We start from the raw sequence: 72,089 nt of genomic DNA, 5'->3' as shown, positions 1-72,089 counted from the left end.
TGATTTGATCTGTTTAATTAGTCGGTCGTCATAAATCGGAAATCGGGAAACAACACATGAACAGAGAGAATGATTATAATCCATGTCTCAGTTCATACGATATCTAGAATGGAGGAATATATGATCCCTTATCTAATGGACCTGTCATTGACTAGGTCAGAGTTCGACAACGACTTTTAAGAGCTACGATTGCTAGTCGGGTTTTGAAGTCGTACCTGCAATTATAGTTATTAGACTTATCCAAGTGGGAGACTGTTGGATTAGGTGTCTAAGCCCATAACTATAATTGGTATGTACTTGACCCGAGAGTAGCATGGTCCATTTGGGTTGCCTTTACCAGAACAATCTGATAGGATGGATATTTGAGAAAGAGGCTATTTATGATTTACTAATATATTATAAGTATAATATATTAATTGAGAAATCATAATATTTAATTAGTATTGATCAAGAATTAATTTGGAATTAATTTAGAGATCAAAAGAGACTAATTAAATTAACGGGGACTGATTATGTAAATCGGTGACATATATATTGTTTGGGCTATTGATCCATGTTGGGCTAAGTTTATGTAAGTATCCATGAAGAGTTAGCCCACATGAGATATGGATCATAACCTAAGTGTGTGGATTAGGGTTTACCCATGACTCTTGGAATCCTACACTATATAAATGTTACCCCTTAGCCAAAATCGGGGACCCTAAGTATTCTAAGAGAATCATAATCGATTTTAGAGTGTCTAGCCTCTCTCGCAAAGTCCTCATTTGTTCATGGTGTTTGTGAACCATTTGAGGCATCATACTTGAGGTGCTAAGCTCTTGAAAGGCCAAAACTACAAGCTACAATAAAGAGATATTCTTCTAACCTGATTTTATGATTTATATGTCAAAATTGTATGCTAGTTGTAGGCTTCATGCTTTGGAAATTTTATTGCATGTATAACTAGAGAAAACTTAGATCCAAAGCTACTAGGGTTGTATGTGCACCATAGGAGTGTTATAGTACACAAAATCCAATAGTTAGGTAGGGGTTTTGGGGGCCCAATTTGGAAAATTGGGCCATAATTGGGCCTTGGGTGTTTATATGGAAGTTGGGCCTTTTGGATTATTGGTTTGGGATTGGGTCTTGGGCAAAGCATGGGGAAGGGTAAAAAGGTCTTTTACCCTAGTTTGGAATGTTAGGGTGAGTCATGACCCAATTATTAACTTCAAAGAGCACACAAAGCTCTCTAAAAGCTCTAGAACTCACGAATGGTGGCTAGGGTTTCAAAGGAACGATATGAGGTGATGGAGGTTGGTCATGGGAATGATCCCAAGAAGTTAGAGCCCTTAAATTTGGCTAAAAACCTTAGGGTTAAGGTTTTGGTCTGCAACGGCTACGCCTAACGCAGCATAACCTACGCCCAACGTAGGTCATTAACCTCGCGTCAAGAATTCAACACATACACCCAACGTAGGGGCTTTCCTGTGCTTAGCGCAGGGAAAAATTCCCAATTTCCAATTCAACTTTAAACAACCATAATTTTTTTTCGTTTCAACTTCGTTTTCGGTATTCTTTATATGTACGAAATGGTATTGATGAGCCGCACAATTCTATTTAGTTACTTTTGACTAAAAGCATATCGAACTAAAATCCTTAATTTATGTAAGAAGCCCGAGATATCACCTTTCCAATTTTACCCTTTTGCTTCAAGGCACAAATTGAGGGCTTTAATCACTTAATACAACATTATCAACACCCGAAAGGGTTTAAACTCTATTCCTTTGAATCTCAGGATCTTCACCTGATCAAATTCAGACCCGATGTCCCGAAATTAGAACATTACTCAAATTAGGTTGCATTTTTTGGATCTTCCTTGATCCATGCCTGACCCGACTTTTACGATGGTCTTTAAAGTTCATGAGACATTGACCACATGTGATTTGACCTAGTCCATTCCTTTCGATTCAAGTCTTAATTCCTGTACAATATAATACAAAAGACACGATGATAGTACAAGATATTGACTAAATCCAACATTTTGCGCTTGCCCGAGATGTTAGTACATATTCAAGATAAAATTAACAAGTTAAAAATTCTACCCTTAACAATTGCCCTAGAAATCTTCAATCCAAGATCCTAGGTATTTTGGTCGAAAATTAACAAACTAATTTCGTAACCAAATTAGAAAGTGTGGTGTGGTTTTTAAAATAAGGTAAGTGAAAACAAAGTGCTTAAGATCTTGAAACGTGTCGAAGATCTTGGTTGTGCCCAAGATCCCGGGTAGGAAATTATTAAGTTCAGAGAACTGTTTAATAAAAGTTTGTTACTTCGTAATGAAATTAAGTGTATTTAGGACAAAAATAGTGTTAAAGTGATTCAACAAGTGAATTTGTGTAATAAAACTTAAGACATTAAAAAAAAATACCAAGATACCACAAAGTACCTTGATAATTTTGATAATCAAAAGAAATTAACAATCAAATAGATAGTGAAATAATTTGATAAGTAAATCAAAGTAAATGCAATAACACAACGAATTACGAGAAAAACCCTTAATCATTTTGGATCTTCGACATAAAACCTCAGGAAGTGATGAAATCACCTGCTTTAGAACTTATATTAAATCGAAATAAAATTACAAGTGCCGATTGATCTTAGAAATGATGTAAATGTGCTCAAGTGTCGAGAGAATTAGAGAAAATGTGGCAATCAGAGTGTATGTGTGAACAATGATGAGTTAGACTTTATATACATAATAATAATAACTAAAATTCCGATATTTTTGTGTTTTTCCTTGATCTATGCTTGACCCAATTTTTATGATGGTTTTGTTGTGCCCAACCTTCAAATATAACCTTCTATTGCAATCGAAAATAAACAAACGACAAATGCAATATTTTTTTTGTCTTAGAATGTCATTTTTTCATTTCATTATAAAGTAACTTTTGTTTTTATTTCATTATAAAGTAACTTTTGGGCATATATTCTCAATAAAAGAACCTATTTCATGATCTTCATCATAATATTAATATATAACGTTTGAAATTTTTTACAATTGGTTACATCACACAAAATATCATATCTTTAAAAATTAATTAAACTATTGTTTAGTTCGTTGACAAATATATGTTTATAAGAGTTAGTGATAATGATATGAAAAATGACATAAAAACGTAGGCAAATCGCAAATCATTCGCAACGCGCAGGGATTTGCTTAGGCTGGTGGGAGTGGTGACACACTTGTCACAGTCCACGTAGACGCCATGTTAGATTTGCCACACTCCTTCAAAATTTTACCATTTACATGAAATGGGTTGCCACACTTGTCATTGTATTTTTTTAAAATTAATTAATTTAAAAAATAAACATTTCAAACATACAATATTTTTAGAACTAAAATTTCATTAACTTCAAAAAAAAGCACACACTTTAAACTTAAAAAACAAAACACATTTGAAATTAAAATAATACACACTTAAACTTTAAAAACCTAACACACTTTAAATTAAACTAATACACACTTAAACTTAAAAAACATAACACACTAGAATTGAAAACTTAAATTAAAAGACAATGTGTTTAAATTTGAGCAAATTTTGGGGACTGTCTCACAATTTGCCAAAACTCAACAAGCCGAAAATCTTTGTTAGTTTCAACACGGTAAGCCTCAAGAGCATTTTCTAGCAAAGTATTTTCATTTTCACCATTTCCAGCTTCATGCATCGTCCTATGAAACACACTGTTAAACTGAGTTGTAAGTGCGTTTGCGTGCCTCCGTTTGGAGTAGATTTCTTCTTTACCTTGAGGGATCGGGACTTAGCGGTTGTATTTTTTGGTGATTCTCCTTCAAAAGGTTGTCGTAGGGAGGTTAATGTGGATTGAGTATTTTGTAACATCAACCCATATACGAGCCAACAATATTTCTTCTTCAAACGACCAAACACGAACCACACAAACCATTAGCGATGATGTTTTGAAGAAGATGAAAAATAAGAAAGTTAGGAGAATTGAATTAAGAAAATTTGAATGAGGTGGAGAAGAATAAGGATGATGATATTTATAGTTGAAGATTGAGGGTTTAAAATTTGAAATTAAAAAAAAAACAGTTATATTTTTGAAATGAAATTGGATGATTTTTTGAAAAGAATGTATTTTTTTGAAAAAAAAAAGAAAAAAAAATTGCAAAAATGGTCCCTGTGGTATGCATTTTTTTGGGATTTTAGTCCAAACTACGACCTTTTTGGATTAGTGGTCATTTTGAGCTAGTTTCCTTGCACTTTTGGTCCCCCATAAAACTGAAAAGACTAAAATGCCCCTTTTGATACATTTTTTTTTATGGTTTTTGCTGTTTAATTTAAAGTTTTATTAATAAAAATTATGGGGCCCACCTCTGTGTGTGTGTGTGTGTGTGTGTGGAGGGGGAAAGCTATACAAGTCAAAAATCTGGGGGGTTTCTTTTAATTAAAACGTAACAGAGTTTGAATAGTGATCGTCTTTTACGTTGCAGGTCGAATGAAGGGGAAAACGATCGCAATCGATTTCGGTTGTGTTCAATCGAAGCCATAGGACGTTCATCACAACTTGCGATGGTGGAGAGGGCAACTTACAGTGGGGTTAGGTGGTAACGAGCGCAGAAATCGATGGCGACACGATGGAGGCGAGATGGTGGTTGTGGCGGCAGGAGGCTGGAGGAAGTAGGAGTTGGTGGTGATCGGAAAACAGTCGATTTCGTGAATGAAAAGCAGCGTGGGCAATGGCTCCGGTGGTGGCGGTGGTAGTCGAAACTCTACAACAATGGTAGCGGTAGATGGTCGTGGGTGGCAGCCCCTTGGCTGTCTTGCTATCTTCTTCGTTTTCCGAGCAGCAGGTTGTCGAGAGGAAGATAGTAGGAGGTGGGATGAGGTTTGGTAGGGGTTCACGGTGATCAACGCCACCGGTCGTGGTTCTTGATGGTTACAACAGCAACAACACCACCCTTGGTGGTGGTGGTGTTTCTCGGCAGCGAAGGAAATAGAGAAGGGAAGGGCAATCAACAAAATGTAAAGGGAAGGCAGTGGGAGGGTGGTGATGTTTGATTGGTGGATGGGTTCAAAAGGAAGAAAACGATCAAAATTTTCACCTTTTGGTGTATAACACCACTGATCAGAAAGGAAAAAGGAACTCAGCAGGATTCTTGATATACCCGGTTGAGAGAGAGAGAGAGAGAGATATGTGGGCCCAACTTTATATTTAATAATAATAATAATTTTAAAAAGTGAAAGAAAAATTAAAATTAAATTCATTAAGGGTATAATAGTCTTTTTAGTTTGGACAGGGACCAAAAGTGCAAGGAAACTAGTTCAAAAGGACCACCAATCCAAAAAAGTCGTGGTTTTGACTAAAACCCCAAAAAAATGCATAACACAGGGACCATTTTTGCAATTTTGTAAAAAAGAATTTGAATTAATGAGTAAAAGAAAAACAACTTTGTCTCTCATCCGTAAAACATCACTGAGTTGAGGCCTCGTCCGGCAAAGTTGCCGAATACGATGCCGAATCCACCCTGACGAGCCTTAGTTAAAATTAAACTCACAAACAACAAAAAATAGTCTATGATAAAAAAAAATTTGTTATAATTAAAAATAAAACGGAAAAACCCTTCAAAAAGTTAAAATGACCGGTTAATAGTATATAATTAATGCGTAAGATTCTAATTAAAATCATGATCTTCAAGCAGTTGCAGTCGGAACCCGACGAGGTAGGTTAATCAGGGAAACCAAAGTGGGCATGCTAGGGGTTTAGCTTATGTGATTGGTGTAGAAGAAGCTCGTCAAAACCATGAAGTGATAACATGTACGTTCCTCCTAAACAATAACTATGCGTCAATATTATTCGATGCGGGAGCAAATAGAAGTTTTGCTTCCTTAGAATTTAGACCACTAATGATTTGAAATCAAGAAAAATGAGGAATGCTTATACTATTGAACTTGTTGATGGTTATGAAATCAGGGCTAAGGATATAATTTGGGGTTGTAACTTGAACTTAGTTAATAAATTATTTAGCATTGCCCTTATTCCAATAGAGTTGGGTAGCTTTGACGTGATAGTAGGCATGGATGTGTTGTTATGAGAAAATCATTAGAATACCTCTCCCGAATGGTGAAAATCTTATCGTACATGCATGAAGATTAGTAAGTATGTGAAGAAGAATTGTGTTGTGTTCATGACTCATGTGGTAGAAAGGAAATTCGAAGAAAAACAGATCAAAGATATCTCGGTGGTGCAAAATTATCCTTAAAGTATTCTCAGAGGATTTTCCTGGTCTTCACTTGTGCAGACAAGTCGAATTCTAGATCGACCTAATTCTTGGAGCAACACATGTAGAAAAAACACCATATCGCTTAGCACCATCCGAGATGCAAGAAACCATCCGAGATGCAAGAACTGAGGCAACTTCCAGAACTTCTAGACAAGGGGTTCATACAACCAAGTTCTTCACCTTGGGGAGCTCCCAATGTTGTTCGTTAAAAAGAAAGACATATCATTTAGAATGTGTATCGATTACAGAGAATTGAACAAGTTGATGATCAAGAATTGCTATCCCCTTCCTCGAATTGATGACTTATTCGATCAGTTACATGGTGCTTCATATTTTTTAAATCGGTCTTCGGTCTGGGTATCATCAACTAAGGGTTCATGAAAGGGACGTCCCTAAGACAACATTTAGGACCCGTTACGGACACTATGAGTTCTTAGTCATGCCTTTTGGACTAACGAACGCGCAACTATCTTTAAGGATTTGATGAATAGGGTTTGCAGACCCTACCTAAACAAATTCCTATTTATAGATGACATTAATCTATTCGCGAACCAAATTGTATTAGAACTACTTAAGGAGCATAAATTGTATGGTAAGTTCACTAAATGTGAATTTTGGATTCGAGAAGTATATTTTCTTGGTCACGTGGTTGGTGAAAAAGGAATTCATGTAGAGCCACCTTAGATTTAGGCAATCAAGAAGTGGGAAGCCCTAAAGACCCCAACATAAATACAACAATTTCTTGGATTAGTTGGGTACTACAGACGCTTTATTGAGAATTTTTCAAAGATTGCTCAACCATTAATATCTTTGACCCAAAAGGACAAAAAGTTTATTTGGGAAGAACGACATGAGAGAGCCTTCCAAATTCTGAAGAACAAGCTGTGCAATGCACCAATTCTGGCATTACCAGAAGAATAAGAGAACTTCGTGGTGTATTGTGATGCATCTCACCAGGGCTTGGGCTGCGTATTGATACGGAAGGACAAGGTCTTCTAGACAACTCAAACCACATGAGAATAATTATACAACCCATGATCTAGAGCTAAGAGCAATAGTTTTTGCTCTTAAGATTTGGAGACACTATTTGTACGGTACTAAGTGCATTTATACTAATCACAAAAGTCTTCAACATATTCTAGATCAGATAATGTTAAATATGCGACAAAGAAGATGGGTATAGTTGTTTAGCGATTACGACTGTGAAATACAAAATCACCCGGACAAAGCTAACATGGTAGGCGATGTACTTAGCATAAAGGAAAGTGTGAAACATTCCTAAGTGCGAGCCCCTTTTTATTGTTTTCATGATTTTGGGTGAAAAAAGCATGTTATTATTCTTTAAAGTATGTTGTACTTAGTTTTAAAACGTACCAAACTTGATTGTTATATACTTTAAATATGTGTATGATAATGTTGATACACATACTTTAAATATGAAAACTTTTTATTGTTTTCATGATTTTGGGTGAAAAAGCATGTTATTATTCTTTAAAGTATGTTGCACTTAGTTTTAAAACGTACCAAACTTGATTGTTATATACTTTAAATATGTGTATGTTAATGTTGATACATGAGGCATTATCGTGATTAAGTCCCTGGAACATTTCACAGCTTATTAACTTTTTGAGTCGATGGTCATTATGGATAGCATTATTAGGATTTGACAACTCCTCACTCACCCCGAACGTGGCGTGCATATTGCCTTGTATTATTATGTTAGCGATAAACATAGATCTTGATAGGGCGTATTACAATCGTAGAGGGCGCTAGGTCAGAAAAGCGAGAACTCTAAATTCTAGCACACAAACCTTATTACTATTTTAGCAATGAACTTTCAATTATCATATTTACTTCCAAAAATTTGATTTTTGGCATATTAATTTTGAAAACATGTGAACTCACCAACTATTTATGTAGTTGACCTCTCATTTTACATTTTTTTTTCAGGGAATAAGTAGTAAGTGGCCTATAAAGACTCATCATCATAGAGCATGCTGCATCGTGTGGATTTGATAAATTTGGAAACTTGTCTTTTGAAACAATTTTATTTGAGGAATTTGTCTTTTGAATTACGTTTGAATGTGGATTGTAAACTTTAAATACTTAGTGCTATGGTGATGTTGTCTTTAACTTTTGCTATGAGACCCTTTTATACTGTCGTATCTCGTGTTTCCGCTTTAGCGAGGTGTGACAAAGAGGAAATTGTTTGTGCATGTGATTAGCACTTAGACATGACACAAATCTACTTTGATTTGATAATTACAAACACAAACCCTTATCTTGCTGTTTAATTTACTAACCTTTCACTTAGTGTAAAGTCTTGAGAAAACATTTTATGATGATGATGATGGATCAATACCTCGTTTTTGCATCGGTGTTCTTGAAGTTGCATTCCAAGTGACTAAGTGACTGGAATTTTAATACGATGTGAGGTACGATCAAGTAGTTGTTCGTGTGACTCAAATGGAAGCGTGCCATAAAGAGTTAGATAAAAGACTAAAAAGGAGTTGTTTTTAATATGAAAATGAAGAAACTTCTATAAAAGACTAAAATGTTTTTTTTTTTTGGTTACATGTAAGTTTTATAAAAATGATGAAACTTGTACAAAACTTAGAGTTTTTCAATATTCAAAAACACTTTTATTTTTTAGTTTGAAAAGTCCACATTAATGTTTTAGAGCTTGCGTGAGGAGATACATCATACATATTTCTCGATTAAAGTGGGAATAAGCATACTTGCCCATTTTGACCCTCAAAAGGCATTAAAAAGTTAATCAATTCATCTACTATAATGCTTAACAAAGATACTTTATTTACAAATATTAGAAGGGTTATCTTTCGATTAGAGGATGCCAACTAAGAAGAATTGACAAAATACATGGTCTTTCGAGTTGTCCTAAAACTAGTTTACATCAATTCTCTTTGATTAAGAAAAACTGAAATATCTATATGCCTAAAAATCATCTTAAAATGATATTATTAATAATATATGATCATATAAGGTCATATCAATTACAAGTAGACATAAATAGATTATTTGTAAGAATTTGATTATCCATGAATATATTTATAATGTTGTAATTAATTGGAAGTTTTTTATTTTATGAAAATATTAATTTTCAATATTAAGTATCAAAATATATCATAAGGTATGATATATTAATTCATGTATATTTTTTTGGACTAAAAGGGTTTTGTCTTTTATATAAATGTACATGAGGTTTATAACTTATAAAGCTTTTTTTTTCATAAAAACTTGTTTTTTTTTCTTCCTCTTGGCCGAAAGTAGGAGAGGGAAGACAAGAGTTGTCTCCTTTGGTTATTTTAACAGGAAAGATACGCTTATAAAGCATGTCTTGACATAATTATTAACCATAGGTTGCTAGAGGTATGGAAAGGTTTTAAAATGTTACGACCTACTGTGTAAAGATACAAGATTGAAGACTTTCATCTTGGTCTTCTTTACTTACTTGAAAACCATCAAACTCTTGCATAGTGGCGGAACTACTGTGTAAAGATACAAGATTGAAGACTTTCATCTTGGTCTTCTTTACTTACTTGAAAACCATCAAACTCTTGCACAGTGGCGGAACTAGAAAAAAATATTAGGGGTAGCACAAATTTTTTTCCACGGAAGATCTTAAGATGACCTCTTACACTCAACTATAATAAACATGGTTTTGGAAAAATGAATAATTTGATTCGCTATTGGTTATACAAGCAATGTAGCTTCATGGTTAATAATGTCAATACCAGAATTTCATGCTCCTGGCAATGTAGTTTTATGGTTAATAATGTCAATACCAGAAGTTCTTGGCTTGGTAACATGAAGGGTAAAATGGTCTTTACAGCATATGGTTCACAAGACAAGGCTTATTTGGAGCTTTGATGCAAAAAGGTTATCATAAGACCTTGGGAGACAATAAAACTCATATAGAAAGCATCTAAGTTTTATGATTAAACATTATGTGTAGAATGAAATAGGTGCAATGTTTACCTGTATGTATCTACCTGTAGGATGTTTCCATTATTGCAGTTAAGATCCCTATGAATATGATCCATGGCTCATGAATCATGATTGTGTACTCCAATCCCTTCATCTTCTCACAAGAATTTCATCAAACAGTTGGTGGGCCACTGAGAATTTGTTGGTTGGTTTAGGTGAGATTAGTTGTGTAACATCCAAATGACCAGAGCTTAAACTCTAAGGTGTACTGTGTGCAATTCAAGAAACGTAGTTGAAACACCAGCTTATCATTCAAGTAATTAGAATTAGAATTCAAGTTACGATGATTCCAAAAGAGGAAATTGAGCCTCGATCTTAGAAAAGACAATCAAATTGGAATTATGATATTAATTCTCAAGCAAAGCATACCTGTTATGAATATTTTTTGTCTGATTCTTCATCTTCTTGCAACAAGGAGTATCACCTTGAATCATCTACCAGTAGCCTCGATGCAACACAAAAAAAAAATTACATTTCTCGGATGAGTTTAAGGGGTAGCACAGGCTACCCCTGGCTCTTAACTGGTTCCGCCCCTGCTCTTGCATCTATCTTTTATTTTTTTCTCTTAATTCTTAAGACAAAGATAGAAGAAATGTGATACTTCATTCTCTCCTTTAAGGCAAAAATTGTATTTTGTCTTGAAGGCTTAAGAGTCTTTTGTTACAAGAAGAACTATCAATCAAGTCTCTTGGTAATTATTGGTGTACATATCTAGATGAATTATAATTTGGGTTCTTGTCATACTTCATCAATTTCCAACCTCCCAAGAGGATTCAAAATCTTCAAATGTTGTTACTTCTTAATCCCTCTGTGGTTGTGTTTTCTTAATCCATCTATGGTTGTGTTTTAATCATTCTGTTGACTGTTCATACAAAATAATCTTTGATGAGAATACAATTGTTTTATGTTATTCAAACTTTATAACGTTTCCGTTGTAAAATTTATCGTTTTAAAAACTGGTTTTCTGAATAAAATCCAACACAATTTAATTATCATCAGAAGATGCTAATAGTATTAGCCAGTTATGATTATGTTAAGCTATTTAACTAAATTCAATAATAATAATAATATAAATGGTGAATATAGATATCATACGGATAAATAAAAAGTCAAATCATAATTTGTTTTTTTGATTTTTTTTCAATAAAGTTATATTGGACTAAAAGGTTGTTCACACTACAAGAATAATGACCTTTAGTTGGTGACGGACGTCGTCGCCGCTAAATGGTCGTCGTTGTTGGCTCGTCGTTAATTCTCCAATTGTCGCCACTAATGTTTTGCGTCGCCGCTAATACCCCGTCACCACTAGTGTCCGTCGCCACTAATTATAGTTTTCTCTTTTTTTAGTTTTTATGAAACCGTTCATTTCTAATACAAAACAAATGTTATAAAAATATAAAAAACTGCTAATAAATATTAATTGTTCGAAAAGTAGATCGAAACATTAAAATTTTTTATTATTATTTATAAAAACATTCTAAAATAATATATGGTTTACGTGGAAGGAGATAAATGTCATTGATGAGCTAAATCGTCGCTTGGGCTGGACTTCCGGCAGCATGGAAGGAGAAGAACACCGTTTGTCTGTGAAATTGCAATGATCTCGACCGTGGTGATCATAGAGAACGAGGGAAACATAGATCAACCGGTAAAGAAACTGAAGACGAAGAGGGGTTTATTGTTGACGACTTTTAGTGGCGACGCCCTTTAGCGGCAACGTCTGCTCATTTGCGGCGACATACCGGAGGAAAACAACACGGAGTTTCCTACTTTTGTAAGCTTATTACACCTTTGAAACTTGATCCCAAACACCCCTATATTTGCTATAGTTAAAACCTTAATCAGTTTCCGATTAGGGCTTTGAGGTTTAGGCGCTTCCAGTTTCACTTCTGCATAAACCAGGCTAATGTACAATTCGTCTTTATCTTGAAGTTTATTATTTCAAATGCAATACCTGCTTGTATCTTGCTTTTCTTGTTCATCAGTGCATGTAAAATGTTTTCGACTGGAGTCCGATTATGTATGACGATTTACTTCCAAACGCTCTGCGTTATAACACTTTTCTTCTTGAAATTGATTTGCATGTCTGCATAATTATAAGTGAAAAAGATCTGAGTTCCAAGAACTTTATAACAAATATGCAGATCGTTTGATTTAAAGTAAACAATTACAATTCCTTGTTAATTTTAGTAAATGTGTTTTCAAATCCAAGTATCCATAATTCTTTCTTGGATTGTCTACATTTAATTCAATCTTACTCTTCATCTTTGCAGGTGAGAGTTGAACCCTAATTGAAGAAAAAAAATGAGTTCCAGAAGTAAGAATGAAGATAGGCTTAGCTCTTTGCCTGAAGAGATTCTTTCACATATACTCTCTTTAATGCCTACAAGTTTTGCTGTGCGAACTAGCATTTTATCCAAAAGATGGAAATACAGTTGGACATTGGTCACAAACCTTGACTTGAACGATTATTACCTTGGGTTTGATTTCAAATGCTTCTCAGAATTTGTGGATCGGGTATTGGAGCATTGCAAAACATCACAACTTCAATCATTCCGGTTAGGTCTTTTTCGTACTTCAGTGCAAAAGTCAGATGTTGCAAAGTGGATTAATGAGGCAATTAGGTTAAATGTTAGTGAGGTTGACATACAAGTTAGGAAAATTGGTTTGCCTCTCAGCCTGTTTACTTGCAAGACGCTTACAAAATTAAGATTAGCTGGGAGTACTTTTGATGATTCAGATGTTTTTAATGGTCAGTCTCCAGTCGTGATGCTTCCTGGTTTGGAAACTCTTGATCTCAATGTTTCTAGGATATCTTGTGTCAACTTATTCAGATTCATCCATGGCTGCCCAGTACTTGAAAGTTTATCTCTGGAGATATTATGGCCTGATGATGAAGTAGACTACAATTTCAACATTCCTACTTTGAAGCGATTGGAATTAAGAATGAGTAGTTTATATACAAGCAAAGTTGTTTTAAATGTCCCTAATCTTGAATACCTTTGTGTTGGTGAGGATTTGTGCCCACACTTCGTGATGAAAGATTTGTCGTCTTTGGTTGAGGCAGCTGTTTTTTTTAATGGTGGTTTAATAGATTATCGTCAGAAGGTTGAGCTTCTAAAAGGATTAAGTGGAGTTAAATCACTTTCTTTGTTCACTTCGACTTTTAATGTAAGATTCCCTAAAAAAACTTCAGTGTATATTACTTTCTCCATTACTAAGCGGCTTTTTAATTAAGAGCATGCAATGTTTGACTTTTAATTTGCTGTTTTTGTTGAAGGAATTTGTACATTCACATTTGCCCAAGTTTCTCAATTTGAAGCATTTGGAATTGAAGGATTCTTTCAAATCTCCATGGATCTTAGTTAGTCAAATTCTTGAAAGCTCTCCTGAGTTGGAGCATTTATGTTTTGAAGAGGTAATTGGACTGTTTCTAAGCTTTGGCATGTCTTATTATTCTATGTTTCCTAAGTTATTATTCCACACATAACATAACATTTGGTTGTGTATCTGGTTTTGTGATAAAATTAAAGCCGGAAGATAGTAGCTGGATTGAGCCGCAGTCAGTTCCCACTTGTTTGGTTTCGAACCTTAAAACAATGAAAATTACAAAGTGCAAGGGGCGGAGTTGTGATATACAATTCCTAAAATACATATTGGGGAATGCAGAGGTTTTGAAGACAATAACAATCATACGTGGAAGTTTACGCATGAAGGATGAAATGGAAATGTGTGCACGCTTGTTGAAGTTTCCAAGAGCTTCAAGGTTTTGTGAGATTCATTTTGTTGGGAAATGGCTTTATTCTTCTACAGGTAACTAGAAGAAGAATTTTTAGTTAATTTTTTGCATGTGGTTTGCGTTATCTTAACCTTTCTATCTTTCAGCAATAATCATATCAACTATTTTCCGACATCAACTTTTACCATGTTTTCTTGTAAATTTAGTTACTTGTATATGCTTTCCCCTCTCTAGCTCTCCTCTATGAACTATGGTTGGCTCTCGTTTGATATCTGTGGAAGCAATCTCTCTACCTTTTGGTAGTGATACTGATACGATTGCCTAACTATTTATATTTTTCTTTTGAGGAAAGGGCTACATGCAATGTTTGGCAATTTACTTTGATTTGTGTATTTATCAATATCAATATCACTTTCTTTTTTCTTTCTTATAAAACATTGTGATTTTTTTCTTATTAAAAGACTTACAGTGAAAATCTACTAAATTACTGTCTATATTTCTTATAGTATTGTAAACTAAATTGTATTTGGATGAAATTGTTATAATTTGGTTGATTTTTCAGAGTGTACTACTGAAATATGACTAAATAAAGGTAGAATGTTGTAAGGAACATTTATAAGAAAACACTCATTTATAGCATTGTATTTTAATTTTTTTTCTTTAAGCAAGGAAAATAATTTTTTATCTGGATGACATTGCTATTATTTTTTAGGGATAATGTCATAAAAAGCCTTAAGTTTGGCAGAAAATGTCGGTTTTACCCTTCGGTAGATTTTTTGTTCGTTTATACCGCAAACTTGTCATTTTTTTGCCGGTTTTGCCCTTTTTACCTGCAATAGCAGGTTTCCAGGTTACCATGAATTATTTTTTGCGAAAAAACCCTTAAGTTTACAAATATTTTGCAAAAAAACCCTTAAGATTATAAACATATAAAATATAAATATATATTCAAATTTTGATAAAACTAAATAATTTTTTTTAAAAATTAAATGTCAAAAGTTTATATCAAAACTAATATAAGTTTTATTGAACTTATATTATGAAACTAAAATTGAAACATATTTTTAGCTTTACATACGGTAAATTTTATATTGGTTTGATATAAACCTTTTATATTTAAATTTTAAAAAAGTTACATAGTTTTATTAAAATTTGAATATATTTCTTAATTAATACTTCAACTTTTCAAAGCAAAATTAAAAAACGTCTGATAGTTAATAATTAAGTATGCTAAAATAGTTAAACATATGAATAATATGACATCAATTACATTCAATTAATTTTTTTAAAAGGAAAAAAAATATTTTATATGTTTAAAAGGTTTGTATTTCAGAAATAATAATGTATCATATTTTTTATATGTTAAAATACATAATAATATTATCATATATTTTTTATAAAAATATTATAAACATTTTAAACATAAAAAATAAACATAATCATTTTAAACATATAAAATATAAATATATTTGTCTAATTTATTATATAAATATATTTACTTTTATAAAAAAATATGATAGTTTATTATTTCTAAAATACAAACATTTTAAACATATAAAATATTTTTATTTTCCTTTTTAAAAAATTAATTGAATGTAACTAATGTCATATTATTCATATGTTTAACTGTTTTAACATAGTTAATTATTAGCTAACAAACGTTTTTTTAATGTTTCTTTGAAAATTTTAAGTATTAATTAATAAATGTATTCAAATTTTGATAAAACTAGGTAACTTTTTTAAAATTTAAATATAAAAACTTTATATCGAACCAATATAAAATTTACCGTACGTAAAGCTAAAAATATGTTTCAGTAGAAAACTATTTAGTTTTTTATCAAATTTTGAATATATATTTATAATTTATATGTTTATAATCTTACGGGGTTTTTTTGCAAAATATTTGTAAACTTAAGGGTTTTTTCGCAAAAAAATAATTCATGGTAACCTGGAAACCTGCTATTGCAGGTAAAAAGGGCAAAACCGACAAAAAAATGACAAGTTTGCGGTATAAACGAACAAAAAATCTGCCGAAGGGTAAAACCGACATTTTCTGCCAAACTTAAGGCTTTTTATGACATTATCCCTATTTTTTATACGAAATCACTCAATTAGATTGCACTTGGTGCAATCTAATTTTATAAGGAGGAGAATTATTTGGACCAGCCGGCTATAGGTGAAATAAGAAGTATTATGGGCAAGAAGTTGCATTAAATGGTAAAAATGTTTACAAATTGCTTTAAATGGTAAAAAATGTAAGTTGATTGTTATTATCGGTTAAATATAAGTTATTTTGCCTTTAATGGTAGGAAACAAGCAAGGATGTTGCTTTTTGGTGCTGAAATTCTTGAACAAAGAACTCAAAATTTCTGTTCTACCAGGAAGAATCGAGGGCCGATGTAGCTGAAAGCTTGCAACTAGGGTTTATGATGATGAAAAAGAGTGGTTTATTGCATGACCTCCTTGTAGGTAGAACTTCCTTTTTGTTCCCAAAATTCATATATAGTTTTTTATGGTTTTGTGACCATACTGTATATTTTTGGTGGTTGGAATTGATTTGATAAAAATTGTTTAAGTTATTACAATACGTTTTTAGATAAGAGTATATGATTTATTATTTTTATTTTTATTTTTATAACTATGTTGAAATAATTTTTTCGTAATTTATGTATGTAAAATAAAGACCAGATTAGTTAATTTTTTTTTAAATCTATTGGCAGTTAACCATTAGATAGGTTAAAGTTAGTAAATGATGAGTTGACAATTATTTTAATTCATAACAAGTTATGGGTAATACCCTAAAAATTGATACAAAATACATTTAAAACTTTTCATTTTCAATTTACAAAACAGTTTGATGTACATTTATACTGACTTGTAGTATACAAATAGTTATCAAATTGATCATATACTACAAAACTATATGAAGATTCGATGGACCCGAAACCCAATATGCCCAGCGTACCCCTAGCGTAAATGCAATCAATATTCTAACAGATTTGTTTTCTTCTTAAGCTGGTTTAGAAAAATAGAGAGTAAATGGGAAGAAAAAGAAGACCAATATTGTCGTTTTTTTATTTTGTAAGGGGATCACTAGATATATGTTATTTTCTTTGTTTCTCTCTAGAAAATGACAAAAGTTGATCACAATTTTTCTGCTTTTTGTTGGCTCTTAGAAGAGACCCATATAGTTCCCTCGATAGCCATTCCAATCCTTTGCAAAACAACAGTTTTGTTATGAATGCTGATGCCCAAATTGCGCTCTATTATCATTATCGTTAATAAGAACATAAGAAACAAAGCAATGTCAAATATAACCAAAAATGTTGGGTTTCAAGTTTCAACCAACAATGATAACGTATCTTCTCTCTAACCCTAACAATCGTCGTCCACACCGCACCCATAATAATGCATGTTCTTCTTTTTCATCGCTTTCATCAACTTCAAAGATTTTGTTTGTTTCGCTGGTTTCTAATTTCTCATCTCAAAATTCTATGTTGGATGTATGTTTTAGGGTCTTATTTGGCGTGTTATTTGGCCCACTCTTGCTCTTAATCGATTCAGGTAACAACTACAGTTTTATAATATCCATGGAACAGATAAGTTATGTTTGTTGGCAGGAAGCTTAGTGAGTTCCCCAAAATATTGCATACCATACATATCTGTCAACTCAAGGCTGTGTCGTGTCTATTTCACCCCCAAGTCTATTTCAACTCATGCATCGGCCCAAAGCCGTACTGGGTCTATTTCACCCCCGGATCTATGTCACACCCGAGTCTATTTCAACTCATATGTTAGCACTAGGCTATACCGGGTCTATTTCACCCTCGGGTCTATTTCACCACACATACATATAACAAACAGGCACACGGGCATATAACACCTACAACAGGAGTCACAAAGACTACATGCACATAACATATCCTAGTGTCCTACAGTATAGTGAGCAAACTCACCTCAGTCTGCTGTCAGTCTAACCATTGATCGGCTGCTGAATCGGAAAATCCCCACGCTAATCAATTAGACAAAACCCCAATTAATAATTAGGTCATCACCATAAGTGGGAATCTACTTCATTTTTTCAACACCCAAGGCAAAAGACAATTTTACCCTTTCCTCACTTGGCTCAATAACTGTAACACCCGGAATCCAGAAGACTAATTAAGGAAAGAAAACTTCAATTAAGAAGCCAACTTGTCGAGTTCATGGATGAAAACTCAACGTGTTGGAATGCTGGACCATGCATTTTGGAATACCAACTCAACGAGTTGGGGAGGACCAACTCGACGAGTTGGACTGGGTTTGGGAAACCCTAAAATTAGGACTTTACACCCTATTTAAACACCTTAACCCCCATAAGCTGGCCTCATTTCCAGCCTCCAAGTCCCAAACCCTAGATCTTGAAACCCTAATGCATTGTGTGAGCTTGTGAGCCATTTTTAAGAGAAATATTATGTATGTGAAGCTTGAGGAAGAAGGAGAACTTTGAGGACTCAAGAAGGAGATTATAGATCCAGAAACTCCACTCCATTTGCAGCATTTTCTGGTAAGCAAGTCTTAAACTTGCTTAATGATTACTTAGATCTATTCACTTTCGCTTTTATGGGGGAAGTAGCATGGTCATTGGGAAATGGACGTCCCAAGTGAGTATACTTCTAGATCCACGACCTTAAAGGGCTTTCATGGCATAAAGATGCAAACTTTATGGCCATTGAAGCCCCATGCAAGCTTTAGGATGCCATTTTGGCCTTTTAAGCTCCAAAAGGCCATGCATGGAGAGAAAGTCAGAGACTTTATGTGTTCATGTAGTGTCTAGGGTCTAGATCTCAGTTTGTATGCCTTAGCTTGGAGTATTAATGGCTTTTGGATAAAGATCTAGGTCTTAAAGAGTTAGGGTTTGAGCTAAATCCATTAAGGAAGGGTATTAACGGGTAAAGTTGGAAACTTTACCCTTAAAAATACATTTTCAGTATAAATATGAAGTATGGAGCTTAGATCTGAAGGATAGGAGCTTAATCCATTAAGAAGGGCTTAGCAGACAGAAGAACTCGGCGAGTTCATGAGAGAACTCGACGAGTTCATGAGAGAACTCGACGAGCTGTTCTTGAGATGTCCCGATTTTGAAAATGAAAAAATCGACGAGTTGTGGAAGGACTCGACGAGTTGATGAGAAAAGTCACGATTTTGAGATTCATGAGAACTCGTCGAGTTGAAGAGCAAACTCGACGAGTTGATTCAACTCGGAGCGTTGATTTCGACTTTGACTTGGACCATTGGGGCTAGAGAAGCATTATTGGGCCCTAGGTTGAGGCCCATGCGAAGGGATGGGGCCCAATTGGAATTTGGGCCATAGATTGGGCTTTTATGGATATTATGGTTTTGGAACTTATTGGTTTTGGGCTTGGGCCTTATTTATGGGTCTTGTTGGGTCAGGGGTAAAATGGTCATTTTACCCCAAGATTTGATTATGGTTCATGGATTAGAACTTAGTTTCTAGTTGGATATTGTGTTGGAAATTGTTAGTTTGGAAAGCCGTCAGGGAAGCAGCTAGGGAGTTCGGGCAACGAGCTTCAACATTCGAGGTGAGTTACCTTCCTATAGGAGTGGGTCTAAGGCACCAATGTCGACCCACTCGTAAGAGTATAGAGTATAGATGATTGTCTTTGTGATAATTGTCTGGTTTTCCGCTATCTGATGTGAATTATACGTTATATGCTATGATATATGTGATAATGGTAGGAGGGGTGGTTAGACCCCGTAACCGGTTTTGATAAACCGGAGGGTAGGTCGGGCACCCAGATATGCCCGGCAGTATGTTTATGATATATTATTATGTGGTAGTGGTAGGTGTAACGCCCGCAGATCCGGGCTAGTCAATTTAGAAATAACAGGGGTCGAAAACGACTTTTCGACAAAAGATTATTTAGAATAAATAATCTTAACCAAGTTGTAGAATATGTCTCAAGGGTTCCGTACATATAAAGAACGCCGAAATCCGAGTTATAATGAAGAAGTTATGGCGCGTCGAAGTTTTTCGGCAAAACCGGCACGACACCGGTGGACGTAAATAGTGAATTTAATATAGAGGACTTTTTGGCCTTAGTAATCTAAACCAAAGTTTTAGTATATGTTAAACCGAGAAAATCCATAAAAAGAACGCCCAAATCTGACTTCATATGGGGAAGTTATGATTTTTCAAAGTTTCGGCTTAGCAGTGTACAGCCCGAAACTCGAATTTTAGTTCGAGCAGTTTTTGGCTTACACGACCTAAATAAGAGTTGAAGATCTCATTAATAGGAACTCAACGGTAAAAAGACAGACGAAAACGGAGTCCGTATGAAGGAGTTACGAATTCTTCGCGGCCATTTAGCAGTCTAATCTCCTCCTACTGTTAAATTTAAGATCGGTCAAGAATTAGATGACGGAGTCTAAATGAAAATTGTAGATCTTGTTTTTACCTACGCGTGGAAAAAAGAACGTCAAAAACAGAGCTCGTATGCGAGAGTTATGATTTTTCTAAGTCGGGAGGCTGCTGTGCGAAATCGGGTGACGTGGCGCAATCCTGGCCATTGCTTCCTCTCCAAGGCTAGCCACCAGATGGTGACACCTGGCCTGGAACTCGACGAGTTGGAGGCCAACTCGATGAGTTTTTGGCATTTCCAGCCTATAAAAAGGGAGCCGGGGCACCCTCATTTCTCACACCTTCCAACTTCACTTTCTCTCTCTAAACTCTCTCTCTAACCCCCCAAACCCCCCAAAAAGCCTAGGGAACCTCCCTAGCACCCGAAGGAAGCCCCGAGGCTCCCGGAGTCCCGAGAAAAAGGGTCTTTCGGCTCGGAAACGCTGCTCCAGCGAAGCCCGGTTTTGCGAAAAACCCGCTGTAAGTGAGCTATGCCTACCCTATCTTTAGTATAGCTTATGTTTTAATATAGTAACGTTATTAGGAACTTATAATGAGTATTTGGGCTATTATTATGAGTTATATAAGAGTGTTTCTTAACGCTTATATAATAGTAATAATATCTAGACTATTAATTAGTCGCGGTTAACGTTAGACTAAACTCTAGTGGTAATGATACTAGGTTTTGTCCGAGGGAAATTGTTTTAAGAGTAACGAAGTGCTGTCCGAGTGCCGACTCACCACCTTACCAAGTGAGTGCATAGTTACTTTCATCTTACACATAGATATGAAGTATTTAATATAAATTACGTGCTATGTGTGAATATTATCTGTATACTTGCTATCTATGCTGGATGAACAATTTTATACATGTTTTAAATGATGTAAACTGTATATGTATTTTATATCTACAAAATATGTTGGGTAAACATGGGTAGATGAAATATGAGTCGGATGATGAGGTGAGAGGTGAAATAAACCATGAGGTGAGGGTGATAGGTGGACGATGTGAGAAGCCTTTTACCCAAATGTTGGCCCCGTCATCTAGCAGAGTATGGATGACAACCACAGACTATTCTAGACAGTCCAGTGGAACACTAGCAGGCTCGCAACCTGTAGGTGTTGTGAACGATGTGTTCACCGGTGTACTCTAAAAACCCATTGACCTGTATTGCGAGTGGACTCTCGAAAACAATACTGTCAATAAACGAGATAACCCTGGCAGATGCGCCTAAAGGACTCTACCGGCAGAAGCGCCTAATAAAGAACCTCATAACCCCGGCAGATGCGCCTAAAGGACTATACCGGCAGATGCGCCCCATAAAGAATGTCACAATTCTAGCAGATGCGCCTAAGTGATAATATTAGCAGTTGTGCCTGACAGATGTGTCATTAGCAATGATGAAATTCGTACCTATTCCTTAGGATAATCCTTAGGAATGAATGAACAAGAAATAGCTGATTCTTAGGGTAGATCCTTAAGAATAAAGAAGATAATGGGGATGGGTAATTGGGTTAATTGTTTGATGATTAAACATAATAATTATATTATTGTGGGTTGAAAACCCTATGTACTCACCAGGTTTCCCAACCTGACCCACTCAGTTTATTTGTATTACATGTGTCGATATGAAGTTACATTACACTGAGAGATTAAGGAGATATAAATCACTAGTGATAATGAATGTTGGGAACAATGACATCCCAACATCACTGGCACAGTAAGTTCTGTTTATGCTTATGTGTAAACAATGACATCCTCTTGTCTCTTCCATCTGACGATCCAACATCACTGGCACAGTAAGTTCTGTTTATGCTTATGTTTCTGTATTAACGATGACATCCCAAATGTTTTAAAATGAATAAAAATACATTTCTTCGGAAATGCTTTGATAACGTATTTATCATGTTTTTCTGGGAACAAATTCCGCAAGATTTTTATTAAAAGAAGTACTCTGGTTTTTATAAAGCATAAACAAAATCGGTCTTTTCTGGCCGTGAAAATGGGGATGTCACAGTTGGTATCAGAGCATTAGTTTAAGCGAACTAGGAATTTGTAGGAAATTTCTAGACTTACACTTAGGATGCTAAGCGATGATTGTGAGGAGTGTGTCTAATAAAATTTAGGTAACACGCCTGAATACACACAAGCACTAGCTTATTTAGGGAAAATGCCTAACATGCTATTATGTGCTAAATGATTTGTGATGCTTTATGCTATCGTTTGATCGGATCTATGGTCTGTTGCCGACCGGATCTGGAAACCTTATGTGTTTAGGATTCTAAACGTACGATTATGATATTAGAGCTAACATGTAAACGTTTCGGAGAGATAAGGATGATTTAAACGTCTATCCTAAATAAGGATCTAAATTCACCGTATTCGGTGTATAGATCAAGATGACAAGAACCCGAAGTGGAAACGCGAATAGAAATCAACAGCCCCCAATGATTGAGCAAATACCTGTTGTGGTAGCCACACCCGAGCCAATCACAATGGCTGGAGTACAAGCCATGATACGGGCTATGTTGGCTGAACAAAGGGAAGAGATGAGGCAGTTGTTCCTCGAAAATAAGGATGAGCCTACCATTCCCGTTGAACAACCTGAGCTGATTCCTGAGCAATCGGGGGAAGGGAAAAATAGCCGTCCTGTGAGTCAAGTTGGGACTCAAGGAGAACGAAGGAATGGCCCGAAGAGGGGAAACGACAAGGATGGACGAATGTATAAGAACTTCTTGGGTGCCAAGCCACCAAGTCTTTCCGGAAGCCCGAAGCCAGTTGAGATTATGGATTGGATCTCCGAGATGGAGATGGTGTTTGAGAGCTGCAACTGTAGCGAGAAATAGAAGACCGTCTTCGCAATAAGACAACTGAAAACTGGAGTCTTGAGCTGGTGGATGCTATTGGCAGATACGATGCCACGAGGAAAAGCCCTAAGGATGTCATGGGAAAAGTTCTTGGAACAGTTGAAGATGCAGTACTGCTCAGAGATAGATCTGATAGACCTAAACAACGAGTTTCAGAACCTGAAGAAAGGGAAGATGAGTGTTGATCAGTATGCCACCACGTTCACCGAGAGGATGAAGCTATTCCCCTACTTGGTGCCTACTGAACTCTCCAAGATTGATAGGTTTGCTAACGGACTTCCCACAGACTTTGGCCCAATGGTCAAAATGGCAACTACCTTGAAAACAGCTGTTAGAGCAGCTAAGAATATAGAGACCCAGATAAGAGAAAGGGGTCTAGAAAAAGACAAGGCAGGAGAAAAGAGGAAGTTTGAAGGATCTTCAAGGTCCAACAAGGAGACCAAATTCCTGAAGTCTGGAGGAGGAAGAGGAAGTGAAGCAAGATGGTGCGAGAAGTGCAAAAAGAAACACTCTGCAAAATGCGGTGAGGAGGTGACTTGTTTCAAGTGTGGAAAGCATGGGCATTACGCCAACGAGTGTACATTCAACAAAAGGGTATGTTACGAATGTAACGAGGAAGGTCACTTCAAGCAAGACTGCCCAAAGAGAGGAGGGGCTATAAAGCCAAATGTGCCGCCAAGGCCGAAAGCAAGAACATTCCACATGATCCTTGATGAGGCAGCTGACAATGCAAGGAATCAGGAATGAGGACAGATATCCGAAGAGCAAGTCGTGAAGTAGTTGGGTAGATAGTACCACGAGGTGTAGCCTATTAGAAGCATAGTATAGGGTGAACTCGAACACCTATGTAATAGTTTCAAGAAATAATAAAGCCTTCGTTTTGTTATCTGGTGTGTTAAACTGTTATGTGATTTTCTTGTATGGTAACTTGGGGACTGTCAGACAATACTTGGGACGAGTATGAGTAGGTGTGAAAGGTAGTAGATGCATATACTACCGGAAGCACAGGACTCACGCTTGGATCAGGGAAAGTCACAAGGTTACCAAGAAGCTAGTAATTGATACCGTTTTATTCAAATGTGTCGTTACTATTGTTTCAGTAATAACTAAGAAGATTGTTGTTATTCCGACCCTAGTGGTCATATCGAATTGAGTCCAACTACGATGAGTATGTTACATGGTTCAGAGAACCAAGTTCAACGTAGCATCTGACTTAAGCCAGAAGATTGAAGTGAAATATAATCGAAGCGATCAATAGAAGTATCACACTCGTTGTTAAAGGAGTTGATAGCTAAAAGTGCTACATGTTGAGATGTGATTATAACACATTAGAACATGAAGGAAGGTATATTCCATTCTGGAATTTGACTCTAAGAGACCTGAGTCTAAATGTGCATCACATGATGATAGGTCATAATTTGGAGTCTAACCGGAGATAGAGAGCAGGTGCACGATCGAGTACTACTTGCAGTCAATAAGTCTAAGAGATAGACTCGAAGGAATATAGAAGTTATAATTATTACCTAGGATGAAGATATGACATATGGAGTCATTATACGATCCCTGTTTCGTTGATGATTCCGGGACGTAATCATCCTAAGGGGGAGATAATTGTAACGCCCGCAGATCCGGCTAGTCAATTTAGAAATAATAGGGGTCGAAAACGACTTTTCGACAAAAGATTATTTAGAATAAATAATCTTAACCAAGTTGTATAATATGTCTCAAGGTTTCCGTACATATAAATAACGCCGGAATCCGAGTTATAACGAAGAAGTTATGGCCCGTCGAAGTTTTTCGGCAAAACCGGCACGGCACCGGGAGACGTAAATAGTGAATTTAAGATAGAGGACTTTTTGGCCTTAGTAATCTAAACCAAAGTTGTAGTATATGTTAAACCGAGAAAATCCATAAAAAGAACGCCCAAATCTGACTTCGTATGAGGAAGTTATGATTTTTCAAAGTTTCGGCTTAGCAGTGTACAGCCCGAAACTCGAATTTTAGTTCGAGCAGTTTCTGGCTTATGCAACCTAAATGAGAGTTTAAGATCTCATTAATAGGAACTCAACGGTAAAAAGACAGGCGAAAACGGAGTCCGTATGAAGGAGTTACGAATTCTTCGCGGTCATTTAGCAGTCTAATCTCCTCCTACTGTTAAATTTAAGATCGGTCGAGAATTAGCCGACGGAGTCTAAATGAAAGTTGTAGATATTGTTTTTACCTACGCCTGAAAAAAAAAGAACGTCAAAAACAGAGCTCGTATGCGAGAGTTATGATTTTTCTAAGTCGGGAGGCTGCTGTGCGAAATCGGGTGACGTGGCGCAATCCTGGCCATTGCTTCCTCTCCAAGGCTAGCCACCAGATGGTGACACCTGGCCTGGAACTCGACGAGTTGGAGGCCAACTCGACGAGTTTTTGGCATTTCCAGCCTATAAAAAGGGAGCCGGGGCACCCTCATTTCTCACACCTTCCAACTTCACTTTCTCTCTCTAAACTCTCTCTCTAACCCCCCAAACCCCCCAAAAAGCCTAGGGAACCTCCCTAGCACCCGAAGGAAGCCCCGAGGCTCCCGGAGTCCCGAGAAAAAGGGTCTTTCGGCTCGGAAATGCTGCTCCAGCGAAGCCCGGTTTTGAGAAAAACCCGTTGTAAGTGAGCTACGCCTAACCTATCTTTAGTATAGCTTATGTTTTAATATAGTAATGTTATTAGGACCTTATAATAAGTACTTGGGCTATTATTATGGGTTATATAAGTATCGTTTAACGCTTATATAATAGTAATAATAGCTAGACTATTAATTAGTCTCGGCGAATAATAGACTAAACTCTAGTGGTAATAATACTAGGTTTCGTCGAAGGAAATTATTTTTAAGAAGCGAAGCGCTGTCTAAGTTCGGATTCGCCACCTTTTCAAGTGAGTGCATAGTTACTTTCATCTTACACATAGATATGAAGTATTTTATATAAATTACGTGCTATGTGTGCATATTATCTGTATACTTGCTATCTATGCTGGATGAACGATTTTATACATGTTTTAAATGATTTAAACTGTGTATATATATATATATATATATATATATATATATATATATATATATATATATATATATATCTACGAGAACATGTTGGGTAAAACATGGGTAGATGTAATAGATGGAATATGAGTTGGATGATGAGTTGAGAGGTGTTATAGACCACGAGGTGAGTGTGAAAGGTGGACGATGTGAGAAGCCTTTCCCAAATGATGGCCCCGTCATCTAGCAGAGTATGGATGACAACCACTGACTATTCTAGACAGTCCAGTGGAACACTGGCAGGCTCGCAACCTGTAGGTGTTGTGAACGATGTGTTCACCGGTGTACTCTAAAAAAACCCATTGACATGTATTGCGAGTGGACTCTCGAAAACGATACTGTCAATAAACGAGATAACCCTAGCAGCTGTGCTCGAAGGACAATACTGGCAGCTGCGCCTCATATAGAATATCACAATTATGGCAGCTGCGCCTAAGTGATAAAACTAGCAGCTGTGCTTGACAGCTGTGTCATTGACAACGATGGACTTCGTACCTATTCCTTAGGATAATCCTTAGGAATGAATGAATGAGAAATAGCTGATTCTTAGGGTAGACCCTTAAGAGTAAAGAAGATAATGGGGATGGGTAATTGGGTTAACTGTTTGATGATTAAACATAATAATTATATTATTGTGGGTTGAAAACCCTATGTACTCACCAGGTTTCCCAACCTGACCCACTCAGTTTATTTATATCACAGGTGTTGATATGAAGTCACATTACACTGAGAGATTAAGGAGATATAGATCACTAGTGATAATGAATGTAAGTTCTGTTAATGCTTATGTTTCTGTATTAACGATGACATCCCAAATGTTTTAAAATGAATAAAAATACATTTCTTCGGAAATGCTTTGATAACGTATTTATCATGTTTTTCTGGGAACAAATTCCGCAATATTTTTATTAAAAGAAGTACTCTGATTTTTATAAAGCATAAACAAAATCGGTTTTTTCTGACCGTGAAAATGGGGATGTCACAGTAGGGGTGAACTAGTCCCCGTAACCGGTTGAGATAAACCGGAGGGTAGGTTGGGCACCCAGATATGCCTGACAGGGGTAGGTCAGACACCCCGGTATGTCTGACAGGGGTAGGTTGGGCACCCTGGTGTGCCTAACATGGGTAGGTTGAGCACCCAGGTATGCTCAGCAGGGTAGGTCGGGCACCCAGATATGCCTGACAGTATGTGATTATGTGGAATGATGGGGGAAGTCACTAAGCTTCGTGCTTACGGTTTTTAGTTTTTGTTTCAGGTACTTTTTTTTCAAAAGAAACGGAGCCGGCAGGATCGCAGCGCATCACACTATGATTTCCGTATTATGAGATTTTTGGGAATTGTACTCTGATAATATTTTTCTATGACATGTTTTAGTTACTTGAAATACTAGTTTTTTATTATGAAATGAGTTAACACTATGGATGTTTCAGACTACTGGTTTTATACTTACTTAACTAAAAATGAAATTTTTAGCTATGAATTTTGGGATGTTACAATAACCGAGGCCGAACCTAATGACACCAGAAAGCCCAATATGGCATAAATTCCTAAATGATACCCAAAGCCCATGATGGGCCTAAATCCAAGAAGGCCCAAAACCTAACAATGGCCCAAAGTCAGAAAGACTAGTGGCCCAACAGGGCCCAAAACCCTAATAGTCCAAATATGGCCCAAACCACAAAAGTCAACAAAAGTCAACAACTGCTGAGTATGCCCAGCATACTCAAACTTACGCCCGGCATACGCCACCTTTGGCCAGTACACGTTGCGTATGAGTTGGGTACGCCTAGCGTACTCCACAACAGTCCATTCTCACCATTAAGTACTTAACTGGTTAAGCCACTAAGTTCACTTCTCAGATCTGATCCTAAATGATGTCTTAACACGTAAAGTAAGCAACTTTACTCCTTTGCATGTCTTAATGGGACCCAATACTTGTTTTTGACCATTATAACCCATAATAAGAGCCCTAAATCATACATGGTCCAATATAACACATCAAGATTGCTTTTTTATACACAAGGGATCTAAAAAATGTTGAGATTTACCATCCCTAGCTTCTGGAGTAGCTCATACTCTCAAGCATGACTTAAAGGTCCATAAAAAGCACAAAAACAAACCCTAACTAGATCTATCATAATGAACCATCAAGTTAAGAGATTTATACCTCCAAAAGCTTTCCAAGTTGGTGATTATTCTGGATCCACAAGCTCCAACCACACCAATGTAGCTTCCAAGAGCTCTTTTTCCTTTAAGATCACCAAAAACACTCTCAAATATCACTTCCAAGCTCAAAACACTCAAAAGGCAATTAGGGTTTCGTTCTTAGGGTTTGGAGAGGTGGAGGCTGGTCATAAGAAGGTCCAAGGGCAACTTAAGGTGTTTAAATAGGGCTAAAACCCTAACAATTAGGGTTTGTCCCAGGTTACCGTACGCCCAACATACTCCACGTACACCCTGTGTAAGTGGATGCCTCTGTGATCCTCATTTCGACCCAGTATGCCCAGTGTACTCCTAGCGTACACCCAACATACTCGGCCGGGGACCAAAATGCAAGGATTTTAAGTTAAGGGCAAAAAGGGAAAAATACCCGAAATGCAAATGTTACAGACTTGGTATGACATGTGGAAGATATGGTGGATAACCTATTGAATCATATTCAAATCCTGGCACTACTCAACCCCTATAGCCATGGAGGTTCGCCTGCAGTGACTCCAGGACATGAAAGTTGCCCTGAAAACCATCGTTAGGGAAGTTCCCTTAAAAAAACATATTATTATTATTAAATAAAGAAAAGACCCCACATACCCACTGTAACGCCCGTGTTTCGGGGCTAAGCATTAATAGATGATGTAATAGTCTAGGTCAACTATTGTAACTCTTTTTAAAGTAATAAAGATGAATTATTTGAGTATTATGTGAATTATGTGAATTTATGTGCTTTATACTTAATTATAAAGATATAATTAATAAAGAATTAAAATAAGCGTCAAAATTAAAGTGTGAGATAAGCCCGATATCTTTACCTAAAGTTGTAGTGGTCGAAACAAGGATTCCGGATATATAAAGAACGCCGAAATCCGAGTTGTAACGAAGAAGTTATGACTCGTCGAAGTTTCGCGGCAATACCGACATGGCACCGGGAAACGTAAAATAGTGAATTTACGATAGAAGACTTTTTGGCCTTAGTAATCTAAACAAAATTCGTAGAATATGTTAAACCGAGAACATCCATAAAAATAACGCCCAAATCTGACTACGTATGAGGAAGTTATGATTTTTTCTAAGATTCGGCTTAGCAGTGCACGACCCAAAACTCGAATTTTAGTTCGAGCGGTTTTTGGCTTACACGACCTAAATGAGAGTTGAAGATCTCATTAATAGGAACTCAACGGTAAAAAGACAAACGAAAACGGAGTCTGTATGAAGGAGTTACGAATTCTTCGCGGTCATTTAACAGTCTAATCTCCTCCTACTGTTAAATTTAAGATTGGTCGAGAATTAGCTGATGGAGTCTAAATGAAAGTTGTAGATCTTGTTTTTACCTACGCGTGGATATAAAGAACGTCGAAAACAGAGCTCGTATGCGAAAGTTACGGGGTTTAGAAGTCGGCAGTGTGCTGTGCAAAATCGGGTGACGTGGCTGAATATGGGCCAAGACTTTCTCCCCAAGAAAAGCCATCAGGTGATGACACATGGCACTGACTTGGCGAGTCCATCAGGATTTGGCCCTATAAATAGAGGTGTCGGGTTCTCTCATTTCTCACACCTATCCTCTTCAACTTTCTCTCTCTACACTCTCTCTCTAAGGATCCCAAACCCCCCAAAAGCCTAGGGAACCCCTAGCACGAGGCGGAAGCCCCGGAGCGCCTGACGACTCTGAGAAGAAGAGCCTTTTGGCTCAGAAACGCTGCTCCAAGCGAAGCCCAGTTTTCTATAAAATCCGCTGTAAGTGAGCTACGCCTACGCTATTTTTAATATAACTTTTATTTAATTATAGTAACATTATTAGGACCTTAAAATAATTATTTGGGCTATTATTATGAGTTATATAGAGTGTTGTTTAACACTTATATAATAGTAATAATAGCTAGACTATTAATTAGTCACGGTTAACGTTAGACTAAACCCTAGTGGTATTGATACTAGGTTTTGTCAAGGGAAAAATTGTTTTGAGATAACGAAGCGCTGTCCGAGTACCGAGTCACCACCCTAACAGGTGAGTGCATAGTTACTTTCATCTTACACATAGATATGAAGTATTTTATATAAATTATGTGCTACGTGTGCATATTATCTGCTATCTATGTTGGATGAACAATTTTATACATGTTTTAAATGATTTAAACTGTATATGTATTTTATATCTACAAAATGTGTTGGGTAAAACATGGGTAGATGTAATAGTTGCTGTGTGACAAATAAAATAATGAGAGGCCTTGTTATAGATGTTATTGATGATCCAGTCATCTAGAGGAGTATAGATGACGACCACAGACTATTTTAGACAGTCCAGTGGAACGCTAGCAGGCTCGCAACCTGTAGGTGTTTATTTGAACTGTGTGCTCACCAGCAGTACTCCATCCCCCACATGGTTGCCTTATTTGACATGAATTGTTGAGGAACCCCCGAAGCATGTGTTGTCACCCCGATGAAAGTCCTTAGACTAGGTCCCTTGTGTTAGATGTTTTAGGGACGTAAAGTGAGGATAACGGGAAGGGGTAATCGGGTTTGATTGGTTTGATAAAGTTAATAAACTTATTTATTGTGGGTTGAAAACCCTATGTGCTCACCAGGCTCCCAAGCCTGACCCACTCAGTTTCTTGTATTACAGGTAGTGGCGCATGAGCATAGATGTTTGGATGAGAGATAAAGGATTATAGGCCTGTAACTACGAAATAATGTAGTAAGGCTTATGTTGTACTGTTTATGCTTTTGATCTGTATCCAACATGACATCCCGAGTCTTTTAATGAAATACATTTCTATGGAAATGCTTTGATAAATCTTTATCAAATTTTGTTTTGGGAACAAATTCCGCAACTCTTTTATTTAAATTATTACTCTGATTTTTAAACAAAGCATAAACAAATCGGTCTTTTCTGGCCGTGAAAATGGGGATGTCACACCCACCCCCCTTTCGTCATTGTTCACACTATTGTCAGAGTTTCATTTCTTCATTGGAGTTCCATCACCAAATTTTGTTGTAGATCCACACTTTCGATGGAGATCTATCGATAAAATATTTCATCTCTTCTCCTAAAAATTTGCACATCCTTTTTTTAAATCTCACATGTTTTTCAGGTCTGATTTTGATGGGGCTAGTGGCAGGAGACAAAATTGAATGGATACAATCCATTTTCAGATATGGGTTTGGTGATGAAGGAGCAAGAGAAATAGAAAGAGAAAGACAGATCGAGAATAAAAAATATGTTAGATGAAAGGGGATTGTCGATGCAGAGTGCACTTGGCGGTGCTCATTATAGACCCATTTAGGGGAAACCATTAGGAATCGTTGATTTTTATATCATGGTCGACAATGCTTGATTGCTTTTTATTTGTAGTGTGGTTGATCCATTGACAAGGTTTGTCCAAAAAAAATAAGTAGCAGACCGATTCGATCCTTCAACAATTAGGCACTGCTCTTCACCAATCATGGGAAAATAAAACAGGACATTGTTCTTCAAAAAACTCACATATTCTCATGCTACACTAAGGTGGTGTTTGTTTTTTGTCTGCAGATCTGCGTGACCTCTTCTGTCTGCGCCGCGCAGACCACGCGCAGACATTAACTTTCGCAGACTGTTTGTTTTTTTGAAGACTGCAGACCTAAAAATGTCTGCGCGCCCTCTTCTTGGCGCAGATGTGGACCAGAGTCTTCTAACATCTTCAGACATCTTCTAGCCTAAAAAAACACATATATCTATATTTTTTTTAAGTTTTTTTTTAATTTATATTTTTTCCAACTTTATTAATGATAAACAATTTGAAAAAAAAATTACAAAACTTAAAAAAAACGTTCGACGATACAAACATGATATTTTTGACAAATTTATAAATAAAGATTTATTACAATAATAGTCGTTGAAGTTGTTTATATAAATACGAAAAAAAAATCATAATATATTCTTATATTTTTTTGCTAAATTTTGTAAAACATTAGTTAATACACTATCGTCAATTTCTCGAGAAAATATTTATGCTACGTTTTTAATGGATTTAATTGAAAAAATTGAAGTTTATTTCCATCCATTTATGTATCAATTTCTTTGATCCTTAATTATAATGTTTAGTTATAACTTTGCAACCAAAGTTGTTGGTTTTTATCAAATATATACGTTAATTCATACCATTTTTATTTTTATTTTTTATACAATAATGCATAAAAGTTGATATAGATTTGTTAATTATTTATAACAAAGTCATAAAAATATTAAAAAAACACTTTGAAGTTTAAAAAATCAGTTTATTTAGATTTCAGTTTATTTTAGTAGCCCGCAGATGTTAAAAAAACAAACAGTCTTCTTTTTTCAGACTGCAGACGTTTGGTCCACATCTTCTACTGCAGAGGTCTACAGATGTGGTCCGCAGACTGCAGACATTTTACCTCAGAAAAAACAAACAACATTTAAAATTAGTATCTAATGTTGTTTTATGAGTTCAATTGAGAGTATTGTTGCTAGATTTGAGGTGGTTTATGATGAATTTTAGAACCCAGTAAGGAATTCTTAGAGATGTCAACGGGGGCAAACGGGGCGGGGAGTGCATCTCCCACCCCGCCCCTGAAATTTCCCCGTTCCCCCGTCCCCACCCCCGCCCCCGAAATGTCCAGCCTTCCTACCCCCACCCCCGCCCCCGAATCCCCCTTATTACCACCGCCCCCGCCCCCGTTCCCCCGCCCCCGATTATTTTTTGGGTAATAAATAATTATTTATAGCAGAATTTTACATGTTAAAAATAATAAAGTAATGGAATCTTAAAAACATTATACCAACAACTTAAAAACATGTTTTTTGTTGAATTTTGGAAGCTCTAACTCATGTTATTGTTTATTATATTTATATAATTAATATAAGTAAATATATGTATAATTTATTAACGGGGTCCCCATGGGGGTTTCGGGACGGGATTGCCCACCCTCTCCCCCGACCCCGAAATTAAAATGGGGGTTAACCTTGCCCCCGCCCCCGTCCTCGCCCCCGATTTTTTTAATAAATACCCCAAACGGGACGGAGCCCCCACGAGAACGGGGTCCCACGAGACTTTTTGACATCCCTAGGAATTCTTGTTCCTTTAGTAGTTGCAGGTTTTAACTTTGATTGTTGTAGGTTTTAAATGAAACCCAATGTTCGTCCTCACTTTCTCTATCTCGAAACCCTTAAAGTAACTTGAAGGCCCTTATATTCTTCTAGTTGGGAGATAGTTTCACGAAATTCGAACCGGAGTTTTAATGTGCATATTTCTAGACTTGGATGTGGCTTGTCGTAGAATTGGAGTAACTTTCAGATCTACCTAAAGCACTTTTATTCATCATAACTTTAGAATAAGTGGTTTCTCTCCCTCAAATGAGAAATAGAGAGTCATCGTTATGGATTTCCAATCACATATACAGAGGATATGAGAGAGACGAATAACGGTGAATAATGATGGGGATGATGGTGTTTGGTCAAAAATAGAGAGATAAAGAAGATGAATGATGAGTGAGGTGAGAAAAGATGATTAAGTATGTGTGTGTGTGTGTGTGAGAGAGAGAGAGAGAGAGAGAGAGAGAAGATATAAAAGGCGGGGTGAGGTGGGGTATGTGGGGCCTTTTCATTATTTAATAATAATAAAATAGAAAGAAAAAAGGAAAATAAATGAATTAAAGGTATAATAGTCATTTTAGTTTTAAGAGGAACCAAATCTACAGCCAAACCTGTCGAAAAGGACCAACAATCCAAAACTTTTGTGGTTTGGACCATTTTCCTGAAAAAATGCATACTACAAGGACCATTGTTGCAGTTTTGTCTACATAAAAAAAAGAAATGAGAGAAATGTGGTTGACATTAGATTTCACCACATGGATATCTACTTAATTTATCATTAGATGTTATGGTGCAATACTTGTGATTTAATTTAACTTGACTTTAGTGATTTATAACCATAAATTACCTTAACTCTTCTTTGTTATTAAAATAGTTAAAGAAGCTCAAAACTTGTAATACCCGCGTTTTTCATTAAGCATTATGTCGAAATGTTCTTATTTACATTCGTAAATAATGTAAATTTTATTATAAATAAATAAATAAGAATTCTTCATACACGATAGTGTTTGTGTAAATGTTATTTGTGTGTGTGTGTGTATATATATATATATACACACACACACACACACACCTTAAGTAGTCGTGATTACAAACCCATGAGCATAAAAACCGTTAAAATCTAACGTCATATGAAGAATGTATGTTTTTTTGAAGTTACGCGTTACAACGCATTGCGTCGGTATTAGTTATAAATACAAAAAGAAAATATATTTCTTTTTATCCAAAGTTGTCTTGATTAAAGTTGTAGTATGCGAAATTACAAATCAGTGGATATAAAAAACGTCGAAAACGAAGTTTGTATGCGAAAGTTACAACTATCTAAAGAAAAGGAAAATTTACCTGGCAGCCACCAACCCCTTCTACCGGGTGCACCAAAAGTTCCCACGTGCCGGCTAGAGAGCTCTTATTTTTAATAATAATAGAATCCTTTTGGGTTGCCCTCAAGACCCAAATTGAGTAGAATGAATAAATGAGAAATTAGTTTACTAATTATTATGATTAGTAATTGAGAAATTAAATATCATCTTACTTTTCTTCATACTTATCTTCCTACCTATATAAAACGATTACAAGTGTCTTAAAATATACTTAATTTTATCAAAATACGCCACTTGTCACCATTTCAATGGGTAGGAAGATAAGTAGTAATAAAAGATAGGAAGATATTTAATTTCTCTTAATAATTAATTAGAAACTAATTGGAAAATATTTTGGAAATTAATTAAATAGTTTAACTAATTAAATGGTTGAATTTTTATTAATCAATAGTTGATTAATCATGAATGTTTCAGAACCCTTATGAGATTAGGGTTTGGACGAAATCCCTCTTGGATAAGAGAGAATTTCAAAATTGGCTCCTTCTCCCACATGGGATGGACTACAAAACCTAGGAAGGGATCCAATGCTATAAATAGGGTCTTAGGGATTTTATTCTTCCTTGCTCCTTTGGCTTGAGATCGACTAGCAAAAACTCATCTTATGAGATCAACTAGTGAAAACTCACCTTGTCCAGAATTTTATTTTTCCTTGCTCCTTTGGCTTGAGATCGACTAGAAAAAAACTCATCTTATGAGATCAACTAGTGAAAACTCACCTTGTCCATAGTCATTGGGTATCAGCTAGACTTGATATATGAACATAAAAAGTTGTCCTAAAACTAGGGATCATCCTTGATCTTTATTTGAACCAATTGTTAAGGTGGACTTCAACGTTTCTTCTTAGGTGACCACATGTCATTTGCCTTAGTCTGTCTTTTTTATTAGGTCTTCACTCCTACGTTGAACAATACAAGAAATACAACAGTAGTCCCAAGATGTTGGCTTATTCAAGATCTTGGGTCATTCAAGATGTTAATACAGGTTCAAGATGTTAGATATAATAAAATAAGGTTATGAAAATATTACTAATAACAACAACTGACTAAGGTTTTTAGCTATAAAAGGGTATCATATCATTCAATAATAACCAATCATGGTTTTAGCTGTAGAAGAATTCACAATATCATTTTACAATTACTAGTTATGGTCGCAACAAGCTTATCATAACATTAATATTTATGAATACTTGTATCTTTCACACAATTTAACAATATTCACATGGCTAGATACCAAATTATCAAAAAGGGAAGCATGGCTACTGACCTTAGATTTTTTTACTTGAGGATAAGTCCCAAATTCTTGTAGTTACTTGTTAGATTTTGTCTCCGAAACTGTTAAAACAACACAATATAGTTGAGTATTAAAACTCAACAATATAACTAGCTTTCCAATCAAATAATTTAACTTCAACAATTCTCCATAACCATCTCCAACATCAATTCAACCTTTACCAAACTTGAGCTTCAACTTATAAGTTCATCTCATTCGATCAATTTCTCATCCACTAAAGCTTCGTTTCATATCATTTTTTGGAAATGGAACTTCCCAAACGAGAGTTCCGAGCCAACTTTCGCGCATCGACTAATCCCCCGCTACAAACATGAGTCTATGCCTCATGTTCAGGAGTCACTGCAGATGAACCTCCATGACCATAGGGGCTAAGTACTGTCAAGATTTGAACATGAGTCAATAAGTTATCCACCATATATTCCAAATGCCTTACCAAGTCACCACAACCCATGTGGTTTTGTTTCATATCAATTTGTAAGCATACAAACTTACTTCCAAGTTTCAAGTAATTTACGCAACTTAAGGTTTGATACACTAATTTCCAATCTTCACAATAAGATTTACATGCTTTATTTTGAAGGTTTTAAGCCACCAAACACGTAATTAACACTCTACTTATCTTGTCGAACATAATTCTCATCATCCAATAACACATAAGAACTAGGGTTTTCACAGCCCTCTTTCAATTTAAACACCAAAGCAAAAAATCAACAAGAGCATAAGCAATTTACCTTAGATTCACAGGAAAATCAACCCTTGTATTCTGTCTTTTAATTCACTCCAATTTAATCTCAAAGCCTTTAGAAGTAATTATCCCTTGTCTCGAGAGTATTATGGGTGTTTGAGGTGTTTTTGAGAAGCAAATGGTGACATATCCTTTTATCAACTTCTAGGAAGTTCGGCAACATTACACGGCCATGTCTTTCAAAAACATTTGAAACATCTAATGTATTCTTAAGCAAAAAACAAAAATAAAACATGAAGCTGTACTAAATATGCAAATATATACACATGGTTCATTTGTACAACAAAATACATACATACACAGTACATTTAAAGTGAATATAAAAATCATACAACAAGAGACAAACATATAAAATATGTATGAAGCAAATTGATAAACCTAAAGACTAAACAAAATGACAATGAGAAAACTCAATTTCTCAATGCCCAAAATGTGAAACATGTTCTTTGTTTTTAGCCACATTCCAGCGTGAGCAGGCAAAAGAAACTTTTCAGTAAACATAAAATGTATGGAATCAAGAAATAAATTACCCAACATCGGGGCCATTTTTTGGATTTTTGTATTTTGCAGTGGCTACTTGGAGGCATATGGAGAATTTTGAGCTATATGTTTGATATTTCTCCAAAATTTTCTATTTTTGATCATTTCAGTCAAATGATTTCCCGCGATTCGCCTTGGGGTAAAACCAAACCTTAATCAGTTTTTCCAATTAGGGCCTTGAGGTTTAGGCGCTTCGACTTCCTCTCCTGTATAAACTAAGGTAATGTAAATGATTCCACTTTCTCTTTTAAGTTTATTCCATATGGTTATGGTTTCAAATGCAATACGTGCTTGCATCTTGCTTTTCTTGTTCATCATTGCAAATAAAATGTTTTCGACAGGAGTCCGTTTATGTATGACGGTTTACTTCCACACACTCTGCATTATAACACTTTTCTTCATGAATTGATATGCGTATCTGCATAATTTTAAGTGGAAAAGATCGGAGTACCAAGAACTTTATAATTCCTTGTAAAATTTAGTGAAATAGTTTCAAATCCTCCGCAATTGCTTCTACGTTTGTCTATATTTACTTCAATATTTTATTCTTCATCCTTTCAGGTGAGAGTTGTCCAAATCTCCATTAATGTTTGTATCATCGAACTCCAATTGAAAAAAATAAAAATAAATGAGTTCGAGAAGTAAAAATGAAGATAGGCTTAGCTCTTTGCCTGAAGAGGTTGTTTCACATATACTCTCTTTAATGCCTACAAAATTTGCTGTGCGAACTAGCGCTTTATCCAAAAGATGGAAATACAGTTGGAAGTTTGTCACAAACCTTGACTTCAACGATTATTACCCTTATAATGGTCTAAATTGCTTCTCAAATTTTGTGGATCGGGTATTGGAGCATTGCAAAACATCACAGCTTAAATCATTCAAGTTAGGTCTTTTTCGTGTTTCAGTGCAAAAGTCAGATGTTGCAAAGTGGATTAACGAGGCAATTAGGTTAAATGTTTGTGAGCTTGACATACATGTTAGTCCAATTGAGTTGCCTCTCAGCCTATTTACTTGCAAGACACTTACAAGATTAAGATTAGTTGTGGCTTTTCGTGACTCGGATGTTTTTAATGTTTTATCTCCAATTATGCTTCCTGGTTTGAAAACTCTTGACCTCCTTGTTTCTAGCAAACCTTCTGTCACTGTATTACGATTCATCCATGGATGCCCAATACTTGAAAATTTATCTCTGGAGATAATGTTTTCTTATGATGAAGAACACTGCAACTTCAACATCCCTACTTTGAAGCGACTGGAATTAAGAATGGGTAGTTTTTTTAACAGCAAAGTTATTTTGAATGTCCCTAATCTTGAATACCTTTCTGTTGGTGGGTGCCACTGCCCACATTTTGTGATGGGAGATTTCTCATCTTTGGTTGAGGCAACTGTTTGTTTTAGTAGTATAAGAGATTATCATCAGAAGGTTGAGCTTCTAAAAGGATTAAGTGGAGTTAAATCACTTTCGTTGCTCACTTCAACTCTTAATGTAAGGTTCCCTTTAAAAAACTTTCGTGTATTACTTTCTTCTTTTCCTCTAAGACTTTTTCATTAAGACCATGCAATGTTCAACTTTTAATTTGCTATTTTTGTTGAAGGAATTTGTACATTCACATTTGCCCAAGTTTCCCAAATTGAAGCATTTGGAATTGAAGGATTCTTTCAAATCTCCATGGATCTTAGTTAGTCAAATTCTTGAAAGCTCTCCTGAGTTGGAGCATTTATGTTTTGAAGAGGTAAGTGGACTGTTTCTAAGCTTTGGCATGTCTTATTATTCTATGTTTCCTAAGTTATTATTCCACACATAACATAACATTTGGTTGTGTATCTATATCTGGTTTTGTGATAAAATTTTTAAAGCCGGAAGACATTAGCTGGATTGAGCCTCAGTCAGTTCCCACTTGTATGCTTTCACACCTTAGAACCATGAAAATTACAAAGTGCAAGGGGAGAAAGTGTGATATACATTTCCTTGAATACATATTGGGGAATTCAGAGGTTTTGAAGACAATAACAATCATATGTGGAAGTATGCGCATGAAGGATGAAATGGAAATGTGTGCACGCTTATTAAAGTTTCCAAGAGCTTCTAGGTTTTGTGAGATTCATTTTGTTGGGAAATGGCTTAATTCTATAGGTAAATAGAAGAATATATATATATATATATATATATATATATATATATATATATATATATATATATCCTGCTTACTATTTTGTTTGTGCTTTGCATTCCACTTTTACCTGGTTACTTTTTCCCTTGATTTCTTACTAACTGTTTGTGTTTTTGCTTTGAGGAATGGGCTAAATGCAAAAAAATTGCAATGTACTTTTCTTACGACTGTTTATGTTTTTGTTTGTGCTTTGTGCTGTTATTATTTGTTTTTCATACCAAATACATCATAATAGTGACAATCTACTAAATTACAACATTGTACTTTGAAATTTTCTTATAGCAATGAAAAATTATATCTAGATGACATTGTTATAAAACGAGGTTATTTTTCAAAGTGTAATATTGAAATCTGACAAAATAAAAATAAAATTAGAATGCTGTAATTAACATATATGAAAGCACTCATTTATAGCAAAGCACTTTATTTATTTATTTTTGACAAAATTGCAAATTTGGTCCCTTTGGGACTTTGGTCCAAAATGTTTTGGCGTTGCACCATTGGTCCAAAAGGTTTCATTTGTTGTGACTTTGGTCCAATTTGTTTTGAACTTTTAAAAGACAATTATACTCTTACCTTCTCATTATTTTTCTTTTTCTTTTTTCATTTCTATATTTATAAGAAAATAAAAAATAAAAATCCTACCTGCATTACATACACTCAAACCCAAACCTGCAAACACAAATATTCGTCATCACCGGACCTCCGGCTCTCTGACGAAGGCGACTGCCACCACTCGTCGGAACTTATGAACGCTACCGCCACCATCGCCAGTCTATACCACCACTACATGTCAAAACCACCACCACCATTGATTTCCCGACAAAGAGAAATCGAAGGGTAAATAGTGGTGGATGATCTCCGACAACGACCAGCTGGTGGGCGGTGCTCCATCGATTTTCATAGATTTTAAAACCGACGACAACCTCGTAGATATGAAAACCGAAGACGACAGCGACTTCGCCTGTGCCACCAGAGTTGTTTGTCACCGACGATAAGGGTTTGGCTAGGACCGTTGCAGCGGCGCTGAAGTCTGTGATCGAGTTTCCAACGTCTTCGTCAAGGTTTCAGTGTCGCCGCATGTCGAGGTTTTGCAGACCCGAGCTAGGGTTTGTAGAGGTGTTTTGATTTGAGGATCCGGCAACGACCAGTTGGTCGTCGCTGTCTGTTGCGGTCGAGTTTCTAGCTCCGATATCCGTTTGTGGCTCGAGTTTTCATCGTTGTCGCCTCTATAGACAGGTAGTGGACAAAGAACTCCGATCTCCGTCTGTGGATGGACGGAGAAGTCGCTCATGTCTCTCTTCTTTTTCGTAGTTCCAAGTGTATCTCTTCGTCTCCCTCCTACCAACGACGGCTTCAGGTGGTGGTGGTTGTGCTACCAACGACGGCTTCTTGTGGTCGTGGCTGTGTTGTTGACCGGTGATGTTGTGATAAGTGATAAAAGGGGTGTTTACAAAAGGGTGTTGTTAATAAGACACCCCTTAGACACCCTATTATTACTTTTATAAAAAATCAATCTATAATCAACTACTTATAATCAGTTTTTTCAGAAAACAATGCAATTTCAACCAATAAAAATATTTTAAAAATTAATTAGGGTGTCTATATGGTAAAAACACGTGGTTTATATACCAACAAAGTTGTTTTGAATGTCCCTAATCTTAAATACCTTTTTGCTGGTGGATACATCTGCCCAGATTTTGTGATGGAAGAATTGTCATCTTTGATTGAGGCAACTGTTTCTTTTAGTAGTATAACATATTATGATCAGAAGGTTGAGCTTCTGAAAGATTAAGTGGAGTTAAATCACTTTCATTGTTCACTTCAACTCTTAATGTAAGATTCCCTTAAAAAAAAAAAAAACTTCAGTGTATATTACTTTCTTCATTCCTATGAGGCTTTTTTAATTAGGAGCATGTTATGTGCAACTTTTAATATGCTATCTTTCTTGAAGGTCTATGTGCTCACCTTTACCCAAGTTTCCCAATTTGAAGCGTTTGGAATTGAAGGAATCTTCTAAATCTCCATGGATCTTAGTTACTCAAATTCTTGAAAGCTCTCCTGAGTTGGAGCATTTATGTTTTGAAGAGGTAATTGGGGCATATCCTATTCTATGTTTCCTAAGTTATTATTCCACATATAACATAACATTTGGTTTTGTGATAAAATTAAAGCCGGAAGATATTTACTGGATTGAGCCTCAGTTCCCACTTGTATGCTTTCAAACCTTAGAACCATGGAAATTACAAAATGTAAGTGGCAAAAGTGTGATATACAGTTCCTAAAATACATGTTGGGGAATGCGGAAGTTTTGAAGAGAATAACAGAAGCATGTACAAGAAGGATGAAATGGAAATGTGTTCACAGCTGTTGAAGTTTCCAAGGGCTTCTAGGTTTTGTGAGATTCATTTTGTTGGGAAATGGCTTTATTCTATAGGTAACTAGAACAAGAATATATGTCCTACTTACTGTTTTGTTTATGTTTTCCATTCCACTTTCTCCCATGTTTTCTTACAACTGTTTGTGTTTTTGCTTTGTGGAATGGGCTAAATCCAAAAAATTGCAATGTACTTTTTCTACAACTGTTCATGTTTTTGTTTGTGCTTTGTGCTGTTATTATTTGTTTTTCATACTCTGTATTTGTTTGGTTGACATTGCTACGATATGATATAATTTCAAAGTAGAATGGAATTATTTTGTATATGGATGACATTGTTAGAAAAGTAGGATGCAATAAACAAACAGTTTAGGATCTTGTTACACATTATAGCAATGTATTTTCCATTTTTTACACCACTTATCAACTTATCGTGTATCTATTTTTACTTGTAAAAAAAAAAAAAAAAACATACTCCATTGCATTAATCAATTCAATTCATCTAATCTAATGCTTAACAAAGAAAATGTACATCATTAAATGAATTAGCAGTAAATAGAATCTTTTAGTTTAGCTTATACATGAAAATAAACAAAATCCTTTTTGTGACTACTTTTTTCGCATCTTGAATCTGGATACTGGTTTGGATGCAGGAGTAGGTGGTTGACTGGTTTGACTTTTCTCCGTGTTATGAGTGTGCTCCACAATAGAACCCGTAAATGCCTGCAAACCATACATTTTCATATTATCATTAAACAAACTAAAGATGCTTGAATTTCCACAAAACTTACCTTGCTACTATCATTTCGAGTGCTCAAAACCTGCAAAACATATCATATGCCAGTTGTTATCATAATTAATATCATCATCATCATCATCAGGCAAACAAATCAAAGATTCCTACTATACCTCGTTTTTGGACACAGGTGTATTGGGCAAACTCTCCAATTTCTTTTGCTCTACAGCTCTTGGAAGAGTGTTGTTGGATGCACTGGATGTTGGAGCTTTTATATTTGAAGATAAATCTAAATCTGAATCTGAATCTGAACAAACAACTTTTGAGCACAATGATCTTGAAAACTAATGAAATTCAAACAGACAAATGGGTCAAAATATACAATACAACCATAAATCTTAAAGAAAGCAGACTCACTTTTGGATACAGGAAGAGCTGATGACTCTTTTGGCTGCAGTTTTCAAGTAAACAGACTAATTAATAACTAGTTGACTTTTGACCCATATCAATAAAATACAAACCAAATTGACCTTTTTATTTTTTCATATAAATAGACTGGAATTGCCACTTCTAATAAAAATGGAATTAAAATCATTCAAACATAATAAGAAAAGATGAAGAAAGATTAGCTACTCAACTTTACTTATTATTTAATAACTCAAGATCTAACCTCTGAATGTATAATCTCAGGTTCAATATGTGTATGACTTAAAAGGTGACTTAAATCAGGTTTATCTTCATCTTCAGCTTCTTCAGCCATTTCTGATTCCATTTCTTCTTTTTCAAGTTCATCAATCCGGGATAAGATACGAGCAAAATCATCTTCACCTGGTGTTGGTGTGTCCTTTTCTTCTTCATCAGAAACTTCATCAACATAGTCTTCTCTTATTTCTACAACACCCTCCTGTTTATATAATGAATACATTAATAACTCTGTATCAAGATCTATATTAAAAAAACATAATTAAGGGTAGAGGACTTACTGCAGCCTCAGTAGCTGTTTCATCAAAAAAGGAGGCCTCATACTTGAGATCCTTTATCACAGCATTAAGGTTTTCAATTTGTGACTCTAGATCCTTTCCTCTTCTTTTCAGAATCTCAATTGTTTGTTTTGATGTTCTATCAGCATAGTAACCTTCTCCTAATAGAACCTGTATATGACTTATAATTATGAATTCTAAACAGAGAGAACTGATGAACACCCAAATTACAAAATTACCAGGAATTCATTAGTATGTATCAATTTTCCAGGAAAGAACGCTGCCTTCCCAAAAGGAACCTGAAAAACAAGCCACAAATATTCACATTTTCACAAACACTGAAATTACTATGAATGAAATGAGAAATTGATTATAGGTGTAGAAGACTTGCCATTATATCATGGTGCAATTGATCAGGGAGCTTCTTAACAAGATTGACAAGGTTTGTGTTGTCATTGAGGAAGCCTTGGAGCTGTTGAACCTGTTTTTGATGTTCAGATATTTGTTCTTGGACACGTACTGATGCTTTTTGGGCATCCTCAGGTGAGTATATTGAAGATAATGATGTCACTGTTCCCTTCACAGGTTCTCCCATGGCCCACCCACCCTGTTCCCTCTGAATATTGTGTCCAATCTTGTAAAAGAATCAATTAAAGGGTAATATGGTCATTTTTAAAACAAATATTAAAAATCGGTAATGGAATCAATAAAAGGGTAATGTACAACATTTGAACAAGCTCCGTCTTCAATTTGTAAAAGAATCAACAAAAGGGTAATGTAATGTACTTGTTTGTTTATAATGTCAAATTTTGAGATTGCTATTTCCACATCTTTACATGGTTGTTTGTTACATCAATGATTTATATAAATACATCATGTAAGATGAAATGATTCACCATAGTGGAACAAAACTATGAGAACATCTACAACATTTGAACAGGTTCCATCTTCAAATTGGCTGCTAGTTCCTTGTTTCTTTCTTTCTCATACCTATTTATAACAAATCTTGAAACCATTAATGCTTCCAAAACCATATTCTTTTCACTAAGTACACATCTATAAAAATACATTTGAATCCTAACTTATTACATATATAATACTATGAACAGCCATATCCATTTTGCATTCGAAATGTAATAGCTGTAGAAGTTTCAGATGCAAAGAGACTTCATGGCTTAATATTCATAATACGTAAGGGGGTGCAATTATAATCTGGAATTCCTTCAAGCCACAACAAATTCAATTCAATACAAATCAGTGCAAGCACATAATCATGTTTCCCTGTCAATTTGCCCAAAAATTTAAACAGATATCATTTGATTTCATTTTCTTCACCCCATATCTCCCAAAACTTCAATAAAAACCAGAGATTATAGACTATAAAATAAAAAAGAATAAACCCTAATGGAAAAAAATGCAGTGGCGCCGATGATGGAGGTTCTAAACAAGCAAAAAAATCCAACTCGATAACAGAATCGCTGAGAGATTTACCGGAGGTGTCGCACTCTGTCGGAGAGGAGGGGCTCCACCGGCAGGGTGTCGCTGGAAAGCGCTGGACGGCGGGGCGGGGTTGGACGGAGGTCAGAGGTGGGAGGAGCCGGCGCCAAGAGAAACGTCGGAGGTGGGAGAAGCTGTCGACGTCGAGAACTGAGAAGAAGAGAAAGGGGCTGTCGAAGTGAGAATGAGAGAAAGGGAAATTGAGGTTTTTTTCTCTCAGTTATATTTTCTTTTAGAGTAAATCGGTCAAAATTGCACGGTTGGTCCTTAGCTTTTATTTTACACTTGGATTGTTCCTATGGTTTGATTTTGTTGCGTTTGTCATCCCTTGCATACATAAAGTTAGGTACCAAACGTGCAATTCTGACCAAACCATAGGGACGAAAAACACAACAAAATCAAACCATAAGGACGATTCGAGTGCAAAATAAAAGTTAAGGACCAAACGTACAGTTTTAATCAAACCATAGGGACAATTTTAGTAATTTACTCGAGTTTGGGAGTGCATTTTAAAATGTTTTCCAAATTGTAACTTTATAGGTAAAAAGAATGGGTTTTCCAACATAATTTCCGGTTTTTCTAAAATGCCAATAAGCATTTTGAGAAGCAATCTCAAACATGCCTTAATTCTGCTATAACCAAAAGATGGAGAGTCGAGACACAAAGATGGAGTAGGGTTAGGGTTTCTAGGTTTTTGCTTTTTACAGTAACCAAACATTACAACTAAAATTATTAATTAACTAGCCAATAGCCCAACTGTATCATATGTATTGCCCTTCAAGTCCGCTTTAGAAGACACGTGGATTTAAAAGAATAGTTTAGAAGTAGAATATATTTGTTGTTCCAAAAAATAACAAACAAACTAGTGAATTCCCATATGTTGCACATGAATTTCGTTAATTAAATAAGATATTGTAAGTTATATATATATATATATATATATATATATATATATATATATATATATATATATAAAATAAGTTAAGATGCTTGGTCTGCGGGGGAGGGGGTCATATGTAAGTCTGATGTCCATAATTCTTTCATAATTGAATAGAGGTCGATCGATTACATATTTGATAATGATCAAGTGTTGAGGAGAAGATTATATAGTGCATAAGAGAATATGATAAATTTTATAGGAAATTACGCCAATGATAATCATTAATTTAGGGGTGAGCAAAATAGAACCCGGAAACCGAGAAACTGAAAAAACGATGAAATCAAAACCAAACAGAAACCGTCGGGTTTGGGTACTGAAATCAAAAACCGCAAATTTTGGTTTCGGTTTTAGGTTGGGTTATATTTAAACCTGTCGAAAAACCGAACCGACCCATTATGTGTAAAGCCATTCTTTTTTACATACTTTTGGCATCTCTTTAACTAGAGAGTTCATTTTTGTCATTTCACAAAATGACCTTTCTCTCTTTCTTTGCATTCTAGACCCAAACCCTCTTGGTTAGTCAATCTACTAAACTCATATGCTTCAGGTTATTTATCTTCATATATCTTCATCCGCGTACCTTACATCTCTTAGCATGGTTTATCACAAAACCAACTCATGATCTTTGTTTCTCATCTATCTTCCATAGTTTAAAATTAGGAATAGACATACCAAACCTAATTCACTTAAACTTTGGCTCTAATATCAATTGTAACGACGCCGATTTTCTACACATAAATCTAAAGGAATTATCATATTTTTATCTAACGATGCAGAATTATGCTAAAATTAAAACACTTTAAGTCTTAGGTTAATCACTGTTTATAAAAAAAACTACTACATACAATGAACAATAAGGAAATAGAAAATAATATCCTACTATCTATTTCTTGTCCTTGTGCTCCTGCCTTCTCTTCTTGTACCACGATCGCTACCAGAACCTATAAAACATAAATCTCAACTACATCAGACAAACATGTCTCGTGAGTTATTCTTTCTAATTTGTTTCATATACTCTTTCTTGCTTTTCTCTTCTTTCTATTGCTCTACAATTTAATCTATTTTTTCAAAGCATACATTGTTTGTAACATCTTAATATCGAGGTATTGCCATTTTTAACCCCAAGTATGAAAATCTATTGCACTTTTGCCCTTTGTGTGAAAGGTTGCTGCAAAATGGCCCATAGTGGCATTTTTGTAATTTTTGGGTGTGGGGCACGTACGCTGAGCGTACATAGCGTACATTACAGGATCCCAAACCCTAATTTTTAGGGTTTGTACCCTATTTAAACATCTTAATGTCCCAAGTCTCATTCCCTTCATCAGCCTCCAGCCCCATTTTGACCCTCTATGTAACACCCCGTTTAGTAAATAAATAAATAGATAAAATTAATATGAATTGTGGCCCTAAAATCCATAATTATATAGCAAGGTGTTGGTCTCGAGGAGCTAATTGTCACAATTTTAGATATTGAGGGTTAAAAGTGTAAAATTCGGATTCATGTTGTAAATATTTATGAAGACAGGAGCTCCGTGGTAATTATTGGAACTTAAGTTGAAAAGAATGAGAGGAGGAGGGACTAAAAATGTTAACATGGCTGAAGTTTGATCATTAGACCTAAATTGAAAAGAATTTAGAATTCTGAGGGCTAAAGGGTAAATTTTGGACCTAAGTTGAAAAGGTTTTATTAAGAGGGGGGGCTGCTTGGTAAAATGTTGGACTTAATTTGAAGGGATTTTAGATGGCTGGGGTTAAAAAGGTAAATATGGATTTATTTTGAAAGAAATGGGGGGGGGGAGGAGGGACCATTTTGGTCATTATGGAAACAAGTTGTGGGGATCGGGGTATTTAAACCCGTCACCCCCAGTACTAACCCTAACCCTAAAGGGGGATACACCAGTCGCCACCCTTCCGGCGTCGCACCACCCTTGTACCTCCAAGCTTCTGGCCACCACCTTCTAGCCACCGTGAAGCCACCGTTGAGGCGTCATTGTAGTCGGGATCGTCGTTGTTCGTGTTGCTGCCGTCGGCTGTAGGCGCAACTATGGCTGTCGTTCGCTGCCGCCATTCTTTTTCCTTCTTCCTTTCGTTCTGCTGCCGACGGCCACCGCTTTATCGCCACCATGGCAGTGGGTGACCGGAGGGGACTCGTTTATGGGTTGTCGTCGTTGCGCCAATTTCCGGTGGGAGTTACCCACCCTCTTCACTCCTTCTTCTACCCCATTCGTCGCCACTATCGCGGTTGTCCGATTACCGCCGTCAACGCAGCTTCTGCCACCTTCCTGTGATGCTACCATCGTCGTACGCCACCAGGTGGGTGGCGGGGTTCTTTTGCGAATGAAAACAGTTTGTGTGTGTGATGTATGTAGTGATGTTTGGCCGGAATTCACGAGGACAACCACCATCACCACCGTGAGGTGGTGACTGCCACCATTTGCCACCGCCGGCCACCACAAGGGTGGCTGTGTGTGTGTGTGTGTTTAATTGGTTTTTTTGTGTTCTATGTTGTAATTTGTAAAGGAATAATGAAAAGAAACTCATAACCACCACCGTGAGGTGGTGGCTGCCGCCACCAGCCGTCGTGTTGGTTGCGGTGTGCTTAGTTGTGTTTGGATTGCTTTTGGAGTGCTTGGGCACGATTGGACTAAAACCATAACCACCACCGTGAGGTGGTGGCCGCCGCCGTGAGCCGCCATTGACCACCACTACCCGAGCTGGTAGTGGGTGGTGCCCAACTCATGAAACCCTAGTGGGCCTAATGAAACCCTAATGGGCCCAATGAAGCCCAAAGTGATCTAAAAGCTTAACCATGTAACTAATGGGCTAGTATTTGGGTTGGAAACCCTAATTAGGGTTTATAAAACCCTAATGTCATGAAACCCTAATTTTGGGGATTGATCGGGACCCGCACTAGAATTATTTGCTAAACTTAAAACAATTAATTAATAATCATTTGCAATAAATCTAAGGCAATATTGGACTTAATGGATTAAGTCCTTAATGGGTTAAGTAAGAAACACTTAACCCTAATCGACATTTTATGTAAAAACCCTAATCTTGCTTGGGCCTTAAGTTGGGCCTTTCCATTGGGTTTTGGTGATTGGGCTAATAATGGGCCATTCAAGAACAAATTTATGGACTAAGAATATATGAATGAGCTTTAGGGTAAGGCTCATATGAGGGTTTGGGCCCAATTTGGAAAATTAGGCTATAGGTGGGCCATAATTGGGCCTTCATGATTATGAGGTATTGGGCCATTAGAAATGCCAAATGTTGGACTGGACTAAATGGTTGGGCCTTAGAATAAGATCATGTAAAGGTTTGGGCCCAATTTGGAAAATTGGGCCATATGTTGGGCTTTGATTCATAGTTTAACTTTTGGGCCTTTGGACTGGGCCTTGAGTCGAATCAAGCTAAGATAGGGGTAAAGCAGTCTTTTACCCCAAGCATAGACTTATGATTTTTATGTTGGAACCCAATTATGAATTGGGTGTTGTTTTGATATTGACAGTTCGGGAAGCTGTCATCCAGCAGCTAGAGTTTTGTCTACGAGACTTCAACAGTGTGAGGTGAGTTACCTTCCAGTAGAAGTGGGTCGAAGGCACCAATGTCGGCCCACTAGTAGTTAATTATAGTTGAGATGATTGTCTTTGTGATAATTGTCTGGTATGCCGCTATCTGTTATGTGTTATGTGCTAGTATGCTATGTTGTTATGTGATAGTGGTATTAGGAGGGGAGTAGTCTCCGTGTTACGGTCGTTAGGACCGAAGGGTAGGTTGGGCATCCCAGATAGCCTGACAATATGTTTTTGTTATGTTGTTATGTGGTAGTGGTAGGGGTGAAATAGTCCCCGTAGCCGGTTGAGATAAACTGGAGGGTAGGTCAGGCACCCCATAATGGGCTGATAAGGTGGGTCGAGCACCCCAGAAATGCTTGACATGGGTAGGTCGGGCACCCCAGAATGGCCTGACAGGGTAGGTAGAGCACCCCAGAAATGCTTGACATGGGTAGGTCGGGCACCCTAGAATTGCCTGGCAGGGTAGGGCGGGCACCCCAGAATTGCCTGGCAGTATGTGTTTGGTATAGTATGTGGTATGATGGGGGAACTCACTAAGCTTCGTGCTTACGGTTTTCAGTTTTGGTTTCAGGTACTTCGTTTTCAAATGAAAGGAGCCAGCTCGATCGCAGCGCCACACTATGTTTTTCCACACATGAGATCTTTGGGATTACACTCTGATATTATTTTATGATAACACATTTGATTATTGACACTTTCATTTTGACATGAGATGTTATTATGGATGTTTTTATACTTATGGTTTTATAACAACTTATTTAAAAATGAAATTTTTGGCCTTGAATTTTGGGATATTACAAGTTGGTATCAGAGCCTTGGTTTGAGGGATTCGGGCACACTCTCGGGTGTGTCTGGACTCAAACTAAGGACTTGGCATGAAAATTTTGAAAAGTAAAATCATTTTATAAAAAGAAGTTTGAAAAGAATTTGAAAAGAGAAAAGAACTTTGAAAAGAACAGGGTGTGTGATGCGTGTAATCAGCCGAGCTCAAGTAAGTTTTCCCCAAGATACCCATACATGTTATGTTATGATATGATATGATTATGAGAACTGCATGTTAGATTAGGGCTAAGGATCTAGAAAGATGCCTTATATGCCTGTTGTATGAGCTTGATGAGCTGCATGATAGTACTGATCAGTCAGTGATAGGATAGTCTGTTTAGGTTATGCCTGATTGTATGAGCCTTAGAATCTCATGCCAGTATAGATTCCTGATAAGAGGATAGAATGATTTGATTGGAATATGTTGGTTAGATTTTCCATTGTCTGAATGCTGCTTGCTTTGTGCTTTGTGGGACTCTTAGTAATGTGAGCTAGCTATTAAGTAAATATGCTAAGTCACATGTGGCACATGCTGGATAATCTTAGAGTGATAGATTTGACCATATTGCGCATCTCTTGTTTGAGTCCAACCGTTCTAGGGATGGGTCTTTTACTCAAAGGATTATCTGATCTCTATTGCATGTGGCTATATTCATGAGGTAGTTGGTTGACAACACTGGGAATCTTTCAGCAGCTGAGGACTGGGTGGGTTTGGGAACCTAGGAAAGCCTAGGATATGTTTAAGTGGGTTAGTAGCGAGGATTAGTGAGACTTGGGTGCATCAGTTTGAGGAAGTGACTTGGAGTATTTGGGAGGATTACTGAGGAAAGTATGGATAGGTGTGGAAGGTAGTATTGGGCCCGTACTACTGAAAGCACAGTATCCATAATCGAATCGGTGAGAGTCATGGAGAATCTGAGAAGCTTCGGGGAGGAGGTTGTGACCCGGTTTGGGGACAGAGGATGTTCCAGTTGTTGCAGCTTAGCTATTGGTAAGTGAGCTAGTGAGCGTGACAGGGTGTTAGACCCGGAAGGACATGAATTCAAGAGTTTGCAAATGCGAGATCGATTTGAAACACCCTGGGAAGAGAGGGTCATGCCAGGTGCATATAGTAGAGGGTCCCGAGAAGAGACCCATGACTTCTGATCATCGGGTGAAAGGCCAGCAGGGCCGGAGTCAGTGCAGCACGTACGGGAAAGTGCACAAGGGAGTTTGTCGCTCCAAGGGTTTAGGCTGCTACAGGTGTGGCAGGGTTGATCATGTCAGCAGAAGGTGATCAGTATTCCTACAGATGTTGCGGGCATGTCATCTTCGACTGCTACTAGATGGATTTTGGGAATATGTATTGCTTTAGAATTGTGAGTGAGTTTGGATAAGTCAGATCTCGGGTCGGTTTTCTGCTAGTGTCTGGGTTATCAAGGATCATATATGCCATCCTGCATGCCGAAAAGTCCTTGATGAACCCACAGAGGGATGCATCTTGCGGAGTGGGTTCCGCGTGTACCGTTATCATTCCAGATCTTTGTCGGGATCTGTGCAGGATTATTATTTAGAGGATATTCGGTCAGGGTTAGAGCGATAGTTCTTCAGTGAAGTCAGCGTTCAGTGGTTAGGTCATTGGATGTCCAAGAGAATTGTACTTATGCATGGGCCTTATCTGGTTAGAGTTCAGTGGTGCTGCAAGATTGGAAGTGGGAACGAGAATTCGCCAGCCAGGGGGAAGATTAAGGCCTCCAGTTGTTAGCATGAGAGGTGGACTGAGGTGTCAGACTGGACCAGATTTCAAGAGTACTCTTCATGATCAGAGGATGGGCGATCTTAAGGTTTGACTGGTAATTGATCGTTAGCATTGGTAGGCTCAGATTGTCGACAGTGGACTATTAGGAAGTAAGAAGGATTGGGAATCCTTCAATTCTCACGTACCGTGAAGACTTAGTCGAATCCAAGTGGGGGAGAATCGATCAGGTACTCAAGAATAGAAATTGGTGTGAAACTAGGATGAGTTTTGCATCCCCGTCAGGGGGAAAGGCGGTCGAGTGGCCGTCTAGGTTGAGGATTGGGTGAGTTGGGAGTTCAGAAAACGTTCCAACGTTTGGTTCATGCTTTTCCTTGGCATCAGACAGCAGGTTTCGGGAACCATGTTAGGGCTCCAGTTAGGACTCAAGTTCAGTTGAGTGTTAGGTCGAGTGCGTGTTCGACCCCGTATGGAAAGTGTTGTAAGACTACGGGGGTAGCTGTAGCATTCACTAACAGTCAGATAGTATGGAAAGTGTTGTAAGACTATGGGGGTAGCCGTAGCATTCGCTAGCGGTCAGATAGTGCTAGAATGTTGTAAGTTTGTGGGTGTAGACGTAGCATTCATGAGGTTGTTAGATAGTGATAGAGTGTTGTAAGTTTGTGGGTGTAGCCATAGCATTCACTAGGTTGGTAGATAGCATGAGCGCGTTGTTAGGACGCGGAAGGAACAATAGTACCCACCAGTTCGGGTGTAGCAGTGAGGGCGTGACAAATCCACGGATTGGTTTATGGATTTCCTAGAGGGATTAGACCTGGTTGAGCCAGTGATAAGACTGTAGGAACGTCACTACAGTTATGGGATCAGGGAAGTAATGGACCGTATAAGATTGCTTGTGATATAAGGCTACCATTGGTCAGGTAACAATCACTTTTAGCCTTGGGTTTGATGACGACAGGATTTGACGCATGGACCCAATTGGTTGGAGACCCGGAAGGTCTCAATAGATTTTGGAAAGCAGCCATGTGGCAGCATACTACTGCAGGCAGTTCAGTGTTCGGACAGTTTCAACATTTGGGCAGTAATAGTGTTTGTGGTTTGGGTTGCAAGTACGGACATAATAACAGATTGCTTCGGTTATGCTAAGTCACTCACAGTGGGATTAAATAATCTAAGAGTAGTTGATTTGAGCCTTCTGTCAAGAATAAGTGCTCTATTGTTGACTATGGTCAGTGGTTTTGTTTCTAATGGTAGCGTCGGGATAATCAGGGCGGAAAGTATGCATTGGTCGGTCACTCGAGGAAGATTAAGCTTGGTAAAGCTCAACATGGGTGGTCTGCCAGGGAGTCAGACCACCTCGAGACTGCAGATTCCAGACAGAGTAGATGTGATCTTGTTCCAAGGAATTCGTTCATTTGCGGATTTTAGGGTCGTACGAAGGTTGGTCATGGTTACCCTCGGAACGCTAGGGTGTGCCCGGGATTATAGCCATGTAACTTGAGTGGTTTCGCATGACAGTAATGGTAAGGGATGATTTTGAGGACGAAATCTAATTTAAGTGGGGGAGAGTTGTAACACCCCGTTTAGTAAATAAATAAATAGATAAAATTAATATGAATTGTTGCCCTAAAATCCATAATTATATAGCAAGGTGTTGGTCTCGAGGAGCTAATTGTCACAATTTTAGAGATTGGGGTTTAAAAGTGTAAAATCCGGATTCAGGTTGTAAATATTTATGAAGACGGGGGCTTCGTGGTAGTTATTGAAACTTAAGTTGAAAAGAATGAGAGGAGGAGGGACTAAAAATGTTAACATGGCTGAAGTTTGATCATTGGACCTAAATTGAAATGAATTTAGAATGTTGAGGGCTAAAGGGTAAATTTTGGACATAAGTTGAAAAGGTTTTATTGAAGGGGGGGGGGGGGGGGCTGCTTGGTAAAATGTTGGACTTAATTTGAAGGGATTTTAGATGGCTGGGGTTAAAAAGGTAAAATAAGGATTCATTTTGAAAAAAATGGGGGAAGGAGGGACCATTTTTTATCATTATGGAAACAAGTTGTGGGGATCGGGGTATTTAAACCCGTCACCCTCGGTACACACCCTAACCCTAAAGAGGGATGCATCAGCTGCCACCCTTCCGGCGCCGCACCACCCTTGTACCTCCAAGCTTCCGACCGCCACCTTCTAGCCACCATGAAACCACCGTTGAGGCGTCATTGTAGTCGAGATCGTCGCTGTTCGTGTTGCTGCCGCCGGCTGTAGGCGCAACTGTGGCTGTCGTTCGCTGTCGCCATTCTTTTCCTTTCTTCATTTTGTTTTGTTGCCGATGGCCACCGCTTTATCGCCACCATCAGCCGCAATGGCAGTGGGTGACCGGAGGGGACTCGTTTGTGGGTTGTCGTCGTTGCGGCAGTTTCCGGTGGGAGTTACCCACCCTCTTCGCTCCTTCTTCTACCCCATTCGCCGCCACTATCGTCGGCTGTCCCATTACCGCCATCAACGCAGCTTCTGCCGCCTTCCCGTGATGCTGCCATCGCCGTACGCCACCAGGTGGGTGGATGGGTTCTTTTGCGAATGAAAACAGTTTGTGTGTGTGATGTATGTAGTGATGTTTGGTGGGAATTCACGAGGACAACAACCACCACCACCGTGAGGTGGTGGCTGCCACCATTTGCCACCGCCGACCACCAAGAGGGTGGTTGTGTGTGTGTGTGTGTGTGTGTTTAATCGGTTTTTTTTGTGTTGTATGTTGTAATTGGTAAAGGAATAATGAAAAGAAACTCATAACCACCACCGTGAGGTGGTGGCTGCCGCCACCAGCCGCTGTGTTGGGTGGCGGTGTGCGTAGTTGTGTTTGGATTGCTTGGACACAATTGGACTAGAACCATAACCACCATCGTGAGGTGGTGGCCGCCGCCGTTAGCCGCCATTGACCACCACTACTTGAGGTGGTAGTGGGTGGTGCCCAACTCATGAAACCCTAGTGGGCCTAATGAAACCCTAATGGGCCCAATGAAGCCCAAAGTGATCTAAAAGCTTAACAATGTAACTAATGGGCTAGTATTTGGGTTGGAAACCCTAATTAGGGTTTGGAAAACCCTAATGTCATGAAACCCTAATTTTGGGGATTGATCGGGACCCGCACTAGAATAATTTGCTAAACTTAAAACAATTAATTAATAATCATTTGCAATAAATCTAAGGCAATATTGGACTTAATGGATTAAGTCCTTAATGGGTTAAGTAAGAAACACTTAACCCTAATCGACATTTTATGTAAAAACCCTAATCTTGCTTGGGCCTTAAGTTGGGCCTTTCCATTGGGTTTTGGTGATTGGGCTAATAATGGGCCATTCAAGAACAAATTTATGGACTAAGAATATATGAATGAGCTTTAGGGTAAGGCTCATATGAGGGTTTGGGCCCAATTTGGAAAATTAGGCTATAGGTGGGCCATAATTGGGTCTTCATGATTATGAGGTATTGGGCCATTAGAAATGCCAAATGTTGGACTGGACTAAATGGTTGGGCCTTAGAATAAGACCATATAAAGGTTTGGGCCCAATTTGGAAAATTGGGCCATATGTTGGGCTTTGATTCATAGTTTAACTTTTAGACCTTTGGATTGGACCTTGATTCGAATCAAACTAAGATAGGGGTAAATCAGTCTTTTACCCCAAGCATGGACTTATGATTTTTATGTTGGAACCTAACTATTAATTGGGTGTTGTTTTAATATTGACAGTTCGGGAAGCTGTCATCCAGCAGCTAGAGTTTTGTCTACGGGACTTCAGCAGTGTGAGGTGAGTTACCTTCCAGTAGAAGTGGGTCGAAGGCACCAATGCCAGTCCACTAGAAGTTGATTATAGTTGAGATGATTGTCTTTGTGATAATTGTCTGGTATGCTGCTATCTGTTATGTGTTATGTGCTAGTATGCTATGTTGTTATGTGATAGTGGTAGTAGGAGGGGAGTAGTCTCCGTGTTACGGTCGTTAGGACCGAAGGGTAGGTTGGGCACCCCAGATATGCCTGACAATATGTTTTTGTTATGTTGTTATGTGGTAGGGGTAGGGGTGAAATAGTCCTCGTAGCCGGTTGAGATAAACCGGAGGGTAGGTTAGGCACACCAGAATGGCCTGGCAGGGTGGGTCGAGCACCCCAGAAATGCTTGACATGGGTAGGTCGGGCACCCCAGAATGGCCTGACAGGGTAGGTAGAGCACCCCAGAAATGCTTGACATGGGTAGGTCGGGCACCCTAGAATTGCCTGGCAGGGTAGGGCGGGCACCCCAGAATTGCCTGGCAGTATGTGTTTGGTATAGTATGTGGTATGATGGGGGAACTCACTAAGCTTCGTGCTTACGGTTTTCAGTTTTGGTTTCAGGTACTTCGTTTTCAAATGAAAGGAGCCAGCTCGATCGCAGCGCATCACACTATGTTTTTCCGCACATGAGATCTTTGGGATTACACTCTGATATTATTTTATGAAAACACGTTTGATTATTGACACTTTGGTTTTGACATGAGATGTTATTATGGATGTTTTTATACTTATGGTTTTATAACAACTTATTTAAAAATGAAATTTTTGGCCTTAAATTTTGGGATGTTACACTCTAGCAACCCTTAATCCCTTTTTAGGACATTTTGATCTTGGTGTGTGTGTGTGTGTGTTTTGGTGAACCTGAAGGAGGAAGGAAAAAGAGATCACCCTAGAAGTGTGGAGCACCTTGGATCCAGGATCACACCATCTTTGGACACTCTTTGAAGGTAAAAAGATCTAAACTTGTTGAAGCTATGCTTAGATCTAGCTTGGCCATGAAGTTTGTGCTCTTTTGATCCCAATAGTTTGGTATTTTGAGTATGAGCTACTCCAATCCATGTAAGCTGTCCTTTCAGACGTTTTGAAGTGTTTAGAAGCATAAAAATGTGGTCTTGGTCATTATTTCCCTTCCATGCATGAGTTTGGATGTCTTAATGGGTTAAGAGGTTAGTGTTATTGGTGTTTAAAACTTAATGGCCATGCAAGACCGTAAACTTGGAAAGTTTATGGTCAAGGACAACATTTGGGGTCTAGATCTGTAATTTGGACGTAAGGGATTAAGCATTAAGCTCTTAATGAGATGGAAAAGAGCCAGGCGTGTACGCTAGGTATACCAAGTGGTTCGATGCGCGTACGCAGTCAAACCCCCGCTTTTGGTCAATGCCCAAGTACGCCCCGCGTACAAGCTGAGTATGCCTAGCGTACTCAGCTGAGTTGACTCGGTTTACTTTTTGACTTTTGACTTTGACCAGGGTTTGACCAAGTTTGACCTAAGGCTATTTTGGGTATTTTGATTATAAGTTAAGATTTGTCATGTTCCAATGAATATTCTGTTCAACGATCTTTTCAAACTGAGAGGTATGTTTTCCTCAGTGTACTTGTGGGTTGAAGGTACCAAGGCTGGCCCACTGGATTTGATATCCTGGTATATTGATAGATGTCATGTTGAGTATATGGTAGATCTGTATGATTACCTGATGATTATTGATATGCGTTAGACTGGTAGAAATGTATGATTACCTGTATTTTTGGATATGTGTTAGACTGGTAAACCTGTAGGAGTACCTATATTTGCTGGTTATTGATTGTTATGATATATGTTAATGTGGCATGGTCGGTTGGGTTGAGGTGGTCCTGCTTTGTGCTGAAGGCCAAGATACCCAGGGTGGTCCGGATAGACTGAAGGCCTGCAAGGCGGTCCAATCAGGCCAAAAGCCCGGAGAGCGGTCTAGATAGGTTGTAGGCCCTGTGCGACAATCTAGTCATGTTGAAGGCTCGGAGAGCAGTCTAGATAGGCTGTAGGCCCGGTGTAACGGTCCAGCCAGGCTGAAGGCTCATGTATGCATGTTGTTATTTGTATGGTTATGTGTGGTACCATGGTGGAACTCACTAAGCTTTGGCTTACAGTTTAAGTTTATGTTTCAGGTACTTTAGAGGACCGGGGAAAGGCGAATTTGTGATCGTACACATCCTTCGGTGTTAGATTTAGAGGTTTATGATACATTGATTTTGGGAATATTTGTATTCTGATACTTGATTTTGATATGGGCTTACTTGAAAACAATGATTTCCTTTAAATTAAAAATGAAGAATTTTATCGTGTTTTTGGGATGTTACAAGTTGGTATTAGAGCTCTGGTTTGAGGGAATTAGATGAGCATTCGTGTGAATCCAGACTCAAAACTAAGGATCTGTAAAGGTTTTCAAAATAAATTCCAAAATTGTTTTCAAAATTGCTTTAAAATAAATTGTTTTCAAAAGTAATCATAGAAGGACGCGATGTGTATGATCAACCGGAGCAAAAAGTATACCCCAAGTTGCCCAGACTGTTATTAGTTCATGATGATTATGATAAAACTGCATGCTAGTAATACACTAAGGATCTTCAGGAATTGCATGATAGAATTGCCTGATGTATGATGCCTGATAGCCTAGTACGACTTCTTATATGAAATTGACATCATTACTATAGTTGCTTAGTGTGCATCATATATGTATATGAAGGGATTTGAGCATTCTAACACTCCTAAGGTGTACATGCAACCCTAGAAACCTTGGATCTATGTTTTACTATGATACATGCAAAATTGATTTTCCAAGGTTCTTAACCTATCTAGCATAGCATGGGGAACTTTTAAACATAAATGCTAGAAGAAGAACATACCTTTTGTAGTTTGGATTCCTTGAGAACCTTGTGAGCCTAGCACCTCAAGTGTGATGCCTCAAATGTCTCACACAATACTACAACACTTGGAATAACCTTTTGAGAAGTTCACTAAACCTCAAAATCGGATTGCCCTCTATCTTGTACAAGTAGTAGTGCTGATTTTGCTAGACTAGGGGTCTTTATATAGTTGTGACTCAAGTAGGGTTACACCATGTAAACCCTAATTGTCATGGCTTTCCATATTCCATGATCCATGGGTTTGTAACCTCCATGGATTATCCATGGAGCAACTTATGGGTTTTAACCCAATCCATACAAACCATGGATCAATAGCCCACTATACAATAATAGATGATTTACACAATCAACCCCATATATTTAATTAGTCTCTTTTTGATCACTTAATTAATTCCAAATTAATTCTTTGATCAATACTAATTAAATAATATTATTAATATATTAGAACTTATAATATATTAATATACCTTAAGTGTCCTTTCTCTCATTTTGGTCTATCCAAGTATTGCAATGCCATGCAACCCAAATGGACCATGCCAACCGGGTCAAGTACATTCCAGGAATAGTTATGAACTTAGACACATAATCCAACAGTCTCGCACTTGGATAAGTCTAATAACTATAACTGCAAGAATGACTTCAGGAACCGATCAGCAATCGTAGCTCTTTCAAGGTCTCGCGGAACTGAGATGACGATGATACGCCATTTAAGATAAGTGATCATATAATCCTATGTTCTAGATATCAGCCGGAAAAATACATGGAACAATGTCTTACTTATTGTCCAGCAGTCTGTTTCCCGATTTCCGATTTGTTTGACATAGAACTTAATTAAACACATCAACTTAGTTATGACCGGGCCCGATACATGGGTCAACACAAAATCATCGAGGGGCCCAAATATCGCTTCTAATCCAAGAGGGAACAGATAAACTTCGACTCATATGCTTGTTCTACTACTTGTTGAATCATACACAAAGGCACGTTTTATAACATCGAGTTACGAATGCGTTTTCGTACAATCAATGTATAACCAACTCATAGGCAACAAGTCATATCTCTAGGTTTGAAGACTTATATGATATTACCGTCTCGCGATCACTCGAGATAAATTCCATGAAGTGATACCAGCGAGCGTGGGTTGAATCCAATACTCAGAACTTATGAGCACTCATGAGTGTTGTAGCAACACTTTGCTATGTCCAGTACCTTGGACATCTACAGGCCAACTCATGACAGCCTTGATTCATATCTACTTCCTACATATGACCGACTGTGGAGAATTTGAATAATATGAAATACAATAACATAATTATTCTGGAAGTCAAAACATGTAAAATGAAACGATAGTAAACGATTGACAAAAGATAGCAACACTTTACTCATAAATAAACAACAATTTTTATTCATCATCAAATGTCAATTACACTTTACACATTTCAAAGCTATCTAACTACTAAAACTAATATCATCCTTCAGCCCTATGCGCCTCACATGCTGGAGATGCTTAAACCTACCCAGTCCCTTCGTGAGGGGATCTGCCAGGTTTTAATCCGATGATACCCTCTTTGTGACGAGGATTCCTTCTTCTATTCAATGTCTGATGAAATGGTATTTTCTGTCGATGTGTCTGGATCTCCCGTGATCCCTTGGTTCCTTGGCTAAGGCAACTGCACTTTCACTATCACAGAAAATCTCTATAGGCTCCTTTATAGCTGGTACAACTCCAAGGTCTCCAATGAAGTTCTTTAGCCATATAGCCTCATTTGCTGCCTCGCTTGCCGCTATATACTCTGATCCGCAAGTTGAATCAGCCACTGTCTCCTGTTTGGAACTTTTCCAAGTAATTGCTCCTCCGTTTAAGGTAAAGACCCAGCCTGACTGAGAGCGGAAATTATCCCTATCAGTCTGGAAGCTAGCATCACTATACCCTAATACTCTTAAGTCATCACTCCCACCAAGGGTAAGGACCCAGTCCTTAGTCCTCCGCAGGTACTTGAGAATGTTCTTTACCGCAGTCTAGTGAGCCTTGCCAGGGTTCCCCTGATATCTGCTGACCATGCTCAATGCAAAGGCGACATTAGGACGAGTACAAGTCATAACATACATGATCGAGCCTACAACGGAAGCATAAGGTACTCGATTCATCTCAGCTATCTCATCCTCTGTACTCGGGCTCTGAGTCTTACTCAGTCTGGCGTTACTCTGGATTGGTAACTCTCCTTTCTTGGAATTCTGCATGCTGAATCTATTCAGCACCTTATCCAGGTAGGTACTCTGACTAAGTCCAATTAGTCTTTTACTCCTGTCTCTCAAAATCCTTATCCCTAGGATATAGGCAGCTTCACCAAGGTCCTTCATAGCGAAACACTTCCCAAGCCAGGACTTTACTTCCTGCAGAGTTGGGATGTCATTTCTTATGAGTAGTATGTCATCCACATACAATACCAAAAAGCTGACTATACTCCCACTAGCCTTGACATATACACAAGATTCATCTTCACTCCTCGAAAAGCCAAACTCTTTGAATTTCTCATCGAAACAAAGATTCCATCTACGAGGTGCTTGCTTTAATCCATAGATGGATTTCTCAAGCTTACACACTCTATTAGGGTACTCTGCACTGACAAAACCCTCTGGCTGACTCATGTAAACATCCTCAGCCAACTTTCCATTAAGGAAAGCGGTTTTGACATCCATTTTCCATATTTCATAGTCATGAAATGCAGCAATGGCTAGCATAACCCTAATAGACTTAATCTTCGCTACTGATGAAAAGGTCTCATCATAATCAACTCCCGGAGTTTGAGAAAAGCCCTTTGCAACCAGTCGTGCCTTATAAGTGTGTACATTACCATCCATGTCGGTCTTCTTCTTGAAGATCCATTTGCACCCGACTGTCTTACGACCTGGTACATTGTCAACCAAGTTCCAAACTTTATTGTCATACATGGACTGTATCTCGCTGTCCATAGCCTCTTTCCATTTAGCAGCCTCAGGGCCTGCCATGGCTTCCGTGTAGCTGTTAGGTTCATCCATACTTACCAGTGTGTTATCACTGATAAGTGTATCACCTTCCACAGTAATATGGAAACCATAGTAATGCTCAGGTGCATTCCTAACTCTCGTGGAACGCCTCAGAGGTACAGACTCTTCTGTTGGATGAACAGGAGTTTCCTCCTCAGGTTGATTGCTAGGGTTTGAGGTTCCTTCACCACTTGACTCTTGAATTTCTTCAAGGTCAATTTGCCTCCCACTGTTTCCTTGGCTCATGAATTCTCTCTCTCGCGAAAGACTCCTCTCCTTGCTACAAAGACCACATTATCACTAGGTCTGTAGAAGAGGTAACCAAAGGATCTCTGTGGGTAGCCGATGAAAATACACCTCTCACTTCGAGGTTCGAGCTTATCGTGAGAATCGCGCCTCACAAAAGCCTCGCAACCCCAAATCTTGATGTGGTCCAGATTAGAAACTTTTCCATTCCACATCTCATGAGGTTTTTTGGCAACCTTTTTGGTAGGGACTAGATTAAGGATATGGGCGGCAGTTTCTAAGGCATACCCCCAGAGTGAGATTGGTAGCGAAGCTCGAATCATCATGGAACGAACCATATCCAACAAGGTTCGATTGCGCCTCTCAGCCACACCATTAAGCTGTGGTGTCCTGGGAGGTGTCAATTGTGAGATAATCCCACATTCCTTAATATAGTCAAGGAACTCTGTACTAAGATACTCACCACCTCGATCGGATCGAAACATCTTAATGTTCCTGCCCAACTGATTCTCCACTTCCTGTTTAAACTCTTTGAATCTTTCAAAGGTCTCTGACTTATGCTTGATTAAGTAGACATATCCATATCTACTAAAATCATCAGTAAAAGTCACATAGAAGTGGTTAGCATCTCTTGTGGCGGTTATGAAGGGTCCACACACATCAGTATGTATGAGGTCCAACAAACCCTCACCCCTAGCACAAGTACCAGTGAAGGGTGACTTTGTCATTTTCCCAAGTAAACACGATTCACAACTATCATCTGACTTTAGTTCAAATGAATCCAGTACTCCATCCTTTTGGAGTTGGCCTATGCGTTTCTTGCTTACATGTCCAAGACGACAATGCCATAATGATGCTTTATCCAAGCTAGTGGAAGTATCGATACACAACACATTATTTCCTAGGTTATCTACAACCGACACAGTTTCATACACACCATCACAAGGTAATGCTTTAAAATAAAGAGCATTATTAAAGAAAGCATTAATACCACCACTTTCATTATCAAACGAAAAGGTAAAACCTTGTTTGTACAAACCATGAAAGGAAATAATATTTCTTGCCATTTCAGGCGAATAACAACATTTATTCAAATCTAATGTTAACCCACTACTTAGCAACAAAGAATAAACTCCAATCTTGGTGACAGGTGTAACTTTCCTATTTCCCATGATCAAGTTTATCTTCCCATGCTCCACATTCTCACTTCTTCTTAGTCCCTGCAAATCACAACATATGTGAATACCACAACCTGTATCAAGCACCCAAGAATTAGAATATGGTGAGTTATTAGACAATATAGTGTAAATACCTGCATGGTTGGGTTTTACTTTCCCATCCTTAACATCTTGCTGGTACTTTGGGCAGTTTCGCTTCCAGTGTGACTTTTCATGGCAATAGAAGCATTCAGCCTCTTTAGGGTTAGCAGAAGGAGTGTCGAAACCTTTCTTGGTTCCACTTGAAGAGGAGCCATCAATGGACTTTCCCTTGGCACCCTTCGAAGGGCTCTTCCTCTTCTTTCCTTTGCCTTGCTCGATTGCCAAGACAGGGGCCACGGTAGGAGTAGGAGTAGTAACAACCGACTTACCTTTAAGACCACTTTCTGCGGTCTTCAAAAGTCCTTGAAGTTTGCTGAGTGTAACTTCCTCTTTGTTCATGTGGTATGTCATGCAGAATTGATCATAACACGAAGGTAGGGAGTGCAAAATGATATCAATTGCCAACTCCTCTGGGAAGTTCACATTCAGTTTCAGCAAACGGTCCACATACCTTTGCATTTTCTGCATGTGGCCCGTGATGGGTTCACCATCCTTCATCCTGGTTGTTATCATGGAGGAGATGATTTCATACCGCTCTTGACGAGCACTCTGATAGTAGCGGTCCATCAAGTCCTGGTGCATCTCAAAAGGGTAGAAGTCCTCATAGGACTTTTGGAGCTCGGCTGTCATTGTGGCCAACATGATACATGCCACTTTGGTAGCATCTCTGTCATGTGCCTGGTATTCAGCGATCTCCTCAGGAGTAGCAGATGACTCATCAAGTTCCTTAAGCTCCTTGTCAAGGACATATTCCTTGTCCTCATACCGAGTGACCATCCTGATGTTCCTGATCCAATCCATAAAGTTGGATCCATCGAAGATGACTCTCCCACAAAGGTTCATGAGAGAGAAGGAGCCGGTAGGGTTTGAGCCAGAAGCAACATTGTTGGAAGACATCTGAAAGGAAGAAAGACAAGTTTAGATTAGATAAAGATAGTCCTTAATAAGACACCCAAATGTAATATTAAGGCTAGGACCCAACACAATATTTTATAACTTAAAAGAGGGATGTCGTAATCCAAGCTATAATATATTTAAAGGTAGGTGAATGACGATTCACCAATTTCCACCGTGAAAAACGAAATAAATTATTAGGTTTTAATTGGTTTTGAAACTCCTAGATTCTTTGAGATTCATTGAACTTTTCAATGACATGTTTCAATCTCGAGTGTGCCCTTCAGGTTTTGTGACTGGGATGCCGAGGATCACAAAACAAGGTGTGAAGTAACCATGCAAATTACTTGGTACCCTTAATATTTACCCCTCAATCGATGTGCCGGTTAACCACACGCGCTCCATCGATACTATGATAAACATTAAGTTACCCTTTGCCTACCTTGTTAAGTCCAAGTTAGTGTGCCGGTTAACCACACACGCTCCACTAACGACTTAATCAAAGTGCAAAGTATAATTTCATGGGTTAGCACCTTATTCACATTTTCCTAAAGTAACTAAGATTGGGAATTTATAAAAACATTTAGTTACTTTATTTTTCATCATACTTTTAATAAGGAATTAAAGTCCTTGTCCTACCCGTTCGGCTAACGACCCTCCACCAGTCAAGGAAGTGGTGGGTGAGAGTGGACACCCATTAAGCTGCCATTTTATAGGCAACAACCTTATACCCCCTTATAGACCGGCTTTGTGAATGAGGCCTACTAACGGTAAAACGACTTGTTCTTATACATATATATATATATATATATATATATATATATATATATATTATTAAACTTATAATATTATAAAGTATAAGGGTTGAATTTTAACTTTTAAAATTCTAGGGGTTGGAACTAAAGTTTTTAAAGTGACTTTACATGTTCCAAAACTTGAGGGCAAGTTTTGTAACTTTCAAAACTTTTCATCTTTCATAACTTATGAGTTAATGGATTAATAAAATGAGAGACTTTTCATTTTATGTAACCTATGTGTTTAATAATGGACTTTAAAAGAGTGGCTTTTGGTAATCCATAAGTTCATGAACATGCATATCAACAATTTCAAGAATCATACATAAACCATATAAAACTTGAAATTTTGATAATAGCTATTGAAAATGGATTAGCATAATCATTACACCATCTAAAACAAGTTTTATAACACCAAAATAGTTTAGGGTAATGTTTCTAGTCCATTTCTAGCAGCAAAACTCGAAAATCTGCATTCAGGGGCTCTTACTCGTCGAGTGCAAGAACCTACTCGACGAGTAGGATGAATTAACTCATGGACTCGTTGAGTCCCCCCATGGACTCGGCGAGTTCATGATGCAGAATGCAGAAAACTGAGTTTTTTCAACAAGTTTGCATCAAGTATCAAATAAACAAGCCTAGGCTCTGATACCACTGAAGGGATTTGAGCATTCTAACACTCCTAAGGTGTACATGCAACCCTAGAAACCTTGGATCTATGTTTTACTATGATACATGCAAAATTGATTTTCCAAGGTTCTTAACCTATCTAGCATAGCATGGGGAACTTTTAAACATAAATGCTAGAAGAAGAACATACCTTTTGTAGTTTGGATTCCTTGAGAACCTTGTGAGCCTAGCACCTCAAGTGTGATGCCTCAAATGTCTCACACAATACTACAACACTTGGAATAACCTTTTGAGAAGTTCACTAAACCTCAAAATCGGATTGCCCTCTATCTTAGTAGTGTCGATTTTGCTAGACTAGGGGTCTTTATATAGTTGTGACACAAGTAGGGTTACACCATGTAAACCCTAATTGTCATGGCTTTCCATATTCCATGATCCATGGGTTTGTAACCTCCATAGATTATCCATGGAGCACCTTATGGGTTTTAACCCAATCCATACAAACCATGGATCAATAGCCCACTATACAAGAATAGATGATTTACACAATCAACCCCATATATTTAATTAGTCTCTTTTTGATCACTTAATTAATTCCAAATTAATTCTTTGATCAATAATAATTAAATAATATTATTAATACATTAGAACTTATAATATATTAATATACCTTAAGTGTCCTTTCTCTCATTTTGGTCTATCCAAGTATTGCAATGCCATGTAACCCAAATGGACCATGCCAACCGGGTCAAGTACATTCTAGGAATAGTTATGAACTTAGACACCTAATACAATAATATATAACTAAGATTCTATAGCCTGAGAATGTTTGATTTGGCCTTACTTCCTGTGCCTTGTCTGGTTGTGATCTTAGGGTAGAATCAAGTATTCAACTGTCTATAGGATCCGATGTTATGTATGATTAGCATACACGAGTGGCGGTAGGGTTGGTGGAAGTTTCGTGAATGAGTATATATGTGAGCAGTCGAACATGTGAGGAATGTCTAGCCACTCTCGTTAGAGTGAGGATATGATGTATGCGTATCCTAGTTGTGTACTTGTTTAGGCAGTTTGTGGTGATCCTTTGAGACAAATACACATAGGTGTGGAAGGTAGTATATGTGTGAGCAGTCGACCATGTGAGGAATGTCTAGCCACTCTCGTTAGAGTGAGGATAGGATGTATGTGTATCCTAGTTGTGTACTTGTTTAGACAGTTTGTAGTGATCCTTTGAGACAAATACACGTAGGTGTGGAAGGTAGTATGGGCTCGTACTACTGGAAGCACAGGACCCGTACGCATAGAAGGGAGGTCACAAACCCCTAGGGCTTCATCTGTCTGGAATGGTTAAGATGGTATGAATTGTGGCATTTCTAATGTATTCTGGTTTATTTTCAGTATGGTGTTAACGAGAGAATCTAGTTTCGATCTGGAGCGAGTGGTCAGGATAGGCCAGGGTTGTCTGATGATCAGATACGTGAGATAATTGCCGTTGAGGTGGCTACTTCTATCCGGGGATCAAATCCGGATTTGTTTGGGTCTATTAAGACCGCCATGATTGAGCTCTTTGATGATCGATATGTTGCACTTTCCGAGGCTGATGTTGTTGTAGCTATCGCGGTTGTTGCTCCTGCAGGGGTTCGTGGGGAGAGAGTTTTTGATGTGTGTGGAATGAACTAGTTTTAATCCTACTTTTTAAGATAAATTAGACACACAAAAGGCAGTGTACCTGTCGATTGGTGGTATAGTTTAGCAAGAAGGGTATCGAACACAGGGAACAACAATTAAACTAATTACCAATATTATCTAAAAACAAGCAATAAAAGAAAGGGTTTTCTCTAGTTTTGCAAGACTAGAAACTTAAGTACTTAACTAATACTGAACTAACTAACAACTAAGCAAACAAAAATCAACTAAGTTTAATAATGGAAAAGACTTCTGTTTAGGTTTTGAATCATTTATTCCTATGGTTGATTTTATGACAAGTGCAATGGATTAATTAGCATTGGCTACCAATTAGTGTGATTAGGTTCACGTTCGCTATTACTAATCCTTAGAAAACATATTAATTTAAACAGTGGCAAAGTGATTAAACTAATAGATTTCCTAGTTTATTGATTCACGTTTAGTAAGACTTGTAGTAGCTAATCAAATAGCTAATTCAATTAACCTCTTGTTGATGGTTCGTCACACGAGCTCACAAATTAATTTACCTATTTTCTAGTTAACCCAAGTTTCACGTTCACTATTCCTAGGCACATAACAATGTTTTCACACAAATTATATGAGATTAGCAATTAAGAGATGTTCATGCAACTTAATATGCTGGTTAATTAACATAAAATAGTTGTAATTAACACATAAGGTTCTTTAAAAAGCTTAACAAAACAAAACTCACCAAATTAAATTAATCCAACCATAAAATCAAGCCATATTCATAAAGTCATCTATCCTAAACAGAAGATATGAGTTTTAGCTCATATCTACAGCAAATAACAACATAAATTCAAATTCTAATGATTCAAACATGGTTCAAAACAAAGATTAAGAAAAAAAGAATAATTATTTGCCTTTGATCTCTTCTAAATTGATTCTTAGGTTGAATTCTCGAAAACCAGAGCTCCAAGAACCCTTCTGGCCTCCAAAAATCGTCCAAGGCTTCCCCCATTAGTTAGGGTTCGAATGAGAAGCGTTTCTATATATATATATATATATATATATATATATATATATATATATATATATATATATATATATATATATATATATATATGTATATATATTCTGAAAACAGGGGCGACTCGGCGAGTCCAGTGACCGACTCGACGAGTCCATCACTTAAAATCCGTGGACGGCAAGTCAGCGTCAAGAATCACGAACTTTCTGATCAACTCGTCGAGTCCGTTTGGAATCAGCATTTTCTGAAAACACGAAAGTCGTCCGTAACTGTGTCTAGTTTTCAGAACATTTTGAATCTCGTTAATCGGAGTTACGGTTCATGAGATATGGCCAAAACACTGATGATGGGTCAAGCTGTCCAACAACATCATTCTTTCTTCAAAATCCAAGACCCAAGCTTGCAATTGCTAAATCCGCTTCCTTTTCCATCCGAGCATGTCTTTTAGGCTACAAATACATTTTAAACATATTTAAGTACCTTTTGTTCATAATTTGCAATAAAATAGCCAAAAAGTATTAAGATTTAACACAAAATATATGACTAATTATGCACATATCAAAATACCCCACACTTGACTTTTGCTTGCCCCCAAGCAAAACTGAATTTTAACATACTAGCATCACATAAAATAATTCCAATCAAACCCAACCATTATTCCAAGACCGCGACGCATGCATTTGTGTCTAAAATTTTTCCTAAGGACCCCCCTTAATTCTAAATACTTACAATCCTCATAAACACTCACCCACTTCTTTTGAACAAAGCTCATTTTATGCATCCCTCCGAATCCATCCGCATAAAACTTCCTAACCTCAAAGTATTTTTGGTCAAGAAACCCAAGAATACATAATCTATAAAATTACAACTTTTTGATACCACTATAGAGCTTATTTGGAATTCTTCACTTCTTTGATATTTGATCTTTGATTTCTTTGAATTCACCACCTTTTTTAATTTTTGGTATCTTCAACTTTTTGAATCTTCGGAATTTTGATCTTTTGATCTTCAGTTTGATTGCTCCAAAATTCTTACAACTTTTCTTGTAATTCCCTCTTTTTTTTCACATGTAACTCACTTTTTTTTTCACTCAAAACCTACATGCTTAAGCAGGGGCGCTCAACTTCAACCTTTATTGGTTAAAGATATTAGTTTTCCTGGATACATTTCAAGTACACGATGCTAAACATATTACGTCCCTCAAACTAAGCGAGGTTGTGTTTTTGTCCCATGATTTCACTAGAATAAAGGGGGCCACAAATGCATTATAACATGTAGAGGCTCAACTAAACATTTGGGTCTTCATAAAATCATCAAACATAATACTAGAATGATTCCTAATTGCTTTACCAAAATTTTCTAAATTTGCTCTAGCAATTTTAATGCAAAATTTTCAAAATTAACTAAAATTTTCAAAATTTCTAAAATTTCAACTAATGTAACCAACCCCTATGCAATGTCCCCATTGCATATTATAACAATTAAAGAACATAAAAGTAAAGAGAGAATTGGAACAAACTCCCCTGGAATAGTAGTGGCGAGGGTGATCTTCTTCAATTTAGCTTCATCTTCAATTGACTTTAGGCATTGGAACAACTCATCCATGCCTTGGGTGTCAAAATCTCGTGTGGTACAGCTCCAATTATAAGGAAAAAAACTCTTGGAAATGCTCGGAAAATGATCTTCAAAAAAGAACCAATGCCTGTATCAAATGTGGTCAAATTATGAACTTGAAAATATAATTAACGAGTGACTCGTCGAGTAGATATGTTGACTCGCCGAGTTGTAGCGTGACTGGCAAAAAAGTCGTGAAATTTCACATGGACTCGTCGAGTAGACCGCTGTGTGGAAAAATTTGTATTCTGCCCAGGTCCGTTTCTGATGTATTGGGGTAATATAAACTAATACTTTCCCTCATTTCTCTTTAGTAAATAAATACTCTATAATTCTTCTATCAATCGTACTCATAACTTGACTCAAAACTTCGTTTTCTCTCTTTCTTAGACTCGACTTCTTGCTTGGTTAGCCTTGACTCTATACACTCACATGCAATCCTAAGCCTCAAACTGAAAAGATCAAAGCAAACACAAGTGATAGAAAACAAAAACATCCTACATAATCCTACCTACCATAAGTTCAAAATAAAACAAACAAAACAAAATAAAAAGTATCTTTAACCGAACATATCAAAATAAAATTAAATCAAGCAAAACGAAAAATAAAAAGAAAGCAAACTCTAGAATTCGGATTGTCTCCCGAAAGCGCTTCTTTTTGAGGAGACGTTAGCTGGACTCCTTCCCACTCTACGTTTCAATGGCTTCCTCTAAATCTAGTCGTTCCTCAAGTCTCTCATCCCTTGGCATTCCTTCTTCATATCTCTTCACCCGATGCCCATTAACCTTAAAGCTTGACCTGTCTTTGCCCCATAGCTCAATTACTCCATAAGGGTAGACATGTTTTATTGTAAAAGGCCCGGTCCAACGAGTGCGTAATTTTCCCGGAAAGAGCTTTAGTCTTGAATTGTACAATAGAACTTTTTGCCCTTCCTCAAACTCCTTATTATCCTTCAACCTTGCATCATGCCATATTTTGGTCTTGTCCTTATAAATTAATGAGTTAGTATAAGACTCATTCCTCAATTCTTCCAACGCATTCATTTGCAAAATTCGATTTGTACGCAACTCATCTGGCTCAAAATTACATGTCTTCAAAGCCCAATAAGCTTTGTGTTCAAGTTCCATAGGTAAATGACAATTCTTACCATATACTAGCCTATAGGGTGTGGTTCCAATGGATGTCTTGAATGCGGTCCTAAATGCCTAAAGCGCATCATCCAATTCGTCTGCCCAATCTTTTCTATTATTCCCCACCGATTTCTCCAATATTCGTTTAAGTGCCCTATTCGTAATTTTGGTTTGCCCATTTGATTATGGATGGTCAGGTGTTGAAAATCTATGGCGTACACCATATTTTTGCAACACTCTTGCTAGTTGATCATTAACAAAGTGGGTTCCCCTATCACTAATTAATGCCTTAGGTACCCCACATCTTGAGAATAATTTCATTAAAAATTTGACCATAACCCTCACATCATTGGTTGGTAATGCTTGCGCTTCTGTCCACTTTGACACATAATCCACCGCCACTAGTATGTATTTGTTGCCTTTGGATGAAGGAAATGGTCCCATGAAATCTACACCCCACACATCAAAGATTTCACAAACTTGAATATTCACTTGGTGCATTTCATTCATTGCCGATATATTACCCATTCTTTGGCAAGCATCACATTCCCTTATGTAGGTAGCAA

At 37.4% G+C, this 72,089-nt stretch overlaps 4 protein-coding genes across 6 annotated transcripts; 2 read left to right on the top strand and 2 right to left on the bottom strand.

Annotated features, from left to right (window-relative positions):
* The first annotated feature begins 11,851 nt into the window (after positions 1-11,851).
* Positions 11,852-16,434, top strand: LOC145104478 (FBD-associated F-box protein At4g10400-like). The gene is made up of 6 exons (XM_079041717.1): positions 11,852-12,062; positions 12,562-13,459; positions 13,569-13,706; positions 13,822-14,101; positions 15,996-16,064; positions 16,337-16,434. The coding sequence occupies exons 2-6, from the start codon at positions 12,593-12,595 to the stop codon at positions 16,432-16,434; spliced, it is 1,452 nt and encodes a 483-aa protein (XP_078897843.1). The 5' UTR covers positions 11,852-12,062; positions 12,562-12,592.
* Positions 16,435-37,508: 21,074 nt separating this feature from the next.
* Positions 37,509-39,771, top strand: LOC145109758 (F-box/LRR-repeat protein At4g14103-like). The gene is made up of 4 exons (XM_079046921.1): positions 37,509-37,849; positions 38,191-39,115; positions 39,225-39,362; positions 39,487-39,771. The coding sequence occupies exons 2-4, from the start codon at positions 38,258-38,260 to the stop codon at positions 39,769-39,771; spliced, it is 1,281 nt and encodes a 426-aa protein (XP_078903047.1). The 5' UTR covers positions 37,509-37,849; positions 38,191-38,257.
* Positions 39,772-42,638: 2,867 nt separating this feature from the next.
* Positions 42,639-45,600, bottom strand: LOC145104323 (Prefoldin chaperone subunit family protein). Of its 3 annotated transcripts, none has more exons than XM_079041588.1 (10): positions 45,385-45,600; positions 44,790-44,883; positions 44,285-44,527; positions 44,133-44,192; positions 43,897-44,064; positions 43,584-43,817; positions 43,331-43,364; positions 43,087-43,214; positions 42,969-42,998; positions 42,639-42,900 (listed from the first exon to the last, which is right to left on the bottom strand). In XM_079041588.1, exons 2-10 carry the CDS (start codon positions 44,790-44,792, stop codon positions 42,787-42,789), a joined length of 1,014 nt encoding a protein of 337 aa, XP_078897714.1. In that variant the 5' UTR covers positions 44,793-44,883; positions 45,385-45,600; the 3' UTR covers positions 42,639-42,786. The 3 variants fall into 3 exon arrangements, with proteins under 3 accessions (XP_078897714.1, XP_078897715.1, XP_078897716.1); XM_079041590.1 differs by having other exon boundaries at positions 42,776-42,900; positions 43,087-43,257; XM_079041589.1 differs by lacking the exon at positions 44,790-44,883 and having other exon boundaries at positions 43,087-43,220; positions 45,385-45,599.
* Positions 45,601-71,082: 25,482 nt separating this feature from the next.
* LOC145104477 (uncharacterized) lies at positions 71,083-71,520 on the bottom strand. The gene has a single exon (XM_079041716.1). The coding sequence runs from the start codon at positions 71,518-71,520 to the stop codon at positions 71,083-71,085; it is 438 nt and encodes a 145-aa protein (XP_078897842.1).
* Positions 71,521-72,089: the final 569 nt, after the last annotated feature.

Source organism: Lactuca virosa, chromosome 4, assembly GCF_052849685.1.
Source record: "Lactuca virosa cultivar CGN04683 chromosome 4, Lactuca_virosa_CGN04683_v6, whole genome shotgun sequence".
Taxonomy (NCBI): Eukaryota; Viridiplantae; Streptophyta; class Magnoliopsida; order Asterales; family Asteraceae; genus Lactuca; species Lactuca virosa.
The sequence above is the reverse complement of the archived record's forward strand: the minus strand, read 5'-3'. Positions and strand labels throughout refer to the sequence as shown.

What these genes read in the sequence shown, in the direction of transcription:
- LOC145104478 (XM_079041717.1), top strand. Translation starts at nt 12,593, where the DNA reads ATGAGTTCCAGAAGTAAGAATGAAGATAGGCTTAGCTCTTTGCCTGAA. An exon ending in AGCATTTATGTTTTGAAGAG is followed by an intron (nt 13,707 to 13,821) that starts GTAATTGGACTG and finishes ATAAAATTAAAG; the next exon opens with CCGGAAGATAGTAGCTGGAT. An exon ending in AACAAAAAATCTGCCGAAGG is followed by an intron (nt 16,065 to 16,336) that starts GTAAAACCGACA and finishes CTTTAATGGTAG; the next exon opens with GAAACAAGCAAGGATGTTGC.
- LOC145109758 (XM_079046921.1), top strand. Translation starts at nt 38,258, where the DNA reads ATGAGTTCGAGAAGTAAAAATGAAGATAGGCTTAGCTCTTTGCCTGAA. An exon ending in TGCTCACTTCAACTCTTAAT is followed by an intron (nt 39,116 to 39,224) that starts GTAAGGTTCCCT and finishes TTTTTGTTGAAG; the next exon opens with GAATTTGTACATTCACATTT. An exon ending in AGCATTTATGTTTTGAAGAG is followed by an intron (nt 39,363 to 39,486) that starts GTAAGTGGACTG and finishes AAATTTTTAAAG; the next exon opens with CCGGAAGACATTAGCTGGAT.
- LOC145104323 (XM_079041588.1), bottom strand. An exon ending in AATTGCACCATGATATAATG is followed by an intron (nt 44,193 to 44,284) that starts GCAAGTCTTCTA and finishes CTTGTTTTTCAG; the next exon opens with GTTCCTTTTGGGAAGGCAGC. An exon ending in AGCTCTTCCTGTATCCAAAA is followed by an intron (nt 43,215 to 43,330) that starts GTGAGTCTGCTT and finishes GTTCAGATTCAG; the next exon opens with ATTCAGATTTAGATTTATCT.
- LOC145104477 (XM_079041716.1), bottom strand. Translation starts at nt 71,520, where the DNA reads ATGGAACTTGAACACAAAGCTTATTGGGCTTTGAAGACATGTAATTTT.